The sequence below is a fragment of the Phocoena sinus genome, chromosome 5 (assembly GCF_008692025.1).
Source record: "Phocoena sinus isolate mPhoSin1 chromosome 5, mPhoSin1.pri, whole genome shotgun sequence".
NCBI classification, from domain to species: Eukaryota; Metazoa; Chordata; class Mammalia; order Artiodactyla; family Phocoenidae; genus Phocoena; species Phocoena sinus.
In genome coordinates, this window is record NC_045767.1 from 91,641,316 (window position 1) to 91,713,404 (window position 72,089).

The 72,089-nt window shown below is 37.8% G+C and overlaps 1 protein-coding gene across 1 annotated transcript; it reads left to right on the forward strand.

The window, feature by feature from the left end:
- The first annotated feature begins 7,702 nt into the window (after positions 1 to 7,702).
- Positions 7,703 to 35,789, forward strand: EREG (epiregulin). The gene is made up of 5 exons (XM_032633538.1): positions 7,703 to 14,945; positions 28,544 to 28,630; positions 30,756 to 30,879; positions 31,501 to 31,650; positions 33,189 to 35,789. The coding sequence occupies exons 1-5, from the start codon at positions 14,597 to 14,599 to the stop codon at positions 33,268 to 33,270; spliced, it is 792 nt and encodes a 263-aa protein (XP_032489429.1). The 5' UTR covers positions 7,703 to 14,596; the 3' UTR covers positions 33,271 to 35,789.
- Positions 35,790 to 72,089: the final 36,300 nt, after the last annotated feature.

The window sequence follows — 72,089 nt, forward strand, 5'->3', positions numbered from 1 at the left end:
ACATACTTCTGAATAAGGACAATTACGAAGGATAAGGCGAGGCATTACATAATGAATAGGGCTTAATTCTCCAAGAAGACAGAACAGTCCTAAATGTGTATGTGCCTAGTAACAGAGCATTAAAAAAAAAAAAAAAAAAAAAAAAAGTGAGGTAAAACTGATAGAAGTGAAAGGAGAAATAGACAAACCCATTATTACAGTTGGAGACTTCAACTCCTCTCTTTCTGTAGTTAATAGATCAAGAAGGCAGGAAATAAGTAAAAATATAGTTGAACTGAAGTGCGCTATAAATCAACATGCCCTAATTGACGTTTATAGAATACTCCATCCAACGACAGCAGAAAACACATTATTTTGAAGCTCCCATGGAACATTCACCAAGACAGACCATATTTTAAGCCTCAACAAATTTAAAAGAATAGAAATCATAGAAAGTCTGATTTCAGAGCACAGTGGAATTAAATGTGAAATCAACAACAGAAAAATAGCTGGAAAAAATCCCCAAATATTTTGTAATAAGACAACACACTTCTAAACAACACTTGAGTCAAAGAAGTCTCAAGTGAAATTTTAAAATATTTTCAATTAAATGAAAATAAAAATACATCTTATTAAAATCTGTAGGATACAGATGAAGCAGTGCCTAGAAGGAGCTGGGATGCTCTGCTGATTTTGGACCGGCTTCCTCATGAGTCTGGAATTTGGCTGGTGGTGGGCTGATCTTGACTGGTTTGGGCTAAGGGCTTAGCTCTGCTCCACATGTTTCTCATCCTTTTCCTGGAACCAGTGGCTAGTCCAGGCAGTGTTTTTCATGATGATGGCAGAGATGCAAGAAAGCAAGCCCATCCATGCATGTACTTCTTAAACCTTAGCTTGCACTACATCTGCTTATGTCCCATTGGCCCAAGCAAGTCAGGCGGCAGAAACCAGAATCAAGAGGTAGGGGAGTGGCAGTAGGAGGGTGAATATTTATGAATAATAATCTATTTGAATAATCTATTACAATGATTGTGCCAATTTCAAAGAGATAAGATTCATCAGAGATAAGATTCATCTTGCACACAAGTCTAACAGTATTGACAATTTAAATTCATGCATAAGTAAAATTACTCCAAGTTACACCATTAGGGCTGAGAATAAACAAACTTAAAATATTATACACTTGAATTCCAGGGGTTTACTGTATTGCATTAGCCTTTTATCCAATCTTGGTCATTTAAAAAACAATAAGAACCTGGTATGGTTTGTAATTTTCAAGTTGCTAAGTGACTGAACTCTTACTATGGACCAGGCACAGTTCTAAATACTTTATGCTTATTTAAGACCCACAACATCCTTAAGGGATAGTAATACTATAATTTCTTCTTTATCAATGGCAAAAAACTGAAGCACAGAAAGCTTAAGTGACTTGCCCCAAGTCACACAATTAGTAAACTCGGTTGTATGGATTTGAAACCAGGCAATCTAGCTCCAAGCACTCTTTTTACCTTCCACCCTCTTCAGTACTTCTGCATATATCATCCTGTTTGATGCCAAACCCATTCATTCACCTAAAGAACATTAATGGAGCACTGTTTATGTTCCAGGTACAGAGCCAGGAGCCGGAGGATATGAAAGAAATGTGACACATGGTGCCTGGTTTACCATGGGGAAAAGGAAAGAAACTTAAAACGTTCCTCAAGCCTTTCTAGTGTCGTCTGGGGAAACTCAATCCTTCTCCCACGTCCATCTCTGACCTACAAAAGAGGAGGGTCTTTTGTGAATTCTACACCAGAGTTCTCCAGATTGTCAGTGTCAGTAGGATCCCACGTGCAAGAAACCGCTATTCCTAAGGATCTATAAGTCACCTGAGAAAAAGCTCTTGACTGTTTTCTACTACTCAGGTTTAACAGTAAGGAGAAATCCCGTTTCCCTCAACAGCATTACATTCTGTTGTGATGTCACACACACACAAAAACAAAAAAGAAACAAACAAAAAAACTACGTCTCTCTACTGTTCATTTTCTACAAAACCAGATGGCACAGCTTCATGCTTGACTTACTCATAATTCCAGCCTTTCTGTTCAGCCTTTGGCTAGAAAACATTCTGAGTTTTATGCCCTCCATGCACCCAGTCACTTCTCGTCCCCAACCACTACTGCTTTTCTACTTCAAGCTTATGACCCTCAACTGTCTTCCCCTCTGAGTGACCCTCTTCCCTATCTGATGAGCTCTTTGTGCTGGGGAAAGGGTTAACTCTTGGCTCTGCAAGCCTCCAATGGCTTCATCTGGGAACCAGTTGCTGACCTCCAATAGTTTACTCCTTCAGGCCTCTCAATTCTCCAGCTCCTCTAATTCTCATGTAAATAGACCCTCAGATCCTGAACTTAAAGGCTTTCTCTCCAAAGCCTGAGTTACTGTGAAGCCAAGTGTCTGTACATGTGTTAATCTTATACTTTTGGAATACATACTACGCTGAGGAGATGTGCCTTTCTTGCAAGAAAGAAAAGTGGGGCTCTGGTATTGTTTTAAACCAAGGGGCTTATTAACCTAAGGTAGCCTAATGTTGCGTAGTTAAAAGTTAAAGCTAACCTGGGGTCAAGTGGAAGCCAAGGAACAAGTGGAGCAAAGAGTGCTGCGTCTGAAGGGTGAGATGGGCCCCCAAATGGGAGAAGGAGCCACAAAGGGATTGGCTTTTAGAGGACTCAGGAGATGGAGAACAGGATGGAATGTGGCTGGGGATTCAGACCTGATCAGTGAGAACCAGGTGCTTGGGCAGGAGTGAGAAGGGCAATTTACAGGAACCATGCCAAAACAGACCAGTCTTGGGAGCCAAAGGAACACCGGGAAAGACCAGGGATTCAAAATTCTAACAAACCAAGTTTCAAACCCCAGCTCCGTCACTGCTTGACCTTGTAAATATTATTTAACCTTCAGGTTCTTATCAGTAAATTGGGAATCATTACGTCTACTCAATGGATTGTTGTGAGAATTAAAAGGAGGAATATGTGTAATAGACTTAGTGTTTCACACATAGCAAATATTCAATAAACACAAATTCTCTCCCTTCTTTTGCTTCCTATTCGTCTTCCCCTCCACCATCCACATCCCAATTTGAGTCATTTTTATAAACTGGGTTTGTGTCCCCATCTTACACAAATGTGATTTTAGGAAGTTCTAATAACCATTTTTAATTCTTCTTAATTAGTTTGAAACTATGGAATGTCACCTTTGTGCTTGAAATACCACTTATCGTTCTGAGAATAATCTGTTCCCATTCCTGACAGACTGATAAAATCTAAAGAAATATTCTATTTTTTCTTTTGACTGAAATGAAATGGTCTTTATCTAAACAGGCACGAAGAGTAAAGCAATAAATAAACTATCTTGACCCTTAAAGAAGAGAATGTCTTCACTTACCAGAAACAAAAACAGCAATCCCTCAAAACTTAGCACTGAATTCTGAGCAAAGGGGTTAAAATTCGTGTAAATTATCCAACCAAATTAACACAAGCCCGTAATATAAATTCCAAACTTCTGATGTCAGTTTTAAAAGATGTAAGAAAAACTGCATTCTAAGAAAATATAAGGACCCGAACAAATACTTCAGTTTTACTGCAACTTTGTGCCTGAAGTATTGCTTAAAATACACAGAACAACATATAAGAAAGTTTTTAGTTTATATAGTGATTTCAGAAATAGTTGTTTTTGTCATAAGAGGATTTGACCTATAAGTTAAGGAAATTATTATGTGCAGAGACAGCTGTCAAACTTTTTACCCAATGACATGTTTCCTTAAATGAAATTTTCTACGGAAGACCTGTATATAGAGCAAAATGTAGCAAAAGTGGGAGTGAGAACCTGGAATCCATCCACTCCAAGAACACACATTCTCTCTCCCATTTCTGACCATGACAGAAACTCTGAGCCCCCATCCACTCATATAGCCCCTATGGCTTTAAGTCCCACAGGACTCACCACTGCTCTAAAGCATCACTGATCTATGTGTTTCCTTTTTCTAAACTGTATATCACAACCAACTAGCGTGTAATTAAATACATTTTAATGATTCTCACCTATTCCATCTTTCAGATGAGATAAAATAGAAGAGATCACAGCACATTTCATCAAGATAAAATATTGCTTTTAAGACACGTATTTCAGAAAGATATAATTATATATCCCTGGGTATGCTGCATCAGAATGTAAAATGGTTTTAAGCCCCAGCCAAGAAAAGTCTGACAGACCCCACAGTACTTCATGAGGTTGAGAAAACCTCATGAAAATTATAACTTTGCTATAATAACTTTGCTAAATTTTGCTAAAATAACTTTGAAACGACAAACTGCCAACTCTAATATACATAATGGAACTGTATTCAGAAAAAAAGTTACAAGTGAACACACGTACAGGCCAATCAATGAAGAATCTGGAGGCATGAATTTTGTTAGTAATAAAAAGAAGTAATTTGGTCTTCTTAGCTGTTTATTTTTATTTATGTATTTATTCATTATAAGTACTACGCTGTTTTTCCTGTCTATCAAAAACTGTTTAGTTAAACCTAAGATCGTTGAATAACTTCGGCTGTCTTATGCCTTCTATCATAGTTGCTAAGTTCTTCATACATCAGGGATATAGATGTAAAGGTATTTCAAATACTTCAAATGTAAAAAGTGGCAATAGCAGTAACTTGGTTAATCCATGAAATTGGGTGATGCCACTTCTCTTAATAACAGTGCAGATGTGTTTATCTTTCAGGCCTCAGTATCATTCCTGTATTAATCTTCACAATGATGGGCATCCAAATATGATAAGCGTATTTGTCTTTTTCATGTGGAACACAAGAGTCTTGTGTTGGTTGGGCTCCTAATTGCTGGGTTACCAACAGAAGGAGTCCCTTGGCTCCTTAAGCTGTAGGATTTTCTCAAAATGATTCATCTCATCTCTGACCAGTTCTCAGCATGATTCAAGATGTTATAGTCTTTAACAAGCAGCATTTTCTGGAGATTGCTTCAAGTATTTCTTTTGCTCAACAAGCTTTTGGCTGTCCACTCCAAACCCATCCTGTGACACTGTGACTTGTGAGTGGTATTGATCAGTGCAGAGAAGTATTGTTAAATTGACCGGGGGATTTTTTGCAGAAACTAACACCTACGGCCATGATACGTCCCTGGTCAAAAATGTGTTAAGTGTCTGCTTAATGGGCAAGTTTTCCTTGCCATTGGCCCTAAATTTGATTCGTAGATATCTAACAAAACTGGTACACACTATTAATGTAATAGGATTATACTGGCAATAATTATTAACATTGTCATGTTGGATCACTGCCAGATATAGGACAACTGAGTCCCAATATAATTTCCTTCTCTTCTTATAATTTATAATATGGAGTTCAGCTTTGGTAATCAACAAATTCATTCAACAACTATGTATTTAGTGCCTACTATGTGCAAGACACTAGGTATAGCAGTGTATCCAAACACAAGTAAGGCATTACTTTGGCTTCAAGAATATTAGAATCTGGTATTCAGAATACAACTTTTAAATCACCCCTAACAATAATAAAAGTCAATACTTATTGTGTAACTTATTATGTGCCAGGCAATGTTCTAAAAATTTTAACTTCAAGTTACTCAAAAGCACAGTTATGGATCCTTTCCTCATAGCGCTTATTCTTCCATGAGAGAATCAAAGAAGCAAGTACATGAAGAACTGATAAGTTTTATGATGAAGAAAATTCAGGATGTAATAAAGGCCATCACTGGAAGTCCTTAATATGGTCTAGGAAGATGAGGGAAGTTTCCCAGAGGAAGTAATAATAAAGTTGACACTCATTTGAATGTGAGCCAGGACAAAAATTAAACAAAATTGCCAAGAACCTGTGGCTCAAGTGTCATAAAACTATTTTGAACTAAAAAGTCACAAAAGCAGAAATGTATAAACATCGATGCTTCCATCCTCAAATTTATCCTCTAACATCAAAAGCTATCCCTAGCCTATCCCAGCCTATCCCTATCCATTGTTGAGCTTGATTTTGAATATCTTTTATTGACTTGTGATTTTGGAGAGTCAAGGACTTATCAGAGCCACCAGAGACCTTGGTACAACAGACACCAGAACAAAGAGTGGAAGGTTTCCTGCTAGGATGCCATGATATCCATTACAAGACTGGCAGCAAAGGGAAGGGCAGTTTACAATCATTCCTTGTGGAGCCCCACAGCTACCTGGGCGATCTTCTTTCCAAATCCAGAGACACACTCTGTCATCTAGGTAGGGTACAGGAGGCCTCTAGGAAATTGGTTCAAGATTCATGTAAAACTCAGGTTTCCTTTGGGTGAGATTTTGGGTTTCCTTTATTTTTCTTATATTCTTAGGAATGCAGTTACACTAACCCAGGACCGATAGATCTGAAGAACTATTTCCTCTGGTACAAAGCTAGAAAGATAACTAGATTTTACAAATAGGTATGTATTAAGAGGCATCTTAAGAGGAAGAAAAATTAATGCTGTTACAGGGAGTTTGGGGAGTTGATTGGTGAGATGATGGGAGTTTTGAAGAATCTTGAGTCTGAATTTACAGTCCAAGAGCCACAGTAACTTTGAGAGGAGACTCTAGGAGTTGTAGGACTGGCATTCCTTTCACGTCATTTTTAAAAAAAATACATTTACTTTTTATTTATTTTTGGTTGTGTTGAGTGTTCATTGCTGTGCGCAGGCTTTCTCTAGTTGTGGCGAATGGGGGCTACTCTTCATTGTGGAGCTTCTCATTGCTGTGGTTTGTCTTGTTGAGGAGCACGGGCTCTAGAGCACAGCCTCAGTAGTTGTGGTGCATGGGCTTAGCTGTTCCGCAGCATGTGGGATCTTCCCTGACAAGGGCTCGAACCCATGTCCCCTGCATTGGCAGGCAGATTCTTAACCATTGCACCACCAGGGAAGCCCCTTATTTTTTTGATCTTATGCTATTCTGAAGTCCAAATCAGTTTAAGTTCTACAGCACCATATAAAGATTGAAAATGATGATCCACGTCTGTTTCTCTAGAGTCAGCTATTTGCCCTCACTGCAGATACAACAGATACTGTATATGTGTGTGTGTGTATATGTGTGTATGTATACTCTCTATATATAGAGTACCTGTTGTATGTATTGGGTTGGCCAAAAAGTTCGTTTGGGTTTTCCCACAACATCTTACAGAAAAACCTGAACAAACATTTTGGCCAACCCAATATCTCCCTGTACCCCCTCACCCTCACATACAAATAGTGGAATAGGGATAGGTAGGAAAGGAATAAGAGGAGAGACCAAAACATTTAAATAAGGAGTGAATGAGATAGTATGTATAGAATCTCAATATGTATGTATAGATCACTTTGTCCCTAATCCCTCTATTAAAATATATAAGGATACCTTCTTAGAGCTATGTAGAGGTGAAGAAAATTATTTTTGATATTTCTCTCCAAATCAAATAAGCAAAAGATAAGAAAAGCATGTTATAGTAAAGTCCACCATAAGCAGCTTCCTTATCTTGTTCATTTGAATACTATATGAGTTAAACAGAGTCCTGCCTGGAAGAATGACTCATCTCTACTACATGAGTTTTACACTTAGTTTTGATGACTTATTGGGATGCCTGTGCTATGAATATTCCCATGCTGAGGCTCACTGACAACTCCTCTGCTAGTAATATTTAGTATTATAGAAATACAGGACATTATGTGCCTGTAATCTGACTTCTGTCCTCTCCATTCCACTGAACTTTCTCCTGAAAGGTTACCAGTGACCTCATTCTTGCCAAACTTCTTCCTCCATTCCTATTGTCTAGACCTCATTGTTCCACCTGCTACTGGTACCTATGCCTCCTGTTTGGAACACCCACCTTTTGCTTTGGGAATCCAGCACTATCATGGTTGCCCTTTAAATTTTTGACCCTCTTATATATCTTGGCACTAAATAAATATCTGAGATGAATGCAAGGAACAATTATTTCCAGGTTTTACAGATGAGGCTACTACAGTATAAACAAGCTCATAAGGTCAAAAGACTCACGAATGATAGGAGCCAGGATTGCAACTTAGTGCTTCTAACTATTATTGATTTAGTGTCTTTCTTTTTCTTTCTTTCTCTTCCTTCCTTCCTTTCCTTTTCTTTCTTTCTTTCTTTCTTTCCTTCCTTCCTTCTTTCCTCCCTTCCTTCCTTCTTTCTTTCCATAAATTTTTTTTTCTGATTTTTGGCACATTTATCATATACCCTTTTTTCTCTCAGAAAAAGTGAAATTTTTGTCATAAATGTGATTTGGTTTATACTACAATACAGTCCTCTTTATCTGCAACAGGATCAAGATTTTCAAGTTTCTAAACCCCACATAGTTTTTGTGGAGTTTATGATTTATAAGTTGTAAGCAAGGGGAAGAAAATGACCAAAACACCTAAGCAAAAATACTATGGGAGATGAAGGCAAGATCTAGAGAACTGGAGTAGCCCGTTTAGAAGATAAACTACTTTTTCAAATCCTGAGGACATTATCTGTGCTATCACTCTAGGATATTTTAGCCAATGCCTAAAATTGCTCAATGCTTAAAGCACATACAGTCAAGAGATAAAAAGCTGTGCTTCCATCTTCTCAGTACCAGATTCAGAAGTCATAGAAAGCTATACCATCGGAGATCATATGGTTCAAACCTGCATTTTAAGAATCAAGAAAATCTAGCCCAGAGCTGTTAAATGACCTATACAAGATCACACAAAAGTTTATGTTCAGTCAGAACTAGAACTTGGATCTAAACTATGCGGCTCAGTATTCTTTCTTTTTTCCATGTTTTAGTTAAAACATCAAGCTTTCTGCTTATAAGGATACATTCATTTGAAGCCCTTCCCAAACCAAATGAATCACAACCTTTGGGAAAGTAAGGTCCAGACTTCAGGAATTTTTTCCGAAACTGACTAAGTGAGTTTAAAGTGCAGCCATGGGTGAGAACTGGTGTCTAGCCAGCCGTACAATAAATTATTAGCAGTTACACAAATCATTCCTTACAGAGTAAGATGCATTGCAAGATAGAATACAATCTCATTTGTGTGTAATTTTATTGGGGATAATTTCTAAGTCAAATAGATATTACCAGCGATAGCCAATGCAATAAAAATGAAGGCTTTAATAGCTATTGTTTTATTGCTCTCACTAGCAGGTTTTTAACCTGTCTGTTAAACAGTGGTAGTGCTAAACTGAGAAAAAATATTCATCATAAAACAATTCCTAGGATTTTTGTGGCAGTCTATCTTCTAGAGATTTTTACCCCCAGGGTCTGCATCAATTAAGCAATCCTAGGTAATGTTTATTGAGACATAGATTTAGAAAGTAATTCAGATATCTTTGAAGAGACCGACAGACAAGAAAGTTTCAAGCTTAAGTATCTATTGTGTATGTTTTGTCCTTTTTCCACACCTGATAATGACATTAACATTAAATATTTATGAAACTACATAAATCCATAAGCAATCATGCAATAATCATGCAGATGATTTAGAAATGAATTGCAAAGTTTCTCAAAGGCTGATGTGTGGTTGTATGAGACATAAAATGCTTATTGAATGATTGTTGAATCAATGACTCTGAAAGTTAACCTTTAACTGTAAAATGTTGCTTAAGGAGCAGAAGCACCAACGTAGGCAATGTATGATCACATCCTACTAGGAGTTAGCTAAACATGAAATGGCAGTGCTTTAAATAGGGATAGCTGCATTCCTAATTCATCATCACTACGTGTGTAATTAATGCTCTGTGGGTACAAGCGACGGAAGGGGAGGCTCTTCTATTACTAGGGCACAGTTCACGGCAAGTACAAGAAGCAGCAGCGTCAGCTATCAGGTTCCTAATATCACACAGTATCTTTTTCTTACATTTTGCGATTACTGAATGATTTTTTCAGAGCATTCTGTTGATGAAATTCACAGGTGACATTTCTGATGGGACATTTGTAGAATAAAATGTTTTACATAAACACAATGAACCATAAAATAGTAAGATTAACAAATGCTTTGGCAATGGAAGCTGGAAGGCTGGCACACCTGATTTTCTTCTTAATAGGATAACAGCAACATAGGACATTTGTCTTAAGGGAGGAGTATAAAAACTATCTGCAAAGGGATGTGAATGCTCTTTGCAAAGAATTTGAGACTAGAAAACTCCAGAAACGTGGATTTTAATGAAAATATCTGAGAGCGTCGCACATATAACAAGCACTGCACTTTCAGTGAACCAGGTGTTGCTGTGGGTCAAAGCAACACAGTGTGATGGTGAAAGAGTCTGGTACCACCTGGAGTCAGGTTGCCTGGTTTCAATCCCGTCTCTGTTGTTTATGAGCTGAAGGGCCTTGAACAAATTCCTTACTATTTTGCCTTAGTCTCATCTGTAAAACGGAAATAAAAATGTACTGACCTCACAGGGTTATTTAGAGGAATAAGTAAGCCATTATATTTTAAACTACCTAGTGACTTAAAAATGTTAGGTATAAATAGTAGTTGTCATTATTATTCTTATTAGGCACATCCATCCACATTTAGATTTAAGAACAAATATTCACTACTTTCATGTTCCTTTCCACCTATGGTTCTGAATCTAAACAGAACCACAAGCAGAAGATAGTGTCTTTGAGTGAATTCACTGATCTAATCAGTTAATCAGCCATCCACACCATTCAGTCAACATTCAAATGGTACGTAAATTTGTAAATGTTTTGGAATCATTTTTGGTTTCAGAAAACTCCTCAAATTATCAGGTCAATCAATAAGAAATAATAATTTACTATTTATTAGACTTTAAAGCTTTCTAAATTTTTACTTTCCTCTACCTCTGTATATACTGAAAGAAAAACAAGGAAATTTTCCTTTTTGAATTCTTATACTAATTCTCAATTAAGAATGGATTAGTCCAGAGGAAAATGACTTTTCAAAAAAAGTCTATGATAAAGGTTATTTCAAAAAAGGGAGGATCACTACACTCAATATATATTCCTCCCTTCTTTATTTTTGTCTCTAACTGTATATGATATGAATAAATAAATCACTGAAAGATGGCATGGCAGTCTGTTGATTTTTGGTCAAGGAGAAAAGAGAAGCAGTCACTTTCCCATAAAGGTGATATATGGGGATAGAGAGAGCCCAGAATTTTGCTTGGAAATCTGTGTTTTATTTGTAGTTTATAAGACACTATTTAGCACACATTTTAAAAATTATCCTGAAGGACATAAATTCTTCATTCAAGTGGAACTTGCTAAAAAGTTCCCATATGGTTAATATTTGGCTAAATTTAGAATAAAATCAGTTTTTTTTTCAGAAGTTAGCATCTGATAGAACAGAATTCATGTTCTAGGACTCATATTTTGAATATCAAATTTAATAACTTGATCTTGAACACTTTCCTATATTTTTCAACACCTTCATTGTAAAAAAAAAAGTAATCCAGCACCACTCCATTGTAGCAGTTCTTGCTAAGGATTAGCTAATAAAAGACTTTAAACATTTTGTGTTATATAAAAGCTAATTCACCAAAGCAGGTATTATCTGTTGCTAGTTTGAAAAGCAGTAATTTCATAATAAACAAGTGCCCGTTGCAGTCCCAAGGAGCACTGACTTGAGGAAAAAAGCAAGAGATGGAAGAAGAATTGTGAGGTTTTATCCATTCTTGTCTGAGGCTAGATGCTAGTTTTTTAGGTCTGGCCCAGGGCTGGATTTGGCTATGGTCTGTAATAGGTTTATTGCTGATACCCATTTAGGCCTGTATGTGGATGCTGCCAGCCCAGGGTTTCCTAAGTCCCCTAAGAAGACCTCTTATAATGTAAAAAGATTATTTTGTCACATCTCCCCACCTGACAGAGGTTACATGTTTGTTATGTATCAATTAAACTACAGGTGCCACCAAGCCACCTTAAATTCATTATCAATTTTAAATGAATACATTTTAATAATCACAATACTCAATGTACTAGATAGATATTTAGACTATAAATATTATTCATATTTACTAACCATTTGACAAAGAAGATCCCCAAACCTCTCAGATTGGGAATTGCTGATCTGGTTGATGCCTTTAAGTCACTTCCTAGTTGGAAACTTCTCTATGACTTGATTATTTTCTTCCCAAACTGTCCTATCTTCAAATATATTTTGTGCCTTTAAGAGGAATTATGATTGTACTTCATACTATGATACGTTTAAATGAAAGATTAATGAAAATTGTTTCCAATTATTAAAAAAAAAAAAGAAGAAGACGGCTTCTTTCGCAGAGGCAGTGGCAAATCTTCCCTGATGTATCATGATGGAGTCATTCTTGAAAACTGATGGCTAGAAAATTGAGTAAACATAGAACCAATAAGGAAAAGATTTCTTCACACCGTGTGAACTTAACCCGTAGAGGAGTTCCTTGCTGTGGAAAATTTGGGGATAAGCACAAGGATTTTTTTCACGATGATGATATTTCATGCTTGCAGGCATTAGCTACGAAGCGCCAAAAAATTCCTCTTCACATATCAATACCAAAGAGTTGACTGTTGCTGCATGACCCCATTTTCCCCAACGTGTTCCCACCCCATCCTTCTTTTGAGCACAAACCACAACGCTGGATTTGTTGAAATAAGACACTAATTAGGACTAAGACATTCTTCTTCCTGTCACTCCTCGGAGGTAAATGACAGGCCATTGTGCAAAATAAGGAAATGCTCCCAGTTGACCCCTCATTCTTTCCAATGAATTCTGCTTTGATTTTTCAGACACTTGAGTTATTTCTTTTCCAGATCCAATTTGTAAAGCAAAAACTATTACGGGCCAGCAGTCCCTTTTCCTAATTCTAATTTACCAAATTTGGGATCCCTGTCAATGTTCCATAAAACTAACCCATTGCCAGGATCATCTTTCTTGGTTCCATTTATTCTTTTACAAAGAGCAATTAAGTGACAAGTTACTTACTTAAGACTTAGGAACCCATAATCCTACCTCTACCTTACCATGTGTTCATTCATTTAGCTCATGAATACTGCCAACCTATTAAGTACCATCATCCTAACATGTGTTTACATATCACAACAGGTATTTTTAACGAGCGCCAACTCTGTACTAGGCATTACAGAAAGCACCTTCATTATCTTCCGATGAGTTAGATACTATTATTATCCCTATTTTACATATGAGGAAATGGAGAGAGGTTAAACAACTTGTCCAAGGATTCACATGCAGACAATCTAAATCCAGAACCCATGATCTTAACCACTGAGGGAAAGACAAAGTGTTTGTTTCCAACATGAGAGTTCTGGTGAAGGAGAAAGAGGGAGAAAGAAAGGAAGAAAGGAAGAAAGGAAGGAAGGAAGGAAGGAAGGAAGAAAGAAACAAAGGGAGGGAGGGAAGGAGAAAGTAAGAAAGAAAAAGAAAAGAAAGAAAAAGAAAAGAAAGGGAAAGAAAGAAAGAAGGAAAGAAAGGAAGGAAGAAGAGAGAGAGAGGGAGGGAGGAAAAGGAAAGGAATAAGAAGAAGAAAACAAAAAGTAGAAAGGTAAGGAGTTAACCAACATCTATTAGATTCCATTTTCCATTCAACTATGCTGTCAGTACTGGTGTATTGACACACGGTTTTCAGGCCCTACAGGGGAAATACAACAACAAGTAAGGCAATTTATGTATTCATACAGATCTGAACATATGACTGACAAACAAGAAAAGTTAAACAAATCAAAGTAGTTTCATCAGGTATGAAGTACCAGATCTAGAATTCCGAGTCTAGGGGAAAGATAAACAATACAAGCTGTAAGAGATCAGAATGGAGAGAGATCTCTGTAGGGTCAAGAAATCCAGGCCCTTGAGGAGAACCAGGAAAGTGAGTAGGATTTGACCAGCTCCAGTAAAACGCAGCCATTTCCCCAAACTGTGACTCCACCAGCACAGGGAGGAAAGTGGGAATAAGCAAAGGCAGAGTGAGTTTCCCAGCCTGGCTGGGGTGTGAAAATTTGTCCGGTGAACTAGTGGGAGCTGAGGTTGAAAAGACTGTTGGCTTTACATTTGTGTCTGGCCTTGTCCAAAAGGCAATGGGAAGTTACTGAAAGATTCTGTACAGCGGAGTGACAGGATTAAGGCAAAGTTCAGGGAAGTTAAATCATTTAGGGGAAGAAATGATGATTATGAAGAAATAATTATGATTATTTCTTCATAATCACTAGATTTTGAAGCCATAAATGCCTGTACCACGTAGGAAGCCGAGGGCTTCGAAAGAAGGTGTAGACGCAAAAAGCAACTCTGGGCAGTGGTGGGTGTGACCACAAAGAAAGTCCTTGAGCCACTGACAAGTTTCAAGAACTTCCGTAAGTCACTCACACACACACAGCTCTCCAAATGCACGTACTGGGAACTCCAGCCCTGGGAGGAAGACTGGCTGACTCTAGTTATGCCTGTCACCCAGAGCAACTAAAACCGCCCACTATCCAGCAGGTGGTCCCACAGCGCAAACCCACCCGTCTGGTCCACGCTCCCTACCTCCGCCCGCAGGAGCCCGAGAGGGAGCTGCAAAAGTGTGGGGAGTAGTCCCCGGCTCACCTGAAGAGCATTGTTTCATTCCTCAGCCACTCGCAGGTGTTCAGAGAGGGAGGATGACATCCGGACAGTCCTCCGGCCACTCCTCCCCCGGGGGCGATTATGAAACTCCCGACACGCAGTTAGTCCTCAGTCCCCAGGCCCCGCCCCGTACTTATAAAGGTCTCGGCGCGGGCTGTGGAGTTCACTTGCCCTACAGACCGGGTGTCGGAGGGAAAAGCTGCCGACGCGTGGACCCCGCAGCTCCCACAGCGCCCGCCGCCGCCACCGCAGCCTCCGCCGCAGCCCCTCCGGTCCCCGCCCGCCCGCCGCCCAGGCCACGCCCGCGCCCCGCACACGCTGACGCGGGGAGGAGGATGGAGCCGCGCCGTGCCCGCTGGGTCCCCGCGCCGCTGCTCTGCCTGGGTGAGTACCCCGCCCCTTCCCGCCGCGGAAGACGAGACTGCGCGGCCCCGGGGCAGCTGTCTTTTGACAAGTACCGCGCTTTCCACCAGACTCAGGTGTACTCCGTTTCGAACGACGTCTCTCGTTAGGCGAGCCCGTCTTTCCCTCCAGCAGGCGATGGAAGAGGGTGGGGTAGGGGAAGGGGCTGGTGTTAAAATACCTTGCACGGATGGATGAACTTGGTCTGTGTGTTCTGCATGAAGTAATATAGCTCCGTATTAGGCGAAATAAAAATTTGAAAAGATTTCGGGTTTGTTGTTTCCTTTTGAAAATCTGACAGTTCTAGAAATCCAAAAGACTGGGGAAAACCGGGCTGGGGGCGGGGACAGGAGGCGGGAGTATGGACAAGACCCGCGCCTAGGAAAGACCTTTTGGAGAGAAACGCTGTTCCGCCTGTCTTGCCTTAGGTTTTCTAAATCAAGGCAGGTTAAGCGTCTGGGGGCGCTGGCGTGAGGCGGTGCCAGCTTCGCTGAAGCTCCAGAGAATGAAAAGGCTGTTTGCGTACCCGGAGCGGGAGGGACACGCGCAGGTCCGGGTGCTCCTGGAGGCCCTTGGACGCCAACACCTGCTGCTTCCGGTTTCCCCCCGCGGGCTGGTCGGGCTCTTTTCGCTCGCTGCTACTTGCACCCTTGTATTCTGTAATGGCTGAGCGTACTTTAATGCTTCTTATTTGAGATAATTTAGTTCTTGTGGACAGGGGAAAAAAAAATCTTTAACTTAACTGGTTTAAATATATATATTGTGAATTCCTAAACTTCAAGAGGAATTTGGAGCTGTATATGAAAATTTTAATAAGGAAATAAAGGTTGTCAATCTCGCTTTTTTTCTGGAGTTGCAATGAGGCGAATTCCCCTAACTCACTCTACCTGTGCAGGATGTGACAGTTCAATTATTATTTCGACACGCCTTATCTTAACGGGTTGGGAAACCTAATGAAATGCATACTATGCGTAGTTGCAACAACTATGCATAGTCGTCCAACTTCAAGGACACAGGTGGAAACTGGATCTGTGGTTTCTACCAAAACTGTACGAAGAACGACGTGCTAGAAGGTTCTCAGTAAATAATGTGGCTTTGCTATCTTTGTTTTGAAGTCTCCGTGAAAAGAATGAATTTACAAAGGTGACAGTCTTCCTAAAGTTAGAAATTAACCTAGAGATCAAAAAAAACCGCTTTTGGGCTTCCCTGGTGGCGCAGTGGTTGAGAGTCCGCCTGCCGATGCAGGGGACACGGGTTCGTGCCCCGGTCCGGGAAGATCCCACATGCCGCGGAGCGGCTGGGCCCGTGAGCCATGGCCGCTGAGCCTGCGCGTCCGGAGCCTGTCCTCCGCAACGGGAGAGGCCACAACAGTGAGAGGCCCGCGTAACGCATAAAAAAAAAAAAAAAAAAAAACCGCTTTTTTTTTCCACCTCTAAGGTTGCTCTGAACAATGCAAGTAAGTGTCTGTTCTGGGCCACTCATTGAATATGCTAATTTGAGACAGCCTCTGAATAACCTGGTTACTACCTACCTAGCATATGTGTCCTGTGTGTTTTTGTTGCCATAAAAGTGCTTAACTCATTTATTGCATTACTTAATTATAGTTCACCTATTTCATCAGCTGCCAAGCCCATTTCCAAATGAGCTAGGTCAGTTTCTGTTTTCCCAGTTTGTTTAGATATTTCCCTGCCACTAGAAAGTTCCTGTTTGAAGTTCTATATCATATCTCTGTACTTTATTCAGGTATGCAAGTTCAATAGTCTTATTCCAAAGCACAAGGCAAGGCCACCAGTTACTTGTGAAACTTCCATTTCCCCCCCAAACAAAAGATTACCTAGAAATACTTTTCCCAAATGTCTAGCCTTCAAAAGAAGGAAAGTTATTTTAGATTTCAGCAAACATTTTATTTTCGCTTTTTTTTGTGGAATTCACATGTATTTATATCTGTGGAAAAAATACAGACACTTTCATTTCCATCCTCTGTCTCCAACACATGCAGATTTAAATTGCTACATACACCCCACAATCATTTGGTTACCTTTACATTTTATAAATATTTGATATTGATGTTCTTGCTTTATATATGGGGAAACTGTTACTCGGTGTCCCATAGAAAAGCAAAGCTACGCTGAAAAAGTTCGCACCCGGGTTTGCTGGCACTTTTATCTTACTCAACGTTAAGTAAAAGGGTTGAGATACCTCAAACTAGATAATGCATTCTAAATAATATATAATTTTAGAGTTAAATTATCATTTCTTTTTTTTTTTTTTTTTTTTTTTTTTTTGTGGTACGCGGGCCTCTCACTGCTGTGGCCTCTCCCGTTGTGGAGCACAGGCTCGGGACACGCAGGCTCAGCGGCCATGGCTCTCTTGCCTAGCCGCTCCGCGGCATGTGGGATCCTCCCGGACCGGGGCACACACCTGTGTCCCCTGCATCGGCAGGCGGACTCTCAACCACTTGCACCACCAGGGAAGCCCTAAATTATCATTTCTAATCTTTGACTGTTGCAGGATGAAGAGGAGAAATTTTTCTCTCGAGTTCTGCAATTAACGTTTAGGGGCTCTTGATCTAAAAGTCAGACATGTTCATTGATACCCAAACGGGCTTTTGAGCGTGTTCCTGAATGACAGATCCGAGACAACTGATGTCCACTTCATTGCACAATGACAGAGAATTGAGCAGAATAAACATTCTTTCTTGAAACCTGAGAAGCGTGGATCTCAATGAGGCAATGGCTCACCTCAGATCTTTTCCTGTGACCCTGAGAGTTTATGAGCTGCCTGGTGCTGGCACAACCTGAGATGACACATCATAGGTAGAAACAGGATGACAGGCCTCTCCGGTCTGGGTTTTGGTCTAGGTATTCTAGCTGCCTTCCGCATCATCTTGCCACATGAACAACTTGGGCAATTGGGGTGTGTGTTTCAGCACTGAGGCCCAAATCCAGGAGCTGGGAAGGGAGCTAACAGTTACCAAATGCCTCCTGTGAGCCAACCATGTCGTGTGTTAGGTGTTCTCCACGTTATCATCTCCTTTGCTCCTTAAAACACTATAGGAGGTAGGTATGATTAGACCAGTTTGACAAATGAAGAAACTGAGGCTCAGTGAATCAGGTACCTTACAAGGATTTAGAGATGGCAAATGTCAAGGTCACTCTGGAGCAATGTGTAAAGAGCCAGAGGTTCTCAGAGTTATCAGAAGCATAATAAAAGTAACAGGTTCTAATAGAGAAGTTCCACAGTAGTCTGGGGACTGCCCCAGGGCTTAGAATCTGTTATGGGGACTGGTATTTGTGCAAAAATGGTACTTCATGGTACCACTCAAAATCAAGCACAGAAAAGATACAATTATTTCCTTAAGCTCAGCTGAAATATGTTAAATTTTTACTTAACCTACTTCAGCATTTTTAATACCCAGGAAATGACTTTTATTATGAAGCCATCATTGACATCAGTTGACTGAGGCCTTTGTTCCTATTTTTATACTTTCCTAGATGTATAGTAAGTAAAGAAATCAAGGAGAAGGAAACCCACATCCTTTTTGCTCCCTGGATCATTCACAATATTGTGAATTGAATGTAGTATTGATAAAGGGTCAAGTTGGAATCTACAGCACACTTCTATTAACAGTGAGGAAATAGACATAGTTCTTTGGTTAAAAAAAAGTGTAATATTCACATAATCACTTTGGAAAAATTGAATTTGAATGTCTTCTGTTCATTTTTGCCCAAGAATCTCCCATTTCCTGGTTAATAATCACCCAGGAGATGCAAATGTCAAAGGAATCCTTTTTAAAAAGACTGTAAATTAAGGTGTGGCTGGGCTTCCCTGGTGGCGCAGTGGTTGGGAGTCCGCCTGCCAATGCAGGGGACACAGTTTCGTGCCCCGGTCCGGGAAGATCCCACATGCCGCGGAGCGGCTGGGCCCGTGAGCCATGGCCGCTGAGCCTGCGCGTCCGGAGCCTGTGCTCCGCAACGGGAGAGGCCACAACAGTGAGAGGCCTGCGTACCAAAAAAAAAAAAAAAAAAAAAAAAAAAATTAAGGTGTGGCTTCCTCATCTGTCAGTCTTCGCCCTGAATATAGGCCTATGCAAATTGTCTAATTCATTTGGCTGTAACTACTGTTGAGAACATTCCTTCAGAAGACAATAGGAAGACTCCCTAGAGCTGTAATAGGAGAGGTCCTCAAGGAGAAGCACCCTGAAAACCATTGCCTTGGTATGGCAATTATGGAACCTTTGGAAAAATGAAGTAATGCGACAGACTCAGTGTCCTCTGGCAATGCAGTTTATGTAAGAGTGCCTGTCTGGTTATAGGGCAAATAAAGCTTCAGTGATATTCTAGGTTAAAGTAATGATTTAATTAACTAGAATTATATTTATAACACACAAGACAACTTGATAATTGCCCAGAAAAAAATGTTAACCCTTAATTACTTAGGTCAAAAATCCTGAATTTTAAATTTGAGGCTTGAAAGTGAGTTAAATACAAATCTTCTTGAAAGTCCTCAGGATAAGGGGAAAAGCCTCTCTTCCTCATATATATGTATAAATATATATGTGTGTGTATATATATATATATATACACACACATATATGTATATGTTTATATATACACACACGCACACGTATGTGTGTCAAACTGTATATTTTTTTAAACGTTTTTATTGGAGTATAATTGCTTAACAATGGTGTGTTAGTCAAACTGTATAGTTTTGAATCAAGAGACATAGTATATAGAATATAGGTTTCACACCCCAGTTCTTTTATTTCATACTTTTGGAAGGATTTATTCCTCTTTGAGCCTCAGTTTTGTCATCTGTAAAATGGAGATCATAATAACTATGTCATCAGGTTATTATATACGGCCATTATAAATATCATAATATTAAAATACTAAAAAACACTTTTGAAATTAGAGCTATCAGTAGCAGAAAGTGCTTTTTTAGAAAAATGCCTCATTTGATCTTTATAATAACTCCTTTTTAGCCAGGAAAAGTGTTACTATTCCCAGTTTACAAATGAGAAAGCAGACTTAAAAAGAAGTGAGTTACCCAGAGTGTAAGTCTCCATTTATGAATATGCTGTATCGTCTACTGTGGATGCTCCCAACTCACTCTTCACTTTCGGTGAAAGTTCTCCCCATCCTTTAAGACTGAAGAGAAGTATCAAGCCTTCTCTGATAGCCCCTTTCATCTTTCCCTCACCACTGGGAAATAAATGTGCAGTCTTCCCCCCACCCCTTTGCATCCCTCTGAATCCTTCGGTCCTGCCCTTTTCATGTCACCCTGTAAGTGTGTATCTGGCCCTGTCTCTCCTAACTGGTGCTGTACTTATCTTTTATCATTCACATTGTAACAGACTTACGTTAATCACTCAGTAAATGTTGTTGGATGGGTGATTAGAATGGTACTTTATTTAGAGTTCTCAGCACTATGTTTTGACTCAACCAGCTGTTCTTTGAAAACGTGCTTGAGAAGCAAAATATTATGGCTGAGCAATAGTTTTTGAAAATTCAGTTCTATTTAATAATAAAGTTGAATACCTTTTCTTCCCTATTTTTCCCATTTCTATCTTTAATATAGTCTGTATTCACTGATGGTATGCCTAACAAAATTTAAGTATATCACAGGGTGTGTGTACGTGTGTGTGTGTGTGTGTGTGTGTGTGAGAGAGAGAGAGAGAGAGAGAGAGGGAGAGAGAGAGAGAAAGAGAGAGGTTGGGCAGTGATGGATAGTCAGTAAGAAAAAGAAAAGTGTTGTTTTAGAAATGAATGGAACCTTAGAGTAATCTAATCTAAATTCCATCTCCGCCTCCACTCCACCCCAAGCCTAGGTGACATTTTCAGAGATAAGGAAACCTAGCTTCAGAGGGATAAAGTTAGTATCTGAGCTAGAACTGTGTTCCATACCTCACGGGTCTACTGCAGGGTTTTTCAGCCTTGGGTCTATTTACATTACAGACTGGATAATTCTTTGTTGTGGACTGTCCTATGCATTGCAGGGTGTTTAGCAGCAATCCTGGTGTCTACCCACTAGATGTCAGTAGCACCCCACCCACCCTGAGTTGTGACAAACAAAAATGTCTCCAGACATTGCTCCGTGTCCCTGGTTAACAAAATTACTCCAGGGTGAGAAGCATTAGCTAATGTGTTTTCCATTGCTATAACACATTGCCACTCATAATTCACAGTTTGGATAATCAGTGCTTGAGTTACCAAGACAAATAAAATTCATATTAATGGTAAGCTGGATGCAAATATAAAACCATATTCTAGTATAAAACCATAATCTATAAAACCAATTCTAGTGTTAAAAAAATCAACAGCAATTTTTATTGCTGATTTTAACACTATTTTCCCTGAATAATGATGAATCTTATTTATGATGGAGTCACTCATACTTTCTTCAATCATTGCATTGCTGACCACCCCATGCCTCCTTTATCTATCTATCTATTTTTTTAACATCTTTATTGGGGTATAATTGCTTTACAATGGTGTGTTAGTTTCTGCTTTATAACAAAGTGAATCAGTTATACATATACATATGTTCCCATATCTCTTCCCTCTTGCGTCTCCCTCCCTCCCACCCTCCCTATCCCACCCCTCCAGGCGGTCACAAAGCACCGAGCTGATCTCCCTGTGCTATGCGGCTGCTTCCCACTAGCTATCTACCTTACTTTAGGTAGTGTATATATGTCCATGCCTCTCTCTCGCTTTGTCACAGCTTACCCTTCCCCCTCCCCATATCCTCAAGTCCGTTCTCTAGTAGTTCTGTGTCTTTATTCCTGTCTTACCCCTAGGTTCTTCATGACATTTTTTCCCTTAAATTCCATATATATGTGTTAGCATACGGTATTTGTCTTTCTCTTTCTGACTTACTTCACTCTGTATGACAGACTCTAGGTCTATCCACCTCATTACAAATAGCTCAATTTCGTTTCTTTTTATGGCTGAGTAATATTCCATTGTATATATGTGCCACATCTTTATCCATTCATCCGATGATGGGCACTTAGGTTGTCTCCATCTCCGGGCTATTGTAAATAGAGCTGCAATGAACATTTTGGTACATGACTCTTTGAATTATGGTTTTCTCAGGGTATATGCCCAGGAGTGGGATTGCTGGGTCATATGGTAGTTCTATTTGTAGTTTTTTAAGGAACCTCCATACTGTTCTCCATAGTGGCTGTACCAATTCACATTCCCACCAGCAGTGCAAGAGTGTTCCCTTTTCTCCACACCCTCTCGAGCATTTATTGTTTTTAGATTTTTTGATCATGGCCATTCTGACTGGGGTGAGATGATATCTCATTGTAGTTTTGGTTTACATTTCTCTAATGATTAATGATGTTGAGCATTCTTTCATGTGTTTGTTGGCAGTCTGTATATCTCCATGCCTCCTTTTGTAACTCTGCTCTCTTGGCTCCCGCAAGACTGAACTTCCTTTTTTCCCCAAATTCCTTGGCCATTTCTATCCACTCCTTATCACCTATTTCCCGAAGTTCATTATTTTCCATTGCGTACTATTTCCCGTGGAACATTTGAATGACTCCTGTGCCTTTAAAGGTGATATTTCCTCATATGATTTTCAAATAGACTCCACCAACTCCATTCTTATTGTTTTACTCCAGATGTGTTTTCCCAACTGCCTCATAAATATAAATAGGTGATATATGAACTAAAAACTCAAATTCCTTCTCTCATTATGCCCTCCTCATGTCTACTATCTGCAGATGCCACCACAAACCTGCTGTCCTGCTTATGTTATCGCCTCTTTTAATGGCACCACCTTCCTTGGTATTTTCTGGCCAGAAACTTGGTGTCATCTATGAATTCTCTCTTTCTCTCGCCACCACCTGGAGTCTAGCCTCATTAACTCTAGCTAGAACAGGAGCTATGTCCTTTGCGTCAGTTTTCCTTTCAGCAGCTCGTTCAGTATCTTGCATATAGAAAAATCTCAGTAGATATTTATTGAACAAATATTCTTAGAGACATGTAGTTACTAAAAGTAAGTATAAGAGAGCTAAGCTGCTCTCCTTTCCCATTTATCAAGTATAATTAAGCCATTCCCACCCTACGATCATACAACAGATGAACTTGTGCTTCTCACGAAAGTTGGAGTCTCCACTGTTAACCAAAAAACTATATATTTTCACAAAATAAAGTTTCTTAGCACCTTCCATTATGCTAGGTGCATTACATAGATTCTCGAAATGAAGTGTAATTAAGGCTTTTAAAATTATCTTTTATATACTCATTTTCTCCTCTTTTTTGATGCTTACTGATTAAAACTCTATCCTTTTGCAAATTCGTTTTTGGCAATAGGCTTCTATAAAGAATGAATGATATGATAGACAATATGCTTCTAAAAATGTCGTTAAGTTTTCAAAGCTGTAGTACACAATATGACCATAATGAAAAAAAGGCAAATGACAAACGCTTATAATCTAAACTGTTGCTCCTTTAGAAGATTTTTTTGAGACAATAATGTAATAGTCATTTAAATTTCTGAATTGGATCAATAGGGATAGTGTGAGAAGCATGATGGAAGGGAGTGAAGACAGAAAAGGTTCTAAAAAGACCTTCCTGTGTAACATTATCTTAAAGAAAAAAAATACAGTTTCAATAGATCATTTGAAATAATACGATAGAGATGAATCTTTGGTTTTAGGAGGGGCAAGTTCCATATTTAGAGCTTTTAGTCACAAAATTCCAAAACACCCAAATTAGTACAAAGTGTATCCTTTATACAATAGTTGATACGATTTCTCCTGCATTATGAGAGCATTAAGTATAGTATTGTATGATCACTAAAATATATGAGCACTTTGAAGTATGATTTAGAAATTACTACCGAAATTGAAGAGTTTACTTTAATGTCTCTGAACTGAAAAACATGGCGTATTAAATCTTTTCTTGACACTTGACAAGAAAGATCTTATGGCTATATTTGAAACTCAAACTTAAAGACTTATTTGTAACCCATTATTACATCAACCTCTGGTTTCACCCTGTTATCCTGTTTTTATCTCAAATAGTTGTTGGCTTTTACTTTAATGAAGCTTAGTGATAAGGTTAATGTTGAAAAACTGTAGGAAGAAAATGATTGCTGGTAGGAAGCAAGATTTGTGATATATAGATATATATTATGATGTATATGTATACACACACACATATATATATATATATATTCTATTCTCTGAAAACGTAGGCTGTTACTAGAAAGTACTGACAATAGTTATTTTCAGTGTCTGATGTGATAGTTTACAGTTATTTTAATGAAGTGAAGCAGGACTTTATCTAATAGTGGATTTGAGACAAAAAGGCATCTGGAAGTGGTAAAGGCATATTCACTCCTTGAAAGTATACAAGACCTAACAAGCCTACTATGTTACAGACAAATCCTAAAATTACAGACTGCCCTGGAAGAAGGTAGAAAACTAACAGTCCATAAATAGGTAGGCATGTGACCACAGCAGAAGTGTGAACAAAGCAGATTTTGCTGCCTGTTTTGCGGTTGGGCAAATACTATGATTCATTATGAATTTGCTGTTCCAGTCTAAATAGCCTAAAAGGTGAAATTGGGAAAATAAGGTGCATTCTTTTCATTCTGTAACCTATCTCATTTTATTTCGGGTCGTTTTTATTTGCTTGATTGTTATTCAGGAAAGCCATTTTATCTCCGAGGATTGCAGTTGATTATTGAGGAATAGGCTTGGTCAGCCAGTCACCAAATCTCAGCCTCCTTCGAGATGGCCCCTCAGTGTGGCCATAAGGAAGCAAGGACAAAAGAAACCATATACAATAAAAAGGGTGCTTTCTACATCTGGCATTCCTCCTGACTATCAGGCAAGCACTTCTTACTTAGTGCTCCCCGCACTGGGGTGATGGTACTCCACCGCTCCCAAGCGCTGTCCCCAGTATCGTGTAAGGTGTAGGCTCGGCCCTGACCCACGGAGTAGAGGTGATATGTGTGCTGTGAGTCACCGGTGTCACTTCCTGCTGGCACATTTGAGGTTTCATGGAAACAAATCTGTGAAAGATGAAGGTAGAGAGATGAACAGGTGAGCTTTACATTACTGAAACCCATCTGGAAATTTGACAGGAATAATGGCCTCCAAAGGGAGTTTTGTTTTCATAACATTATTGAAACAGAAGTTCCAATGGCCAGTTTTGAGTTTACAGATTATCATTTAGCACGGAATTCCTCTGTATCTTAGTTACCAATGTAGAGCTTGCTACCAGATCTGTTTTCTGACACACTGACCCTGTCTAACATCTTTAATATCACAGGGAATTATTTTCTTAGCAGGGACCCATGGTCAAGATTGAAAACTCAAATATAAGATTTGCATTTGAATTACAGAGAGATCATTATGTTCAAATAACACTAAAGTCATGAACAACTGAAAGATTAAGGAAATATATGGATAGGACGTTAGCATCTATTCCTTCCCTGTATGACTGTAATGAGTAGTGATATATAAGGGTGACAGGGTGCTGGATATCAAAATTCTCCATGGGTGGACTTTTTCAATCTTTTGATAATTCCCACTTACTCCTCTACCCGATTTTGCAAAGCCCTGGGCCAGAGGTGAGGTTGAGAAAAACCTGAGGACCACTGCTTTTAGGCAATAGAGCTTTGCAGCTGGACACACGATTTAGAACCAATTTTGATAGTTTATTGACTACGTGCATCTATGATGGAACTGTAGTGTAAACACTTTCATTTGAGAATAGCATTTAAAACTATTTACAATTCCATCTGTAAAATACCCAAATGTTGGATTAATGTACCAAGTCTCACAGAAACCATCCTCAGCGATGGACTATGTCCAAGAGAGTGTCATAGGTTAGGACAGCCCAGTTTTTGTGGAGGCACACCCTGCCCTGAATATTCTTTAATTCACAAAGGCAAATATTTCACTTATGGCGTGACTAACTGGAACAAAGTTTCCAACAGTGGAAAAACAAACAATACAAAAAATCTTTGAGAAAAAAAAAAGCCTAATAAACAACACCTCAAAGCAATTAGCTGGATTCTATAATAGTCGCAGGTTGCATTTGTAAGCAATTCTGAACAGGAAAGGCTAGTATCTGATTTCTGGAAAGGATGAAGAAATGATCCTTTGCAAAGAGAGAGATGTGCATTTGCACAATGGCCCTTTTGCAGTGGGAGAATCGGTAATATCTCCTCCCATTAGTTGAAGAAGTATGGAGGCATAGGAGTGTCAGGGATATAAAAACACACATCTAGAACTCCACTTTGTGTTGAGCAGACTGTATAAATTAAAGGGGGTAATTCTTCAACAGTGAAAGTGTATGGCAAAACTATATCGAGAAGTAGAACAAAATTGGCTTGGATGAGAATCTAGCTAATTCACCCTAGAAAGCTATGTGGACAAAGTTATCCTTTTCCATCTCTGTTCAACTGACAATGGAATCCAAACTTTAGCCACTTTTTTGTCATTTAAGAAAGAAGCTTTTTGGGCTTCCCTGGTGGCTCAGTGGTTGATAGTCCGCCTGCTGATGCGGGGGATACGGGTTCGTGCCCCGGTCCGGGAAGATCCCACATGCCGCGAAGCGGCTGGGCCCGTGAGCCATGGCCGCTGAGCCTGCGCGTCCGGAGCCTGTGCTCTGCAACGGGAGAGGCCACAACAGTGAGAGGCCCGCGTACCGCAAAAAAAAAAAAAAAAAAAAAGAAAGCAAGAAGCTTTTTGTTTCCCAATAAGAGCAATTGAAACGTCATTTATATTGTAGGAGAACTATGGAGTGGGGAGGAGATAGTTCTAAACTTTTCAAAAGATATTTTCAAATCACTGAAAGGTTATGAGGCTTGATGTCCAAAGATGGACTCCTAACTCTTATCTTCTATGGTCACTAGATAATTGGTCTTGGACCAGACATGTAATTTAACACTGCGGTTGTTTGGGGCTAATAACTACTTCACAGGATTGTTATGTGTCAAGTTTGAAACGTTAAGAAATTGCAAATTCTAATGCTTATGTGTAGTTTAGTTTTTAATTTCAGTTTTCCCCAAATCATATGCAATTTGCTTAACATATACATACTCCTCTGATTGTGAAAAAATAAAATAAAATTCTCTATTACATGGATTAATTATCCTTTAAAATACCAAAGTACAGAGAGATTTATAACATTGTTATAGACCAGTAGAGGGCACTATCCACATATACTACTGCTAAAACCAGAGGCTAGATATTGAGTGGCATGGAACATTCATGAGTCGCTGGTATGTTAGATGTTTCAGAAAAATATAATTTCATTTAATTCTCCCCAAAACTCATAAACTAGGGAAAATGGAGATCCAGAGAATTTAATTAATTTGTCCAAAATTACATAGCTCAAGTTTTCTCCCAGATTGCCTTTCCACGTACTTTGTTGCCTCCCTATGGGGTTAAATACTCTGCTTCAGTTACATTTATCTGAGTTTGTTCCCTGTGATGTCCATTATACTCGAGTATTATTGCCTGTTGCCAGATTCTGTAATGCAGCCCAACAAGAACATTGCTATGTACTCTTGGGAAAGTTACTTAACTCACTTTTCTCATATGTCTAATGGGGAGAACAGTAGTATCTTCTTCAAAGAGTCAGTGCGTGGATTAAATTAGATAGTATAGGTAAGGAGGGTAGAACCATGCCCACATACAGTACGTGGGCAAGAAATGTTAACTGCTACCTACTACTCTCACCATCACGAGTAATGTTTCTTATATAACGGTTACTCATATAGCCTGGAAGAGTGAAGAGCAACTACATGACTCCTAAGAAGAGCAGAACTCTCTTCAGTCAACATCCGTGCAATTAAAAGGATTCTCTAATTCTTACTATGCAATTCAGAAAACTGCTTGAATCATTCTGGTGCCTGTTTCCCAACATTTATCTTTTCAGTGGAGAAACACCATGAAACGCCTTGTTTAAACTCTTACTGGGCTGACAGAAACTGGATTCTTGGGCCCAGTGTGGTTCATCTAGCATGTGTGTTCCTTTCCATATTAGATAAGATACATTCCGACTTTACTTAGATTACATTTTATTCATTAAAATGGATTTTAATGTGTAATGCAAAGAGTAACTTAGGTACTTAAATCAACAAGTGATGTATCTTAGGTTGAGAGTCCTGTTTAGTTGTGACCATAAATAGGAGCTGAGTTTTATTTGAAGCCTTCTTTGTGATAGTTTCTACCTTGGAGCATTGCTCTGAACACATCATGAAGTAAAACTGTGGAAATTTCCCAATTTTCCAATGGCTAAGCTTCTTAAGAAATCAATCTTTAAAATCAGGTCTTTGAAAAGGTTACTGTGAAATGTTTAGAGTAGGTCAAATCTGTAACTCTGAATGTAATGCCAGGGCTTTTACCCTTGGACAGAAGAGCTGGGGGTTCATTTATTTTCAATGATATGGCTGTTTCCATGAATTTTTTTTTTATGGTTTCAATGGATCAAATTCTTGAAATAATTAAAAGAACTTTATAAATACTGTAATTATGTGGAAATCTGATTAAGGTTTCTTTCCTTGAAGCATTAGTTATATATTTGATTTTTCTCCATAAATAGGTTTCCATCTTCTACAAGCAGTTCTCAGTACAACTGTGATTCCTTCATGTATCCCAGGAGAGTCTGAAGATAACTGCACAGCTTTAGGTAAGCCCAGCTTTGTCAATGTTGCATCAAAGAATTATACATTCTTAACAGAAATGTAACTCAAAGACTATAAATATGTGATAGTGGAAAAAAAAGAGGGGGAAATAGCTGCTGTATTAACAAAAGAACCCAGTGAACTAGGGATCTGGAAAAATTATATAAAGGAGTAACTGGAGGCAGAGGGACTGAGCACCTAGTTATATATATAAAGATTTGATCTTAAAGAGATAGAGAACAAAGAAAATCAGATTCCCTTTGGTCATTTCAGAGCGTCGCTGAGAAACCATTGTGAGGAGTTGGATCCCAGGCAAAACAGGAAAATTTAAACTTTTTACACAGTAGACAGTCAATATATTTTGTTGTTATTTTTTGTAAAAGGAGCAGATGATGTCTTTTATTTTGAGTTACAGCATTCATTCAGAAAAATCTACGGAGTACTTAATACATGCTAAACACCGTGCTTAGGCATAGAGTTACAAAGATAAGTGGTGCAGGCTTCCCTGGTGGTGCAGTGGTTGAGAATCTGCCTGCCAATTCAGGGAACACAGGTTCGAGCCCTGGTCTGGGAAGATCCCACGTGCCGCGGAGCAACTGGGCCAGTGAGCCACAATTACTGAGCCTGCGTGTCTGGAGCCTGTGCTCTGCAACAAGAGAGGCCGCGATAATGAGAGGCCCGCGCACCGGGATGAAGAGTGGCCCCCGCTTGCCACAACTAGAGAAAGCCCACGCACAGAAACGAAGACCAGACAGAGCCATAAATAAATTTAAAAAAATATATATTAAAAAAAAAAAGTGGTGCATGGTCTTATCTTTGGGGCCCAGAGTACTCTGAATGTGGTTCAAGAGAGATCTGCTTTATAGCTGATTCATTTCGTTGTACAGCAGAAACTAACACAGCACTGTAATGCAACTATACTCCAGTAAAAAAAAAAAATTAAAAATAAAAGAAATAAAATTTAAAAAATAAAATTAAAGTAATAGCACCTAGGCACCAAAAAAAAAAAAAAAAAAAAATAGAGAGAGAAAAAGAGTGAGAAAGAGAGAGATCTGCTTTATATTCACTCTGAGTTATTAAGTCCAGACTTTTCCTGAGGAACCAGAGCATTTCCTGCAACAACTTCACCTCCTTTCTTGTCCTTCCTCTTTGTGCTCTCTAGAGGTTTGGTGTGCTTCACTCCCTATTTTTGGCTATTTGAACAAGAGTATTACAATCAAGATGATTTGTTTGGTTATTTCATAAAGATCCGTCACATTTTAGTAATTAAAACGTTCTAAAGTGAATTTTATGTGTAGGTTGCAACACTATTCTAAAGAGACTACTATTTTCATTGTTGTATTTGTGTAACCGAGGCATTTATAACTCAAGGTTTGTCTAGTTCATGTCCAGGTCTCATCGTTAGAGACTGTGATTGATTTCCCGAACCCGAAAGTTTGGGAATGCACACCAAAACAAGACTTGATGGCTTAAAACCCACTATAGATTTAAGCTCTCTTAAATTAATTAATGGATTCAGTTTGCAATTGCTTTGGGAGTAATGAATGTCAGAATTATTTTGAGATTTGAAAAAATTATACACACTTTGTTAGGATAAGTGAATAACTGTGAAGGATCATGATTGTGTGTGTGTGTCTTCAGCTTACCTTTTCTTTTTTTTTTTTTTTTTTTTTTTTGCTGTACGCGGGCCTCACTATTGTGGCCTCTGCCGTTGCAGAGCACAGGCTCCGGACGCGCAGGCTCAGCGGCCATGGCTCACAGGCCCAGCCGCTCCGCGGCACGTGGGATCTCCCCGGACCGGGGCACAAACCCATGTCCCCTACATCGGCAGGCAAACTCTCAACCACTGCGCCACGAGGGAAGCCCACCTTTTCTATCTTAAACATTGTCGTTTGAGAATTTTACCCCCAGGTTTTATTTTGTTTTGTTTTGTTTAGCCTGTTGGCCATTTTCCTTTGGGAGTTCAGTGTTTGTTTATTGGTCTAGGGAGCGTGACAACTAGAGTGACTTTTTGTCCTGAAAATACCTGACCTGCTTTGTTCCAGTAGCTCAGTAGTTACTATTATGAAAGGGTGATTGATTCTTCAAAGAAAGCAACAGACTATATTCCACTTTCTATTTCTTTCACAGTTCAGACAGAAGATAATCCACGTGTGGCTCAAGTGTCAATATCAAAGTGTAGCTCTGACATGAACGGCTACTGTTTTCATGGACAGTGCATCTACCTGGTAGACATGAGTGAAAATCACTGCAGGTAATATGCCAAATACAAGCAAACAAAAACAGTTTTTTAAAAACCCGCATTCTCTTTTTTATTTTTGTAATAATTACTCTATTGTTTCCATGGGCTGCCGTTTATATGTACTATTTGCATGCAGTTTATATGTACTATTAGAAACTTTATTGAGTGAGTTTTTTTAAAGTTAGGGAACAAATAGTAGAACAAACAGCAGTTATCAAATTGTACGGAGGCTTCAGGGCTGCAGAACGGGCAGGGCTTCACGTGCCTTCCTCTCATACTTACCGCAGTAGTAGCTTAGCCTTGAATCTGGACTTATATGTCAGCCATTGTTATAAGAATCGATTCCACTGACTTAGACAAAAAGCACTTCAGACTTACAAACCACCATTGTCAGCCACCCTGGCAGTTGAACCAGACTATCATTCTAATACAGCAGTTGAGCTTGAGAGCAATGTGGGCCTCTTTTATCCAAGTTGGGCCAGCTTTAAGGTCAGTCTTTGAATTCATCTTTACAACTTTTGGCGAACCTTGTCAGTATCTTGCATTACATTGTAAGATTAGCTCTTACAAAACTAATTCAGAACCGTGATTTCTTTCTTAAATAACTGACCTTTCTCTTGCATTGTCCTTTAGGTGTGAAGTGGGTTACACTGGTGTCCGATGTGAGCACTTCTTTTTAACCGTCCAAAAGCCTCTGAGCAAAGAATATGTGGCTTTGACTGTGATTCTTGTTATCTTGTTCCTCGTCGTAGTTGCTGGCTCTGTATACTATTTCTGCAGATGGTAAGCCAGTGTTTTCGTTTTTGTTTTTAACACTCCGCTTTTGTCAATTACCTTTATACAATCCACACTTACAAACTGGGTAAAAATATGGCAAAGTATTATTTAGTGGGATAAGATAGACTCTGCACTAATGATATTTATAAAGAAGTTTTAGCAGTGGAACATCTGGACTAGTAGAAACGAGTATCCAGATAATTATAAGAGCTGACTTTTAAAAACTGGTTCATGTCAGTCCCCCAAAGTTCCATCTTCAGCTCTCCATCTTCATGTACTATGCTGTACTGATATATGCTAATAACTGAGAAAATATAGAGTGGGCACCAAACTACTGACAGTATATCAGATTGGCCATTTTTTAGGCTTAGGACCAGGGTATAGGGTCCTTATTAAAATGCCTCCATGAAACCCTTCTTATTTTGGAAGTGGTGCAGATTTTTCAGTGTAGATTTGAGTGAATTTCATTTTATTTTTGCTGACAGTAATGCACTCCTACTTTTGAAGCTCCAAAAGTGTTACTTTTATAAGATTAAATTTATTTGGTCCACGCTTGAGCCTAAGTATTCACCAAATTATGATGCCTTTTTAATTGTTTTTGATCACATAACTGAATATTATTAAAACTGAAATGCACCTGAAAGGTCTTTGACTACAATCCTTTCTTTTATAAAGATGGGAAAGTAAGATCCAGAGAAGTAAATTGACATGTCCTGGCTCATCTAGTTGACAAGTAGCTAAATCAAGGCTAAACAAAGGTTTTCTAATCATATTCTTCCACTAAGCAAAAACATTAGGCAGTTTCCTTAAGGCTACATGCTTCATCTTCAAAATGGGTAGAAAATGAACTCAAAATATTAGGAAGATAGCTTTAATGAATGAGTGAATGAAGATTCTGAATCACGATAGATTTATGAATCCTAGCTGGGAGAACTTGACCAGGTTATATAACCCATTTGTACTTCATTTTCTTCATCTGTAAAATGAGGATGATAATGGTAAGTGTGAGGATAAAATAAATAATGGATATATAGCATTTAGAACATTGTCAGTCACTTAATAAGTGCCCGATTTCTTTTCATTATTATTGGTGATAGCATTATATCAATGTGATGGGTAGAATGAAAGAAAGAAAGAAGGAAAGAAAGAAAGAAAGAAAGGAAGGAAGGAAGGAAGGAAGAAAGAAAAGAAAAGAAGGAAGGAAGGAAGAAAGGCAGAGGAAAAGAAAAGGATAAAACAGACTAGGATTAAACATGGTCACATGCTCTCCTGGAATTTTACAATTTTCATGATCACGTGAAAGCCTTTGAGAAGTCCTTTAACAGCATTTCACCATTTCCTCCCAAAATTATTTGTTCAGAGAAACTACCCCTTCCTCCCTCCTTCTTCTCTAGCATCCAACCTAAACCTATTCACCTCTGTCATTTTGGAAACACTATGCTAATGTACCTTTAGCGTCCATATATTTGTTTCTTTTGTTAACATACTTTGATCCTATAACTGTTAACTTCAGTGTTAATGGTTTAATTTCTGAATATTTCTAGGTACAGATATCGAAAAAGTAAAGAACCAAAGAAGGAATATGAAAGAGTGACCTCAGGGGATCCAGCATTGCCACAAGTCTGAATGGCGCCATTAAGCTTATGGGCAGGGATGAACTGCATACCTGGTTATGTTAATATTCCTATTTTATTAATAATATTTATGTGGGGTCATGTGTTAAGTCAACAATGATGTATTTTAATATACTAAGAAGAGTTTTTATTTTTGTTTTTTTTTGACAGACTGTTTGCTAATGTACACAAAATATTTACTGTAGAAAGAAAATGGATATTTTTGTAAGAAATCATTTCCTGGGCTAAGTGCTTTATTGAAAGCTTTTTTGCCTGCTGTACAATGCATAGGAGTGAGCAATGCCCAGTTCATTGTTCAGGAAGTGTCGGCAAGTGACAGGTTTCTGTAAGCCTAAATATATGGTCAAATCAATTTAATAAGTATATATTTCTACTCCTCGAATCAATGATAGTTGGTTTGACTATATCATAGTCTGATGTATGAGTTGGCACCACTGTGCCATGTGTCAAAACGGTAATGCTGTGGAAATTGGGGAGAAGCAAATATAGGTCACGTGGTAAACACTACATATTTGAAACAAACTAAAACCTGGAGGGCTCTGCTCCCTCCACACACATCCTTAGCTATAACTCGCTGTTTGTCTGCCTGGAGAGAAGGTGCATGATTCCCTATTCCCAACCACAACTCCTACGTTATTAGTCATCCATCTAACAGATTCTCCTTAAGAAAATGAATTGAGAACTTAATTTTATACCATATTTTATGTAAATAGTAGATAATTTATAGCTTCACAATGTTCTTTTTTTAGTATGACATTTATGCTAGGTAACTGCTCATGAGGCAATTACAGAAATCCACACGTGAAGCCAAAATTTGTGCTTCTTTTCAAGATTATTTATTTCCGTAGGGACTTGGCTGAAGAATTCTAAGATTAAATCATAGTCCAAAATTTGATGGACTAATTATTATTTTAAAGTGTGATATAAGACAATAAGTCTATATGTGATCTAAAGAGATCTAAAAGGATATTTCTGTTTCCCACTGATACAGCTGAAGTCAAATGTGCTGTGTAAAAATACATTTTAAATCCTACACATACTTATTGATATCTACTGTATGTAAAGGAGGTCTGCATATTTTGAGTGACCTTGATTGCTTCAAAGAAAATTTATTGACTAACCAAGAAATCAGCTGCAATCCATTTATTTTGTTACAAAATGGAGTCATATTGGTTTATCTTAAGCATCTCAATTCATATTACATAACTAATTGTAGATAATAGTTTGGGGTGTTTTTTAATCTTTATTTAAAAACTAACCCCTGTAAAAGTTAAATTTTTATTTATAAATGCGTATTAAATAATAAAAAAGGTATGACACAGATTGCTTTTATGGGAGAAAATTAGTAAAAAAAAATATTGATTTAATGAGGTTGATGCTGAACAAACATAAAAAAATGATTTCTAAAAAAAAAAAAAAGATTGCTAGCAACTCATGTTTCCTGCAAACAATGGAAACATTTTGGCTCATATTTAGTCTATCTTCCTTATTTTACAGATTTCTCACTGTATATATTTCTAGAAAGGGCTATCTATACCCTCCGTATAGAGAATAAATGCAAATCCAATGCATAAATCCATAGTTTGTGGCTTCCCACCAAGGCCACAAAGTAACCCAGTAGACATACTCTATAACCAAAGAGGTAAAGTTCTAATATTGGTACTAAAGATATAACCTCATAATTAAGATTTGTGTAATATATTAAATATTTAAAATACAGTCAAATGCTGCTATTGTTTTGGACATTCTTTTGCTCTTATCTCTCTGCCAAAGTCAATGCAAGGGGAGAAATGGTGCACTGGTAGGACAGATTTTTATTTTTGAGTCCTTAAGAAGAGAATTAGCTAAATTCAACTGCTGTGAGGTATCAAATCAATTTTTATGTAGCAAATACATGATACTAGCTTCTAATTTCTGTTGAATTTAGTAATACAGTTTTTAAAAACTTATGTCTGATCCATTTTGCCATTTTTGCTGCAATAGTCTGTCAGTAGACTTTTGGAAAAAATGTGTTTAATTTGCTGCCCAATACTTTCTGATTTTTTTCTACTCATCGTATGGGAAAAGGGGGAGTAACAACTGGTATATGCAGTGCTGCTGGAGTACATTTTAATGTTTTGACTGAAGAATAATTTTATCTAAAACATACCTGTTATTCAAACTGGATGTGGTTAAATGTAAGATAGTGAATTTCTCTCTGCTCTTTTTGCACTCTGTAATTGCACTTTGAAGAGCCATTTTGTTATAGAGTTTATATGAAAGATGCCATGGAACATAAAGTTGTATCACATGCAGTTTAAAGTAACTTATTTGACAATGAATTTTATCAGAGTACTGAATTGTATCAATTTGTTTGTGTTCAATATCAGCTTTGATAATAGTGTACCTTAAGATATTGAAGGAGAATATAGATACTTTACAGGATATTATTCATTTTTATTTATTTTTGTTGGAAACTGGAAAAAAACAAAATTGAAAAATAAAAATGAAACACCTTGCATTAAAAATGTCACTGATAAGTTTAGTCTCTTTCTTTCTTTTTTTTTTTTTTCTTTTTTTTCATACTACATTAAAGGGCTTAAAAGCAGTGACAGGACTATAATGTGTTTAGACATGAAGACATATGGTTTTAGTTTGGGAAAGCATTATATAAATTTATCATATTTCATGGCTTACCATAGTGAAGAATCTCTTTGAAATACAAGGAGTCACATTAATTATAAAATTCTGGGGGATTAGTATTATTTTTAAAAGAATATTTTTAAAGAGTATTTTAAAAAATATTTCTAGGGGCTTCCCTGGTGGCGCAGTGGTTGAGAGTCCGCCTGCCGATGCAGGGGACACGGGTTCGTGCCCCGGTACAGGAAGATCCCACATGCCGCGGAGCGGCTGGGCCTGTGAGCCATGGCCGCTGAGCCTGCGCATCCGGAGCCTGTGCTCTGCAACGGGAGAGGCCACAACAGTGAGAGGCCCGCGTACCACACACACACACACAAATATATATATATATATTTTTTTGAAAAGAATAAATATCGTATTGAGAAATAACTTTTGGAAGGACACATCAGCCAGAAGCATGTCCCGTGGTTCCCTCAGCATCTTCCAACCAAGAGGCTTGGCTTTCCCAAGCCTTCAGAGCAGGAAACATCATTCCTCTGAACCTCCATCACAGTAATGGCTTCCGAAGTACATACTTCAAAACCTATAGAGTACTTTGCCCATTTATTAGCTCCTTGGACCACTGCATTAGCCTGTGGATAGGGCAGGGAGGCATAGCTATGACCATTTTCCAAGGAGGTAAACCAATTTGTCCAGGGTCACAGTGGTAGTAAAAGATGAAGTTAGCATGAGAAACAAGGTCTTCTGATCCCCGATTCTACCACAGCCCTGGCCATGTCAGGGCAGCAGAACAAACCATCATGTGGAGTTAGTCTGAGATTTAGTTTGGAATTTTGTGGGGGAGAAACAGAAATTCCTGTAAAATGAAATTCTTGGGATCTCACAACCATCAGACTGACTATTTGAAGTCTGAGAGCCCAGAGGGTTAATTAAGGAAAAGAACTCCTTGAAACACTTCTCACTCGGCTTACAGGATGTCACACTCTTCTGGTTTTCCACCTGTTTTCAGTCTCGTGATGGATCTTCCTTAATATCTTCCATCCCCCACCACTCATTTGTAAATGCTGGAGTGCACCCAGATCTCAATTTCAGAACTTTTTCTCTGTGTATCCACTCCCTTCTTTATTTCACACAGTCTTCTGCCTTTAATAGCCAACTATATACTGATTATTCCTAAGCTAGATACTTTCCCTGATTTCCAAACTTCATTATCCAATGACCTGTCAAACTACCCATCCACTTGGATATACTCTGGACATTAAAACATAACATGTTCAATAACTGACAGTCCCCTAAAAAGTCTTTCCTTCCACAATGTTTCCATTCAATTAAATTCAACTCCATCCTTCTTGTATCTCAGGCCAAAAATCTGGTATCATCCTCTGGAAGGTGCAGAATGGCTCACTTTCAAGTGATTTCAGAGAGGATTACCCTAAACTTTTTACAACAGTGACAGAATTGGCCATTTTGAAGGCATTATGCAGAAGGAAAAAAAATTCCAGAAAACCAGACTTCGATTATCACAACTTTTTAAAACGAAGAAGCTGTAGGCACTGAATCTGGTCAATTCTAGAACATATTTCTCCCCACATGGTCACAAGACATTATAAAACATAAGTGCTGTTCATTAGGATCCAAACATGGATTCATTAAGGAGGAGACATAAAATATGGATCTTTTTTTTTTTTTCCTTCTGTACGTGGGCCTGTGACTGTTGTGGCCTCTCCCGTTGCAGAGCACAGGCTCCAGACGCACAGGCTCAGCAGCCATGGCTCACGGGCCTAGCCACTCCGCGGCATGTGGGATCTTTCTGTACCGGGGCACGAACCCGTGTCCCCTGCATCGACAGGCGGACTCTCAACCACTGCGCCACCAGTGAAGCCCTGAAACATGGATCTTTTAAAAAAATCCTGTCTGATAACCAGCTGATGGTAACTACCCATCATATAAAACCAAACACGGGTACGACATTCAGTTTATTTGAATTCAGAGAAATATTTAGGAAAAGTCTTCCAAAAATTTTGTATGAGTCTTTAGTGCCATGTGCCTATTAAGAAATAAGCACAGCCAAAGCTAACATAATGGATCCAACACATGTGAAATGGAGGCCATGTGACAGGATGATACAAAGCTTTGGGTAAGGGCGTGGTTATACTCATTGGAAATATAGAAAATATACATTAAAAGATCAGTGGAATGGTGACTTTTCCAGTCAATCTATAAGAAGGGAGCAGTGATTTTCTATTTACTCTCTTTTTCTCTGGATGGCAGGATAGATAGCAAGGAAATATATGTCATATTCCTGGCCCTCAACTTGCCATCAGGAGTAATTCACATTCTGGGAAAAAATGATAAAAATTAATAGTTTATGAATCAGTCAATATTTATTGAAAATCTTTTTTTTTGTATCTAGTAATGTATAAGGGGTATAGAGTATTCAAAAGAAGTATAAAATGTACTGTGGTTTTCAAGAAACTTAGAAGAGGAATTTGAAGTTATGGGGACATATAAAGAATAACGCAAGGCTTTAGTAGTTAGAGTTCTTTGGTTTTTAGGGACCAAAAACAACTCTCTCTTAACCAAGAAGAAATTTGTGAGAAAGATATAGGGGGTTCGATAGAATTAAAAGCCAAAGAATCAGAGAAGTTCTAATGATTAGTTAGCAGTGCACTGCTTTTAGAAGGTGTGAACTCCAACTCTTTTTATTTCTTGGCTGCATGTGGTCAAGGGAGACAGCATCTGATTACTTAGCTGGGATCACAGGCTCACCTCTTGGCCAGGCGACCAGTACATTGTAGTTGAAAAGCCACCAAGTTTGTATCTAATGGGAGAAATTTTTCCCACAGGAGAAAATCAGAGAGCTATTACTAGAGGAAGAATAAATGCATTCTGAACAAGCAAACAACAGAAGTCCACCATAGATACTAAATAGTATCAGATCAAACAATTTAGAGAAAGGTGATGTCAATGGGGAAGCTTTTATTGAGGAAGTGAGACTTTAACCTGACTTGGAAGATTGACAGGACTTTGATAAGCAAAGGAGGGACTGTAGGACATTTCAAATGGAAGAATAATCAGGACAATCGTAGCATGTTAAAGGTATGTAAGGGAGACTACCCTGACAGTAGTATAGGATCTCTATTTGGGAATAGTTTAGAATTTAGTTTGAAGGATCTTCAAAGCCATACTGAGAAGATAAACTTCACATTAATGGGTAATAGGCAATCATTTAAAGTTCTTGATCAGGGGATCCATGCCATAAATTGGTATGGTAAACAGAATAATGCCCCCCGTGCCCCAAAGATGTCAATGTCCTAATCCCTGGAACCTGTGAATATGGTACCTTACATGACAAAACGGACATTTCAGGTGTGATTAAAATTACAGACTTTGATCTGGCGAGATGATTCTGATTAGCCTGGTGAACTCAGTCTAATCACATGAGCCCTTAAAAGCAGGGAACTGTCCCAGCTGTGGTCAAAGCTATAGTCTGAGAAGGACTTGACCCATAGTTACTGACTTTGAGACAAGGAAAGAGGCCATAAACCATGAAATGCAGGTGGCCTATAGCAGCTTGAGAAGACAAGGAAATGGATTCTCCCAGAGAGCCTCCAGAAAAGAATGTAGCCTTGCCAGCACCTTACTATTTACTCAGTGCTGACACCTTGATCTTAGCCCAGGGAAGCCCAAGTTGGACTTCTGATCTACAGGATTGAAAAATAACCAGTTCTATTGGTTTAAGGCACTGAATTTGTGGTAGTGTGTTACAGCACGAATATAAATTGAAGATAAATGGTGTTTTGGGAAAATTGAAATGAGCTTATTTGAGAAGACTGATTGAGAAAAAAGATACTGGAGACAGAGATCCCAGCTAGTAGAGTGTTGTAACAACCTAGGTATAAACTGAAGAAAGCTTATGTCTGGGAGAACAGAGAGCAGGAGGAAAATATTAGACACATCACAGAGAGAAAACTGGAAGTGTTTAGTGATTGGATATGCGAAATAAGAGAAACTGGAGTCAAAAAGAATTCAGTTTGGGAAAAAGGAAGTTAATTTAGTTTAAATATGTTGAATGTAAGATAACAGCAGGGTATATTTGTAGAAATAGCATGTTCAAGGTATTTAGTAATACCTCAAAATTATATATACTATTTTACAATTTACAGAATACTTTTGTTAACTCTTTGTTTAAATGCACTCTCTGAGATGGAAGGAAGAGATTAATAATTATTACCTATAAGAGAATATGGTCTCCTGAAAGGTTGTGGTTTGCTCTGAGTCACAAAACAAGTAAAGTCACAGAACTTACATGTTATTCCAGGTCTCCTGCACCCCAAATTCCCATCTACTTAAAGCTTCCTCCTTCATGTGGAACTTGGGGATGTGGTGTGAGCTAAAGATGTAATGGGAACTCCCATCACAGAGACTACAGTTGATTCCAGAGAAACATTTCAAGTTAAACACTTCAAAGGAGCGAGGGTAGAGGAAAAATGCCAAGAAAACCAATGATTGACGCCAAGGAAACGTCTTCACCCAAGGAATTGGTAAAAGGAAAAAGAGCCATTGAAGGCAAAAGGAATGGTTAAATATTTCATTCATTCATTCAGCAATTACTTACTGAAGGCTTAGTGTGTGTCTTACTGTTCTACATCCCAACAGTAAGTGATGAACAAGAAAGATAATGCCTGGAATTTGTATTTCTAGTGGGAAAAGAAAGAAAATAAATAAATACTAATAACAATAATAGTATCAAACACTTATATAGGACTTACCATTTACGGTAAAGCTTTTAAAATGTAATAACTTATTAAATACTTATAACAACCCTATGAGGTATGTAACTACTTTTATAAGACTCAGATGAGGAAACTGAGGCAGAGAGTAACTGCCTGAGGTCTTGTGGGTAGTGATAAAATAAGGTAGTAATACATAATATACTCTGGTTTTTGGGGGCTGCTTTAGCTAGGGTGTCCAGGGAGGCATCTATATGGAAGTAATATATGACCATAGATGTAGAGATGTGTGGCAAACTCGGCTATGCAAATTTGTGGAGCCAAAGTATTTTGGACCTGGATCAGGAAATACAAGGACTCTAACGTTCAAAAGACAGTAAGATCAAGGAAGAACTTCAAGATGGTGGAGGAGTAAGATGTGGAGATCACTTTCCTCCCCATAGGTACACCAGAAATACATCTACACGTGGAACAACTCCTACAGAACACCTACTGAACACTGGCAGAAGACCTCAGACCTCCCAAAAGGCAAGAAACTCCCCACGTACCTGGGTAGGGCAAAAGAAAAAAGAATAAACAGAGACAAAATGATAGCGATGCGACCTGCACCAGTGGGAGGGAGCCGTGAAGGAGAAAAGGTTTCCACACAGTAGAGGACCCTTCACGGGTGGAGACTGTGGGTGGCGGAGGGGGGAAGCTTCGGAGCCAGCCACGGAGGAGAGCGCAGCAACAGGGGTGCGGGGGACAAAGCGGAGAGATTGCCGCACAGAGGATCGGTGCCGACCAGCACTCACTAGCCTTAGAGGCTTGTCTGCTCACCCGCCGGGGTGGGCGGGGCTGGGAGCTGAGGCTCGGCCTTTGGTCGGATCCCGGGGAGAGGCCCGGTGTTGGCTCCGTGAACACAGCCTGAAGGGGTTAGTGTGCCACAGCTGGCAGGGAGGGAGCCCGGGAAAAAGTCTGGAGCTACCGAAGAGGCAAGAGACCATTGTTTTGGGGTGCGCGAGGAGAGGGGATTCAGAGCATTGCCTAAACGAGCTCCAGAGACGGGCGCGAGCCGTGTCTATCAGTGCGGACCCCAGAGACGGCATGAGACGCTAAGGATGCTGCTGCCACCACCACCAAGAAGCCTGTGTGCGAGCACGGGTCACTATCCACACCTCGCCTCCCGGGAGCCTGTGCAGTCCGCCACTGCCAGGGTCCCGTGATCCAGGGACAACTTCCCCGGGAGAACGCACGGCGCGCCTCAGGCTGGTACAATGTCACGCTGGCCTCTGCCGCCGCAGGCTCGACCCGCACTCCGTGCCCCTCCCTCCCCATGGCCTGAGTGAGCCAGAGCCCCCAATCAGCTGCTCCTTTAACCCTGTCCTGTCTGAGCGAAGAGCAGATGCCCTCAGGCGACCTACACACAGAGGCGGGTTCAAATCCAAAGCTGAACCCCGGGAGCTGTGCGAACAAAGAAGAGAAACGGAAATTTCTCCCAGCAGCCTCAGGAGCAGCGGATTAAATCTCCACAATGAACTTGAGGTACCCTACGTCTGTGGCATACCTGAATAGACAATGAATCATCCCAAAATTGAGGTGGTGGACTTGGGTTTTGCTATATGCAATTGACTAGTTTTCTGATTTTTATGTTTATTTTAGTACAGATTTTAGCACATGTTATCACTGTGCTAAATCACTGGTGGATTTGTTTATTGGTTTGGTTGCTGTCTTCTTTTTTCTATTACTTGTTAATTTTCATTATTTAAATAACTATTAAATTTAATTTAATTCTATTTATTGATTTATTATTTTTCTTTTTTTTTCTCCTTTTTCTTCTGAGCCGTGTGGCTGACCGGGTGTTGGTGCTTCGGTTGGCTGTCAGGCCTGAGCCTCTGAGGTGGGAGAGCCAAGTTCAGGACCACCAGAGACCTCCAGGCCCCACACAATATCAATGGGTGAGAGCTCTCCTAGAGATCTCTGTCTCAACACTGAGACCTAGCACCACTCAATGACCAACAAGCTCCACTGCTGGACACCCTATGCCAAAAAACTAGGAAGACAGGAACACAACCCCACCCATTAGCAGAGAGGCTGCCTTAAATCATAATAAGTTCAAAGACACGCCAAAACACCCCACCGGATATAGTCCTGCCCACCATAAAGGCAATATCCAACCTCAACCACCAGAACACAGGCATTAGTCGCCTCCATCAGGAAGCCTACACAACCCACTGAGCCAACCTTACCCAGTGGGAGCAGACGCCAAAAACAATGGGAACTATGAACCTGCAGCCTGTGAAAAAGAGACCCCAAACACAGTAAGTTAAGCAAAATGAGAAGACAGAGAAATATGCAGCAGATGAAGGAGCAAAGTAAAGACCCACCAGACCAAACAAGTGAAGAGGAAATAGGCAGTCTACCTGAAAAAGAATTCAGAATAATGATAGTAAAAATGATCCAAAATCTTGGAAATAGAATCGATTACATACAAGAAATGTTTAACAAGGACCTTCAAGAAATAAAGTGCAAACAAACAATGATGAACAACACAATAAATGAAATTAAAAATTCTCTGGAAGGAATCAATAGCAGAATAACTGAGGCAGAAGGACGGATAAGTGACCTGGAAGATAATATACTGGAAATAACTACCGCAGAGCAGAATAAAGAAAAAAGAATGAAGAGAATAGAGGACAGTCTCAGAGACCTCTGGGACACAATAAACACACCAACGTTCGAATTGTAGGGGTTGCAGAAGATGAAGAGAAAAAGAAAGGGACTGAGAAAATATTTGAAGAGATTATAGTTGAAAACTTCCCTAATATGGGAAAGGAAATAGTCAATCAAGTCCAGGAAATGCAGAGAGTCCCATACAAGATAAATCCAAGGAGAAACATGCCAAGACACATATTAATCAAGCTATCAAAAATTAAGTACAAAGAAAAACTACTAAAAACAGCAAGGGAAAAGCAACAAATAACTTAAAAGGGAATCCCCATAAGTTTAACAGCTGATCTTTCAGCAGAAACTCTGCAAGCCAGAAGGGAGTAGCAGGACATATTTAGAGTGGTGAAAAGGAAAAACCTACAACCAAGTTTTCTCTACCAGCAAGGATCTCATTCAGATTCGATGGAGAAATTAAAACCTTTAGAGACAAGCAAAAGCTAAGAGAATTCAGCACCACCAAACCAGCTTTATGACAAATGCTAAAGAAACTTATTTTCTAGGCAGGAACCATAAGACAAGGGAAAGACCTACAATAATAACCCAAAACAATTAAGAAAATGGTAATAGGAACATACATACCAATAACTACCTTAAATGTAAATGGATTAAATGCTCCAACCAAAAGACATAGACTGGCCGAATGGATACAAAAATAAGACCCATATATAAGCTGTCTACAAGAGATCCACTTCAGACCTAGGGACACATACAGACGGAAAGTGAGGGGATGTTAAAAGATATTCCATGCAAATGGAAATCAAAAGAAAGCTGGAGTAGCAATTCTCAGACAAAACAGACTTTAAATAAAGATCATTACAAGAGACAAGGAAGGATACTACATAATGATCAAGGGAACAATCCAAGAAGAAGATATAACAATTGTAAATATTTATGCACCCAACATAGGAGCACTTCAATACATAAGGCAAATGCTAACAGCCATAAAAGGGGAAATCAACAGTAACACAATCATAGTAAGGGACTTTAACACTCTACTTTCACCAATGGACAGATCATCCAAAATGAAAATAAATAAGGAAACACAAGCTTTAAATGACACATTACACAAGATGGACTTAATTGATATTTATAGGACATTCCATCAAAAACAACAGAATACACCTTCTTCTCCAGTGCTCATGGAACATTCTCCAGGGTAGCTCATATCTTGGATCACAAATCAAGGCTTGGTAAATTTAAGAAAATTCAGAATTGTATCAAGTATCTTTTCCAATCACAGTACTCTGAGATTAGATATCAATTACAGGAAATAAGGACTGTAAAAAAATACAACACATGGAGGCTAAACAATACAGTACTAAAAAACCAAGACATCACTGAAGAAATCAGAGGAAATCAAAAAATACCTAGAAAGAAATGACAATGAAAACACGATGACCCAAAACCTATGCTATGCAGCAAAAGCAGTTCTAAGAGGTAAGTTTACAGCAAAACAATCCTACCTCAAGAAACAAGAAACAATTCAAATAAAAAACCTAACCTTACACCTAAAGCAATTTGAGATAAAGAACAAAAAGTCCCAAACATAGCAGAAGGAAAGATATCATGAAGATCAGATCAGAAATAAATGGAAAAGAAATGAAGGAAACGATAGCAAAGGTCAATAAAACTAAAAGCTGTTTCTTTGAGAAGATAAACAAAATTGATAAACCATTAGCCAGACTCATCAAAAAAAAACAGGGAAGAGGCTCAAATCAGCAGAATTAGAAATGAAAAAGGAGATGTAACAACTGACACTGCAGAAATACAACGGGTCATGAGACATAACAACAGCAACTATATGCCAATAAAATGGACAACCTGGAAGAAACAGACAAATTCTTAGAAAAGCACAACCTTCTGAGACTTAGCCAGGAAGAAATAGAAAATACCAGACCAATCACAAGCCCTGAAATTAAAACTGTGATTAAAAGTCTTCCAACAAGCAAAAGCCCAGAACCAGAAGGCTTCACAGGCTAATTCTATCAATCATTTAGAGAAGAGCTAACACCTATCCTTCTCAAACTCTTCCAAAGTATAGCAGAGGGAGGAACAATTGTAAACTCATTCTACGAGGCCACCATCAGCCTGATACCAAAACCAGACAAAGGTGTCACAAAAAAAGAAAACTACAGGCCAATATCACTGATAAAGATAGATGCAAAAATCCTCAACAAAATATTAGCAAACAGAAGCCAGCAGCACATTAAAAGGATCATACACCATGATCAAGTGGGGTTTATCCCAGGAATGCAAGGATTCTTCAATATACGCAAATCAATCAATGTGATACACCATATTAACAAATTAAGGGAGAAAAACCATATGATCATCTCAAAAGATGCAGAAAAAGCTTTTGACAAAATTCAACACCCATTTATGATAAAACACTCCAGAAAGTAGGCATAGAGGGAACTTATCTCAACATAATAAAGGTCATATATTTCAAACCCACAACCAGCATCATTCTCAATGGTGAAAAACTGAGACCATTTCCACTAAGATCAGGAACAAGGCAAGGTTGCCCGTTCGCACCACTCTTATTCAACATAGTTTTGGAAGTTTTAGGGACAGCAGTCATAGAAGAAAAATAAATAAAAGGAATCCAAATTGGAAAAGAAGTAAAACTGTCACTATTTGCAGATGACATGATACTATACATAGAGAATCCTAAAGATGCTACCAGAAAACTGTTAGAGCTAATCAATGAATTTGGTAAAGTGGCAGGATACAAAATTAAAGCACAGAAATCTCTTGCATTCCTGTACACTAATGATGAAAAATCTGAAAGAGAAATTAAGGAAACACTCCCATTTACCATTACAAGAAAAAGAATAAAATACCTAAGAGTAAACCTACCTAAGGAGACAAAAGACCTGTATGCAGAAAATTATAAGGCACTGATGAAGGAATTAAAGACAATACAAACAGATGGAGAGATATACCATGTTCTTGGATTGGAAGAATAAACATTGTGAAAATGACTCTACTACCCAAAGCAATCTACAGATTCAGTGCAATCCCTATCAAACTACCACTGGCATTTTTTTACAGAACTAGAGCAAAAAAATTTCACAATTTGTATGGAAACACAAAAAATCCCGAAGAGCCAAAGCAATCTTGAGAAAGAAAAACAGAGCTGGAGGAATCAGGCCCCCTGACTTCAGACTATACTACAAAACTACAGTAATGAAGACAGTATGGTACTGGCACAAAAACAGAAATATAGATCAATGGAACAGGATAGAAAGCCCAGAGATAAACCCATGCACATATGGTCAACTTGCCTTTGATAAAAGAGGCAAGAATATACAATGGAGGAAAGACAGCCTCTTCAATAAGTGGTGCTGGGAAAATTGGACAGCTACATGTAAAAGAATGAAAGCAGAACACTCTCTAACACCATACACAAAAATAAACTCAATATGGATTAAAGACATAAGTGTAAGACCAGACACTATAAAACTCTTAGAGGAAAACATAGGCAGAACACTCCATGACATAAATCACAACAAGATCCTTTTTGACCCACCTCATAGAGAAATGGAAATAAAAACAAAAATACACAAATGGGATGTAAAGAAGCTTAAAATCCTTTGCACCGCAAAGGAAACCATAAACAAGACGCAAAGATAATCTTCAGACTGTGAGAAAATATTTGCAAACGAAGCCACTGACAAAGGATTAATCTCCAAAATGTACAAACAGCTCATGCAGCTCAATATCCAAAAAACAAAAAACCCAATCCAAAGGGCAGAACACCTAAATAGATATTTCTCCAAAAAAGATACACAGATTGCCAAGAAACACATGAAAAGATGCTCAACATCATTAATCATTAGAGAAATGCAAGTCAAAACTACAATGAGGTATCTCCTCACACCAGTCAGAATGGCCATCATCAAAAAATCCACAAACTATAAATGCTGGAGAGTGTGTGGAGAAAAGGGAACTGTTGGTGGGAATGTAAATTGATATAGCTATTATGGAGAACAGTAGGCAGGTTCCTTAAAAAACTAAAAATAGAACTACCTTACGACCCAGCAATCCTACTACTGGACATATACCCTGAGAAAACCATCATTCAGAGTCATGTACCACTATGTTCTTTGCAGCACTACTTACAAGAGACAGAACATGGAAACAACCTAAGTGTCCATCGACAGATGAATGGATAAAAAGATGTGGCACATATATACAATGGATTATTACTCAGCCATAGAAAGAAAGGAAATTGAGGTATTTGTAGTGAGGTGGATGGACCTAGAGTCTGTCATACATAGTGAAGTAAGTCAGAAAGAGAAAAACAAATACCATATGCTAACACATATATATGAAATCTAAAAAAACAGAAATGGTTCCGATGAACCTAGGGGCAGGACGAGAATAAAGACGCAGATGTAGATAATGGACTTGAGTACACGGGGAAGGGGGTTTGTAAGCTGGGACGAAGTAAGGGAATGGCACTGACATATATATACCACCAAATGTAAAATAGAAAGCTAGTGGGAAGCAGCTGCATAGCACAGGGAGATCAGCTTCGTGCTTTGCGACCACCAAGAGGGGTGGGATAGGGAGGGTGGGAGGGAGACGTAAGAGGGAGGAGATATGGGGATGTAGGTATACGTATAGCTGATTCACTTTGTTATACAGCAGAAACTAACACAACATTTTAAAGCAATTATACTCCAATAAAAATGGTTAAAAAAAAAAAGAAAAGAGACCCCAGAGAGCTCCCTAGTCCCTTCCAACATGAGAGGACACAGTGAGAAATTGGCAATCTACAACCCAGAAAATGCCCTTCATCAGAACCTGACCATGCTGGCACCTTGGTCTTGAACTTCCAGCTTCCAGAACTGTAAGAAATAAATTTCTGTTGTTTGTAAGCTAAAAAAAAAAAAAAAAAAAAAGAATAAGACTGCAAGATCAGTATGTCTGGAGCATGCTCAATGCAATAGCAAGGAAGTCAGAGTAGTAGGTGAGGGCATAAAATTTAGGAGGTTTCGGATTTGTTAAGGTATTTGCCTTTAGTTAAAAATGTAACAGCTCATCAAAGGTTTGGGAATAGGATGGTGATAAAATTTGTATTTCAGAATGTCATTTGCAGCTACATGAATGGACCTAGAGATTATCATACTAAGCGAAGCAAGTCAGAAAGAGAAAGACAAATACCTTATGATATCACTTACATGTGGAATCTAAAATATGACACAAATGAAATTATCTATGAAACAGAAACAGACCCGAAGACATAGAGAACAGACTTGTGGTTGCCAAGCGGTGTTTGGGGTGGGGGAGGGTTGGACTGGGAGTTTGGGATGAGCAGATGGAAACTATTATACATGGAATGGATAAACAAGGTCCTATTGTATAGCACAGGGAACTATGTTCAATATCTTGTAATAATCCATAATGGAAAAGAATATGAATATATATATTCATATTCTGAATCACTTTGATGTACACCAGCAACTAAACTAACATAACATTGTAAATCAAGTATACTTCAATTTAAAAACATGTGTACTCCAAAAAGACCAGTCTGTCTGCTCTGGGGAAAATAGACTAAAGAGGGGCAAAACAAGCCTGGAAGACAAGGTAGGGGGTTATTTTATTCATCCACTTAAATTATAACATGGCTAGGACAAAGATAATAGTAGTGAGGGTCATGAGAAGTGGTTGAACTTGGGCTGTGTTTAGAATGAACCTCATATCAACAGGACTTGATGATGGCTATAACCAGGAGAGCAGGTGTGGGAGCACAGTGGCATGAAAATCAGGAGAAAAGAAATCTAAGATTTGCAACAATAGCCAACACTGTCCAGTACACAAGAAACCCAGAAGGAAAAAAAAAAAACTGAAGAGTAAAAATGTCACTGGGTTTGACTTCTGAATGTCATGCATTTGAAAGAATGTTTTTAGTAGTTGTTGAAGTGGATGATGAAGTTAGATCGCTCTAGATTAAAGGAGTTGGTGTTGGCTATTGTGTTGACTGGTAGAAAATACTTATCCAGAATCTTGACTGTGAAAGAGAATGGAAATGGCAAGCTCTCAACTGTTCAATAATTTTATATTTTTTTGATTTTCCAGACCCTGTGCTCTTCTCTTTGGCCTTTTCTGTGTTCATTAGAATCAGTAGTTAAAGAAAGTTGACATCAGGGAGAAGGTTAACATTATTGGCTAAAATGCAATTAGGACTGCTTTGTGACAGCCTGGAGGGGTGGGATGGGGAGAGTGGGAGGGAGGGAGACGCAAGAGGGAAGACATATGGGAACATATGTATATGTATAGCTGATTCACTTTGTTATAAAGCAGAAACTAACACACCATTGTAAAGCAATTATACCCCAATAAAGATGTTTAAAAAAAAAAAATGCATTTAGGACTAACCAATGGATTTTAGTACTTCCAGTCAACTCTGGCATTTATACCACAGGCAACTGAGAGTTGGCTCTCATCCCAGGTTTCAGGAAAGGGACAAATGCATATGAGTCATGTGCTTACATAAGATGAAGTCTAGATTACAGTAGGAGAATTTGGCTGGGGATATATAAATAAGCCCCTATAACTGGGTAGGGCCTCTTTATAAAACATGGGTTGGACTACAGAACAGAAAGTTGAACTGGAGAACATACACAGCAGCTATATTGAGAATTTATTCCCCTCCAATGTATGTGATGGTTCCTGATCTGTTGGTCATGTCATATAATTTAGAAATCGTGAATAGGAGATTTCAGGTTAGTGGATACAATCATAGCTGACTTCTCAGAGGTAACAATCTGCTCTCCTTTACATGACTAGACTGGGAATCCTAGTGAGATCTGGTAGTTGAAATAAAGTGCCACATTATAGCCTTGTTTCTGCTTTTTTAATTTGTGCTTCAGAATCTCCAACAGTCCATAGCCTCCACTGTATTATTTCATAGCTTGGGACCCAATCTTCAGTAGTTTTTATGCTTAATATATATTTGCTTTACAGCCATTTATCATTCTGTGATACTTAGTAGAAGAGTTCAATATTTATTACTAAAATGGTAATGTAAGTAATGATTTGTCATTAGGACCAATCTAGACTGTAAAAAAAGCCCCAAACCAAGACTGTACAGACAGTGTCTACCTCTTTAGGCATACACAGACAGACAGACACACACACATAAAATACAGTTTGTTTTTAGCAATCTGCATATAAAACTACAAATAAACACATCCAGAGTTGAATGACAAAGAAAAGATTTTTAAAAATCACAGAAATAGGTTCTGAATCTAGGCCTATACTATTGGAAATTTAGGTCTTAAAAAACATGTAAGAAACCAACCTTGGAAATCAAATCACAAGAGAATGGAATTCCTTTGAAAGCCCTTGACATTGAGAAAATGCAAATTTAGCATATAATAAAAAAATTGCCTTTTTTCACAGATTTTAATAAATTTGTATTTTCTTATCAGAATGGGCAGCATTAGTTTCAGGCTTGATACTTCATCAGGAAACAAATCCAAAAGGCCATGGCCCTTAGAGCAGCCACAGATCTGTTTACTACAATGGTAAAAGGATTTCTTGTTACTGGGTCGCAAACTGGTCCCCATACAGGGAGGGCAAGGAGATACCAAAGAAAGGGGCAGAACACTCCAGATTGTTAGGTGTCAGATTGAATAAGAAAGGAACTTATATATGAGGGCTTGGGCAGTGGCAAGATGGGTAAATCTCCAACACCACCTGCCAGATTCTTAAAACTTTATATAGAGGGCTTAACGGGGTTCAGTCACATATACTTTCCAGGTGGTCTCAACGACACGTTATTTTCTCAAGGCTGCATCCTTGAAAATGGTTCCCACTGTGGGAACAGTGGACAGAATATATGTTCCAAGGACAGGGGATGGGATGAGGAAACTCTAATTGCCCTCGTCCAGCTCTAGGGTCAACAGGTGATCATGTCCTTTAGCTGACCTCTTCCAACACCTGCATGTATCAATATATTCCACTAAAGGAAGAGTTTAGGGGTCATGCTCTAAATGTCACTCACCGACTTCAGCTGCAAGATCTTGTGTCATTGGAAAAAGTTATAGTATGTAACAGGTGTGTGTATAACAAGAACCAAAATTTCATTAAAATTTATGGTTACTTATGCCTTTTTTAAAACTATGTGCTCTATATTTGCAATAAATTATTTGTTTTATATAACTAGTTTTTAATTACAAAATAATGTTTGTTTTTAGCAAAATTTTAAAGTACTATTAAGTAGAAATAGGTTTAAAGTTACCCCTTTTCCCTACTTCTTAAATTACCACATCTTGATTTATAGTTTTGCAGTCTTTTATGTGAATGAGATTGGGAGTATATTTATATGAGCAGGAATGGAGTAATTCTGTGTGTACCATTTTGCTTCTTGTTTTTAACACTTAACAATGGTACTTTCACATTCCATTAAATATTATTCGATAGCATTTTAATGACTGTGTAATCTCGAAGCAAAGCTATATTACTGGATGTGTAAATTGTTTCTAATTTTCCAAATTTGTACAAATTTTGATGAATATACCTGTAACACAACCATTGTTTCCTAGAATAAGCACCGGAAAGTAAAATTACTGGAACAAAGTTAAGGATATATAAAATTTTACTTTTGATACAACTTGCAGCAATCATTCTCTAAGTTCCAGATGATAAAAGATACATTTTAATACCAATAAAACACTATGGCAAATTAGTTGATCATGAGTTACCTATGAGTTTTTCATCCCATTCCTCCATCATTCCTTCCTTCTCTCTCTGCACAATTTGGGAAAAGTTCCAGATATCTGGAACTCTGCTTCTAAATACATCAGTATTTATTTCCAAAGAATATGGATACTCTGTTACAGAACCACAGCAGGTTATTAAAATCAAGAAATTCAACATTGATATACTACTGTCTGATATTCATTCATATCTAAATTTCATCAACTGTCCTAATATGTCCCCATGTTATCTCTTTTTTTTTTTTTTTTTGGTTGAGAATTCAATCCAGGATCACACTTTGCACTTAGTTGTCAACTTTATTTAATTTGCTTTAATCTGGAACAGTTCCTCAGCATCTTGATCTCCTAAACCATAAATGTTCTTCCCAGAATTAACGTCAACCCTTTAGATTAAGACAAATGACTCCCTTTAAAAGACCAGTGTCACGGAGGAGGGATAACCCATTAGCACTTTTAACTACATTAGCATATTTTCATGTGTCATCTTAGCAGTAAAGTGTGCCCCACCAGGAGAGGGATTTTAATAAGAGGAGAGTGAAGGAAAATTGCAGAATATGGAAAGTTATTGAAGATGATTATCCTGGCTAAAAAGTTAGAGTGATTTTGTGAGAATTGAGACAACAGAAGGAAGGTTTTGAAGGCTGGAATCGTGATGATATATAGAGAAAGGGATGTTACACAGAGATATGGAGGACATCAACATATAGTTTTGGTCTTTTTACCAATTTTCCCAAATATAAGAAAATTCTGTAACTAATGCAATGGAGTTTATAAAGTAAGCTAACTATATCATTCTCTTCTATCTGTAATTCACCTTTCTCCTCCTGGTGACTAATAATACTTTCTCAAAGAGCAACAGTATGATCTGGGACTGATTATTTGTTTGCTTTTTAAGTCAGTTCTCAAGTACATTGGTTAAAAGGGGAGAATTCCCACTTGGTCAATTAAATCCATAAATATCTCATTGAACTAGTTAGGACTAGCATTATTCAGTATAGTAAAATTCACAGCATAAGCAACCCATAAGAATTGTAGCAGTTTTATGGCTACAAGTCCTAACTTTCTGAGGTTAAATTCATTTCACCACAACTTTGCTAAATAACTCTCATTTGCTCTGTCCATGCTCACCTGTGAATGTCCCCTGAGAACACGCATGTGATCAGACAAAGCCATGTTTTTCTTAGTCTGCTGGGAGAATGCACTTCTAAGGAGGAACTTTTTATAGGGTTTGGATCTGTGCTGGATGCTTTGGGGGAAAATATGAGGAAGCCAAGGTTTTTTCTGGATTGGACGCCATCAGAAAGCTTGGGTAATTCAACTTGGGTACCTTGAATGTTTTTATTTAAGAGGCAGGAGGAAGTATGCAAGGCTAGATTTGCCAGTGGTTAGAAAATAATAGCCGCTCAGGTTAGTGGGGATAGAAGGGCATTTGAATATTTTTGTGACTGTTCTGCACCCTGTCTCTGTTCACACACGGTGGGATGTGGTCTTACTTTTGTTATGTCTCACCACGGTCACGGTGTGGCCCTGTCTGACTCTCGATATTTGGTGGATGTAGTTTATATTTAGTGGAGGACACCATGGCCTAGCTGTGAGATGCAAGCTGCCAGGGCCTTTTATTTTATTTTATTTTTTATTTTATTCTTACTCTTTTCTCAGCTCATTTATTCCTACATTCAACAAATATGTATGGGTTGTGAGATGTGCCTGGCACTGTGCAAGGTACAAGGTATGTATGGATGGGAAAAGAAGACAATCAGGTGGAACTCAGGTAACAATAAAGTGCTCAAGGGTATGGCTTTGAGTTAAAGTCCCAGGTTTAAATCCTGGCTTTATCACCTACTCTCTCCTTGGGTAAGTTATTCAATATCACTAATTCTCGGTTACCTCATCTGTAAATAGGAATAATAATAGCTCCCTAAGGAAGTTGTTATTGATATTAAATAAATGTTATCATCATCATCATCATTAAGGAAGACAGATATTAAGTAAAAAATCGTAAAGTCATTAAGCGCTACAGAAGAGGAACCAGAGATGCTATGACGGTATATACGAGAAGGACCTCAACTCTGGGGAATCGGGGAAGTGTCCCTGAGGAGGAAATGCTTAAATGGAGCTCCGAGTACATTTTAGTTAAGTGGAAGGAGCGAGGAGAAGGGTTTCCTATCCAAACAGAAGCAGGAATTTGAGCAATGACTGAGATGGAAGAGACATGTCACATTTGAAGCCCTGGAAGAATGTCTATGTGGTCAGTTTAACACAGACGAGGTGGGTAGTGGGAGATGAGACTGTGAAGAGGGCAGTTAGGTAGGGCCTTAAGGCCGTATTAAAGATTTGGGATTGTTCTAGAAGCAATGACACACCGCCACCAACTGTGTCCTGCCTCACCTTTCACAGGAACCGCTGTGAACAGCTACAATAAGGGACTTGAGTTTTAATTTCTTTATTCCCCTCTCTGGCTCCCAGACATGCTTCAAATGAAGGGCTTTGGATTGTCAGCTCAGATAACTAGCAAAGCCCTACTTATGCCCACCTCTGGGAAGAAAAAAAAAAAAAAAAGATCTATTTAAAAAGAAGAGGAAAGAGGAATATCAATGGGCAAGTTAGCTTCTATAAGTTTCAGATAGTAGAATATATGACACATGCTTTTTTTAAAATCCCTTTATCCAAGTATGTTTGACATTACATGTTGTATTTGAGAGTCCAGTATTTCACAGATTTTCTTTTTTCCTACGTCTGTAATTTTTTTTCAATGCCTGTAATTTACTTAACTGCCAAGCCATCTAATTGTTATGGAATCACTTGAGTACAAACAAATAGTCTAAAATATAGATGTAGATTTTTTTCAAATTATATATTTATATCTATAAAAATTAACATGATGAAAAATTTAAAGACACAAAAATTCGCTATTTCTAATAATTTTTGTTTTCTTCACTTTAAAATTAGTATAATTATCTCCCGTAACTTCTAGGATTGTGATGTGAATTACATGGGTTAACATATCCAATGGATATACAGTATGTGCTGGTTACCTTCCCTTGTACTGAAAGAAGGACTCTCCTCAGCAGAAGCAGAGGATAACCAGGAGAGCTGACCCACTAAGTCTGTCTTTCATTTTCCCCAGTCTGATTTGGAAAGTGTCACTGCCAGGGTAACAGTGGAGTTGACTTGAGGCCATGATCAGTTAGAGGATGTGTAATAGAGTTGAACAAAGTCATCAGTGAATGCAACGCTGTCTTGCATTCCTTTTATCATCAAAATTGCTTTCGCCAAAGAAGATCATTGCAGTCACGTATCCACAATAAGTTGTCAGACTTTGTCCAGGTGGAGCTGAACTTAAAAAAGAAAAAAAAAATCTAGCAAAATAAACTGCCCTAGGCTACAATCTCATATGATTCATTTGAACGGAAATGTGAAATTATTTGAAGGCATAAGGAAAATTTTATATTAAGTGATCTAAATAAAATGAATTAAATGTTGAGTGATGAGTCAGTTCTTTTATCCAGAAGTGCTAGAATTACTGCTGACATCATTTAGAATCATTAGTTTTCCTGTAATTATTCCACCTTTTCCTTCACCTTGTATTCACCCCTCTGTTCTTCTATATTTAAATCACATAGACTCTCTCAAGATTATAAAAGCAGCATGCTATTACTTAAATTTTGAAATTAAGGTTGTTAATTTTGCCTTTGATGAAAGGTATCTGAGTTTTTCAATAAACTTTCAATTCTGTAATACTTTCTTTTCACAAACAGTTGATAAAATGCATCAGAAGGAGACACTTATCAATGGTTCTGAGAAACTGGTAGTTCAAGAAATTTCCAAACTGTGTCGTGGATTATACAATAGAAGTATTTACAAACTAAGGATAGTTGAAATAACGCAATGTTTTGTTTTATCCATGTAAGACGTGCAAGGGGTAAACACATTTCCTTCCCACATGGTAGTTTGTATAGGTGGTGACATCTGTGTTGAAACGATCACACAGGCTTGCACGCTATTCATGCCCAGGCTTTTTCTGTCAAAGAGAAATGACTAAGAGTGACCACACCAGCTCACAGGCCAAGAATTCCAGGGCGGTCTTCTTGCCTGCCCAGACCCAACCTGGCATAGGTTCAGGGAGAGAAACCCTTTCTGATCATCCTCATAATCACTTATGAGTGGGAAAAATTAGGTAAACAGGGTAGTCCTTTAAACTGGATATTACTTCATTATTACAGATGATCAGTGACAAAAACATATTTTCCCCACAATTAGATATAATTTTTTGTTATTCCTTAGCTCTGTGTTTATCAACCCTTGTTGCACAGTACTAAATAATTTAAGAGATTTAAAAAACTGTTATCTATGCCTAGGTCCTACTCCAGACAAATTAATCGGAATATCGTGTTTTTAAGGCTTGGTTCTTAGAAGCTGCTTGTGATGTTCGCTTACGTGCAGAAATGATTAAAAATAATGGTTTTAACCGATGGGATCAGTTGACATCCTACCTGTAGAGATTCAGACTTAATTGGTCTGGGCTTTGCCTGAACACCGGAAGTTTTGAGAATTCCTAAGGTGATTCTAATGGGCAGCCAGGCCGAGATGATGATCTTATAAACTGTCTGCATCTTTTGTTTAGAGATGTGTAGAAATTCACAAAGAAAAAGCCTTCTAAAGCAGTGGCACCAGCATTGGATCTCTTCAGAGACAAAAGACATTTATAATTATAATAATTTTTCACATTTAGTTAGCAGGCAGTACGTTTCAGAGTGTATCCCAAAGCATTAGATCATATTAAATTGGTATGGAAATATCTTGCAAATAACTTAAAAATATAAAACTAATACCTGTCTAATATTGCCTATCTACTTTGTATTATCAGTTATTTTAACTCATACTTAGCTCCTCTGATAAACTAAAAATCCCTTGAGGTTCTGTATCTTATTTATCTTATTTATCTTTGTATTCCACACAAGTGTTCAATAAATATTTATACTTGGTAAGTATTCAGTAAGTTTATCTTGAACAAATGATTGGATAATTCCATTTGCTTGGATGAATACTAATAGGTACTCCGGGCTCGCCTCTACCTAGGCCTTCCAGATACAGTGAAATTTATGCTCACAGCTCCTGTTTTCATGGTGCTTACCTTCCAGGGAATGAATGAAATCTTAAGATTTCAACTTCCAGAACTACTCCATAAGCCTGGCATCAGTACTGACAGGCCGCAGCAGAGTTCCAGACTGGCACAAGCCAAAATCTCAGGAGACACATGCCTTTCCCTTTGCTAACAGTCAAGAATCAGCCTGTCTGGAATCGTTGCAATTGTCCTATCATTTGCAATGAACAACTTCCTATTACTTTGAGCTTCCTCACACAGGGATCTTGAAAAGCACAACCAAAGGAGGATATTGGCAATGTTTAGAACAGAAACCTGAAAGCTTAACACCTGATACAGACGCCTCAGGTTACCGAGTAATCTACGTTTAATTTCCCCATTGGAGGGACTGCACCTGAGGCTTCTCTTTGAACTGGTGATTTACACCTGCAATGTATAAAATGGATATATGTGCTAAGGAGAAGTCTTGGCATTGAGAGAACATTTAATATCCAATTAAAAATTATAAATATACATGTGTAATGATCCCATCGACAATACTGAAGAGAATAAGGGTGGCTTTTCCTTGGGAACTGAGGAAGTGACTAAGAGCCTCCAAAAGCCTGCTGATAATATAAACATTCCCTCTCCCAAATGACTCCAGAGTCAGATGCTAGTTTAATCATCCTTTTAAGCAAAGACTAAGTTCTATACTCCCCTTTCAAGGGAAATGGGGCATCATCATCAACACGGGATAGAGACTATAACATGATCTGTAAACAGGAGACAGTCTCATTGGCCCTTCTGATTCCAAAACTGCCCCTGAGAAGGAAGAGGAGAAGAAATTTACTCCTGATTCACTGGCACCTTGACTCTGGGGTGGGCTAGATGAGGTTTGGCCGCAAATAAATTTGCCTTTAGCTATTAAAATTCTGCTTTGGATTTTAGAATTCAGGCTTGTTGGACTCATAATCAAGTATATTTTAGAAGTACTGATAGGCCTAATGGAGCAATGGCAGTAATTCTGTTAAAAAAAAAAACCCAAAAAACCAAAAACCCTGGGCTTACCTTGGAGCCAAGATAATATTTCAGGCAAACAACTGACTAAAGAATTACCATTTTACTGGGAACTGAACTGTGGAGCTAGAGGTGGGGAGAAAAGTTATTTTGAGTTTTGAGGCCAAATATACAAGTGATAAACACAGAAGGAAAAATATTAGTTTACTTTCAAGTTCAACTTCCAACTGAAACCATTTATCATAGTAACCATAATTATTTTAAAAAGCATTTTGAAAAAATTTGGAGAGTGGAAAATCATCTGAAGATCAGAATCTTAGAGTCTCATCTAAAATTAGTGTTTTCTTTGTTAATAGTCCTTTCTATGTTTCTACAAATGCTAATCTCAGATATATGTTTGCAAAAACAGTAGCTGTTATCCTGTCCCTTATTTACCCTTTTGAAATGAGGTAATAAAAAGAGCTAATTCATAGGGAAGGAAAAAAAAAAAACCTCCTTATCTAAGGAGCTGACCCACATTAGGTGTCACTTTCCTTTTCTAAGGCAGGACAGGGTGATGATCCAGTGACTATTTTTAAAGACTGGAAACTAACAGGATATAATCGTCTTGTCATGAGGCTTGTGTAGAAGAGAATTTGGTTAACACCAAGTAATTAAGCAAGATGAAAATATCAATTGATTCTTGGTATAAAGGCAACGGAAATTTTATTAAAAGCACATTTCTATGTTGCAAATATTAATATTTAAAGGAAGAAATATAGATACATTGGTTTTCTACTAACCAGCATTTTATTAACCAGAATTCTCTATTAATTGGCACTTCTGAAAATTTCCAGTACACAAAGAGTTATTATTACAAGACTGGGATATTAAAATATTGTGAAGAATTATTTAAATTCTAAGCATACTTGTATTCTCTAATACTGGAAAATAAACATGTAAATCATGTTTGGTATTTCATATAAACCACACCATTATTCCCTAGAAATCCCAGATATTTTGAAAATAACTTCTATTTTAAGAATTCCCTCCTAAGTTACATTAGTAGAAAAAGATTTGTCATTGAGGCCAATTAGAAAAGTGAGTACATTGGAGAAAAATATTAATAAGTGTCATCAGTCTCATACTTCAAGTGACAATGAATTTGAACTCATCGGTTTCCCTTCTCCATCAATTTTCCGATAGTAGATTGTTTCTCATTAAGGTTGGTTCTTCTTGACTTGCCTGTCACTTTTACAATGGTTTAGGCCCCCATTACTGAGTTCAAGCACAGATAATCAGTGATGACAGTGATTACAAATTGTAAGAGTTGTGAGATCTCAGTCACTAAAAGGGATTAAAGTGGCATTTTCCAAGGCACAGTCCTTGGACCACTTGCAACAAGAAACCATCTGGGATGTTTGTTGCCCATGTGATAAGTAACTCAATTTATTCTTACTCATACGAAGAATGAAAATATCTGCCTTAAAAAGACTTCTTTTCCTAATTTTTAAGACCAAAGTGTTATAAAATCTGGGAGTACTTAAACATTTAAACTTTTGCTGAGCTTTAAGCTCTGTCTAGTGTAAGACTGTTTCTGATGGAGCTCATCAAGAGCAAGTCTTACGAAGCCTCTAGGAAGCTCTTCCAAAGTTACATGATTATTATGGTGATGATGATGGAATCACATTAATTTTTGACCAAAATTCCAGGCTGTTTCTTGAAAATTTTAACCACAACACTCATCTCAGGACTTTTGCATTTAATCATGCTGTCTTTGCCTAAAATATCATCCTCTAGATTTTAAGTGGCTTACTTTCCATTTGTGCTCAAAAATCACCATATCTGAGAGATCTTCCCTGACGACCCTAAACTGTACCACCTTCCCTTACTCTCTGTCTTCTCACTTGGATTTATTTCTCTTTATAAAAGTGTTATCATGCTATGTATACTTAGTTGTTTACTTGCTTAATGTCTTCTGCACTAGAACATAAGACTGATGAGAGCAATGTCTTCATGTGTTTTGTTCACTGCTCTGTTCCTAGTGCCTAGGACAGTAACTGGCACATGAGAAATCTTAATAAATATTTGTTGGAAGTGCATGAGCCCACATACATAGTTGTTAGTTAATCCCTCAGGAAACACATGTTTTCAAGTGGTTTAAAGGGGAACTGGGATGTGAGCTCGTAAAACCCTAACTTGCCTCATGCTTTTCATGCTCCAGCAGTCGCTTACACAAAGAGTGTGCTAAATGTAAATTTGTGTTCCAGTGTTTTAAGACACTCCCCTAATAAACTAGTCTCCTTGTTTCCAATATAGTCATCAGCTTAAACCCACCCTGCTCCCCACTCCTTGACTTGACCAGCTCCTACTCATTCTTCATGTTTCAGGGGAACTGACACTTTGTCTCAGAAACATTTCCTGACCTTGCCATTTAACTTAGTTCTTCTTGAGGTATTTTCTGCTAGCATCCTATAATTTTCTTCCATAATATGGATCACAATTCATATAGTTTTTCATGGTATAATTATTATTTTAAAAATGCTTAAAATCTTATTTAAAAAATACTTATCTCTACTAAAATCTAAGTGTCATTTTAGAAGATCTTTGAGTTCTTTTTATATCCCAACTACAGGCACAAATGCAGTGTGGACTCTCAATCAATATATGCTGAATGAATGAATGAATGAATGAATTGTCCCGAGCTAACCTCTGGGAAGAGTGGAGTTAAAATATAGCATTTTACACCATTGTGAGTGCTTTGAAGTTCCTGGAAAGCTGAATTTCTGTTAATAGTTTTATTTCAATTCTAGGGTCCTCTTTTATTGTTAATAGTAACTCTTGAATTATCTGATGATTTGATTTAATCCTTTAAAATCTTTCCAAGGTGATTATTATTGTTTACTCAGAGATGAAGCTCAAAACAAATGATGGACACCAGTATTTGAGCCCGGTCTTATTGATTCCAAAGCCTGTGCTTTAACCTCTCCACTGTACTGCCTTGGCAATATTAGAGCCTTCCACAGGTTTCTGGTTCCTTCCTGAAGCCTTAGACACTTCTATACTTGGGGAGTGCCCTGAGTTCACATTAGTGAAACTTAGTTCTTCTCTGTTTATTTGGATATTTACAGAATCTAATAGAAGTAAGCTAAAACATCCTACTTCATCAATAGATACTGTAACCAAATACTCAATTGAGTAATCCATTTATGGCCTTGTGTTTTTAGGTTCTGGGTTTGGGGCTTTGGAGGGCAAATTTGTACCTTACCTTATTTTTCAATACTATAGTCAAAAAATTATAATGAATACAATGACAATTATATGTATCAGGTTTGTCTAATGTGCGAGATCTGTATCTGACAGCTACCTGGCATGCTAAACACTGAGCTTAAACATGCCTTGCCATGTAAGAATGAGTTTGCTTTCTCTGCCCTCTTTATGGCATTCTGGCTGATACAGAAGGCCCTGGAGTCAATGAGAATGCCAGATCAACTATGGAATTTGTAACATTATTTGCTTTGAATCAAAGTTCATTTGATCACCTCTGGCATTCCAGATACTGACTTGGGTCCTCCTAAATTGTCTTTGTTTATTCTCAGCTGACGTTTTAAAATCTTGATTAACAGGAAATCAATGGACTCTGGTGAAGTAAGCAAAAGGCAAAAATTCTTTCTGTGTGAAAGTTCACTGGGCCTTTGAACACATGCATAAATGACATGTGAGTCACCAATATGAAAGAGTTTATTATGCATTACTTTGATATTACTTTTAATCACTAATTGTTTTATGTGAGACAATTGTACTTATTTTAAAACCATTGCAGATTTTCAGTACTCTATATACCTTTATGTTTATTTTATATTAGACCCCCAAATCTGACTATTCTTGCTTAGAACAGCATGCCAAGAGCAACATGCCAAGAAAGGAAATCAGAAACCTAACAGAACTATCTATTTTGTTATATGATTTACAAGAAAGACCGAGGATAGCATTTAAGAAGTTTAGAATAACTGGCAAAATTTTCACCCACTTTTAAAATAGGAATTAGCTCATTTGATAGGCCATGAACGTTGCTTAAAAGTGAAATGAGTATGAGTAGTCATTTAGCTTCTTGTTCTTCTAGGCTTATTACATAAATGTGCACCAAGTTAGTGCATTTGGACTTTAATGTACAGTTGGGATCACCTGGGTATCTTGTTAAATAGAAGATTGTGATTCAGTAGGTTTGGACCTGAGATTCAGCCTTTCTATCAAGCACCAGCTGTTGCTGATGCTGAAGGTTCTTGAACCACTCTGTTCATGCCTTACATAGAGTTAGAGTTCAGTAGAGATTGATTTTAATTGAGTTCCTGAAAATTGATTTCATGAGGTCATGCTATGACTTTGTCATTCTTTTATTTATTGAACAAATGCATTGAGAGCCTACTATGTTCTAGGCACTGTGGTGGGCATGAGGTATCCCTGGTGAAAAGACTAGATTCATAGCAACCCTTTAAAGGCCATTGTAGAGAAACAGCTGAGAACCAGTCCTGTCCCTGCCTCAGAGTCCTGTGGAGAAGATAAATACTAAAGAAATAAATACATATGCAAATATAACATTATAAATCTTAACATTGCAATAAAGAGTGTAATAAAAAGACTAACAGATTTATACTGGGTTGTGTAGATGTGAATTTCAGCAGACTTGAACGATGCCTAAATGTTAACCATAAAAAGGAGAAATGTGTTCCAGGCAGAAGTGTGTCTTGGGTGGGGACCCTAAGACATGAAAGAAACTTTATCTTTAGACATTTTTGCTTCCTCATGAAACTTTAGACATTTTTAGATGACCAGTGTAGCTCAAATGTAGTTAAAAAGTAGAAGGGGCAAAAAAAAGAGATTGGAGTTGAGTGAACACCTACTTAATTTATTATCAAACAGTATTTTGGAGAGTGACAGAATGCATTCTTAATAATGACTTTATGACAATTAGTTATACACCAAGATGTATGGTGACCACCCTAGTGTGGACAGGCAGGCAGAGGTCAGATCACACAGGTGCTTTTGGCTACGAAATTGTTAGGGTTTTTTGTTTGTTTGCTTTTTCCTCTTATGAGAAGAACTTCTAGTTATAAGAGTAACATAATCTCATTTGTGGTTTAATAGATCATTCTGGAAGTTATAGGAGTATGATGGTAAAGTCAAAGTCTTTATACTTTATTTCCAAATTTCTTTTAGTTTACTTCAGGAAAAACAGTCAAAAATTAGAACATTAATTTGGGAAAGACTAAGGTCATGTTTTTATTTGTCCATTTATTAGTTTCCTGTGGTTACATAAAATTTAGTGACTATATATAGCATATGAATTCACATAGCATTTCCATTTGTTTAATTAAAAGTGAATAAGGATTAAGGAAGAAAGTCCTATAAAGAATTTTAAGAAATATCAAGTGTTAACACAAATGTAAAGAATTTTTAGATGCTTGGAATGTAAATATGGTGAACAGTGGTTTACCATATCTTTAAGTAAGGTTAGGAAGAAGTTGGACTATGGAATGTGGAGAGGATACATTAGGAGAAAAGAATTAGCAGGTGAAACTTAGTTTTAAATTTTGTACATTAGATTCCCACAACTTATTCATCTTATAACTGGCAGTCTGTACCCTTTGATCAACATCTCCCCATTTCTCCCATCCCTCAACCCCTGGCAACCACCATTCTACCCTCTGCTTCTATGAATTTGTCTTTTTAGAATACATACAGATATGAGATCATACAGTATTTGTCTTTCTCTATCTGACTTATTCTACTTAACATAATGTTCTCAAGGTCCATCCATGTTGTTACAAATGGCAGGATTTCCTTCTCTTTTGTTGCTGAGTAATATTCCATTATGCTTGTGTGGGTCTGTGTGCATGTGTGTACGTGATATATATATATATATATATATATGTGTGTGTGTGTGTGTATATATATATGCATATGTTACTATTTTATTATCCATTCATCCATCAATAAACACTTGTTGTTTCCATATCTTGGCTATTGTAATGATGCAACGAACATGAAGAAGAGATTTTTTTTTCAAAATAGTGATTCTATTTTCTTCAGATATATACCCAGAAGTGGGATTGCTGAGTCATATGGTAGTTTTGTTTTTAATTTCTTGAGGAACCGCCATGCTATTTTCCATAGTGGCTCTTCCAATTTACATTCCCACCAACAGTGCAAAAGTGTTCCCTTTTCTCCACATCTTTGAGAACACTTATCACTTGCCTTTTTGATACTGGCAATTCTAACAGGTGTGAGGTGATACCTTGTTATAGTTTTAACTTGCATTTTCCTGATGATTAGTGAGATGTATTATTTAGATAAATGTATACTTTAAAGAAAATAAAGAGTATAATCCCCTCTAATTGTTCAATCCTCTTCATCAAGAATCAGGGTATTTTTCTTTTTTTACTAATTATCATCTCTATCAACATTTTACCCCAAAACTAAAGCTTCCACTCTAATAATGTCAAAGAATTTTAAGAGTCATAAAGTACCAAAGGCCACAGAATTCTATGTCCACCAAACACTGATCAAATTTTTTAACCTGTGTTAAGCATCATACTTGTCTTCTGAATTTTGTCTTTCCTCATTTCCCTTGTTCACACTTTGACACTTTGATAAAAGTTCTGGTTTTAAAGGGTCTAATGCTCCAGCACAAGGCCATTTCCAGACCATAACAAGGGGAATAAAAAACAGTTCACCGAGTACATAATGAGTCCCCAAGTTATTAAGGGCTGATCGTAATAAACTAAGAATAGCATGTAACTAACTTCCAAGTCGTTGATGTTAGCTCTATCATGCTGACAACAGGGAAAGTAAACAGTCAACAAAATTATTATGACTTAGACGTAGTACACAATATGTTTATAGAAAGCCATATCTGGCTCTTTCTTTGTATCCCACATAGTTTCTCCTTATCCTGAGTTCCTTTTGAAGTCAATTAAAGCTCTGTGATGTAAATGCACTAAGAAACATGTAGAAGAAAACAATAATGTGATGGTCAGTGGTTTAGATAACAGTCATTTGGGAAAAAAATTACGTCTGATTAGAAATGTATCTCAAATGATTTCTAACATCATACAGATGACAAGCAATTATACCAAAACTAGAAAATGGATACACAAGTGTTCTCTCTTTTTTAACACTTCTTTTGCATAATTACATATATTTTGTAAGTATGCTTTTGTTTATATAGCATATTTGATGATAAAAATGGAAAAAATGCATTATAACACATTTCCCATTTAAAGACACATCAAGAAACTTTAATGCTGTCCTGCATTTCATCATCTGCATTATTAAGGTTTTTTATTTGTTGCACTAACATTTCAGTTAAAATTATTTACAGCTGGAAAACTTAAGTTTACTTACACATGAAAGCGTTAACAATTCTTAGTAAAAGAGAATGATAATCTTCTTTTTGATTTAAAACCAATATCTAAAATCCATAACCATATGTCCTAAGAGAAAAATCCTAAAAGCTTTCACAGAGACAAATGAAAGATGTCCTGAAAAGAGTGAGAGTCAGGCTGATGATGGTAAACCTCTCGGCAGCAGCACAGAGCACTAGAAGGCAAAGAGCAGTGACTATAATGTTCAGAATAGAATTATTTTGAAACTAGAATTTGATACACAGCTAACTATCAATCAAATGTGAAAGAAAAATACATTTTAAGATGTATAAGAATGTGGACAACTGACAGTTCACAAATCTTATGTCAGAAAGTTTATTGGAGGAGACATTCCAGGGAAAGAAGGAAGTAAATAGAGAGAACATGAAAGAGGATGACACGTGGTTCAAGAAAGAGTAACAGCTGATTGTAACCTATAAGAAGAGAAGGAAACTAAACAAAAGACACTTTGAGACAGATGGACAGATGGAGATTCTAGGAGGGTCCTCCTTTGAGCAGCAAAATTTAAGTGACATCTCTTTTTCTACAGATGCAATATATGCTCAGTTCTGTAATGTCCCAAACGCTATTCATTTATTTTCAGTTTTTAAATCATCTATATAAATATGCAAAATGACACTAATTATAGTAATAGAATAGGACCTCAAAGTTATAAAATAGAGTAAGCTTAAGAAGAAGATAAGAAGTGAAAAAGAAGAAGACTAAGAAGTGAAAAAGAGTAAAGTGAACTCATTTCAATTTTTTATTTGAAGGCAGTCAATATTCTCTATATAAATTCAATAAGTCCAAAGCAGTATTTTAAGTTTGTTGTTTGAAATCATAAAGGCAACTGATAAAAATACAACTACAATATAATTAAAAAATTGAGGGCCAAATGTGATTGGGTGACAGTGTTAAGTATTATATTTCTTTTCCTTCAATGGGGGAATTAAATAATACCTAAAACTGATAAGTCAAGAATAGAGCTATCAATGTATTATATAAAGTTATAAAAAATATCAGAAGAGCCAAAAACAAATGGACACCAGTGATAACATCTGAGAAATGGCACTGGGGAAGTGGTAGTGGAGGTGAATTATTTTATTCACACTTTGTCTCTTGATCTGATCTATTCACATCTAGTAATTACTTTGAAAATTTAACAATGAGGTGAATAAAACAACTTGTTTTAAATTGTCATAAAGTCATAAAGTGTCATAAAGTGTCATAAAGTCAGTTATTTTTAATTCACTGACATTCCAGAAAGAAATTTATTAAAAGTTTTTTGTTTCATAAACAAAACATTTTAAATTTGTTTTTTTTTCCAAGATACACTTTGGACATCTTGAATATATAAGAAGTTGAAGGAAATGTTCTTAAAACAAATCCATGGTTGCTGCAAGGAGACATGTTAATGATTTAGAAGGCATCAGAGAATCTCATCCTCATTATCCAGCACTGACGTTTCTTGTGTCCTTGTGTTGAGAAGAGCTCAGATCAACATTAGGTGACACACAAGTAAGCTTTCTTTTCCTTTTCTTTTTTTTTTTTGCTGCGCCACGCGGCTTGTGGGATCTTAGTTCTGACCAGGGATCGAACCCATGCCCCCTGCAATGGAAGCACGGAATCCTAACAACTGGATCGCCAGGGAATTCCCCCAGTAAGCTTTCGTATGTAGGATATGTCAATATTCCCTATTATTCTATACTATTCCCAATATTATTCTATACTAAAATTCACCTTTATCACGTTGAAATCTTGAAGAACATTCTCTTCAGCTTGCACTGTGAAAGCCATTCTTTGATTCCTCCTATATTTTACAGAACTATAATATACTAGAGGCTTCTAAGGCCAGGCTCCAAATCCCTGAACTCTGTGTCATTTGCAAACAGTGCACATATTGAGAACTCCTGAATACATGAAGGGTTCTACATATATTAAAGTGTCCAGGATGACTCATGTTTAATAGAACTGCCACTGCAACTGTTCCACAGTCTTTCTCAAAACATGAGGAAACAAATCAAGATGATGTCATAGAGGATCAAGTCCAGAGGTGTGCCACTGACTGCCTGGGCTTTGGCTTCCTGTCTGTTTATGTGGCTTGTGTAAAAGAAAAGCGGTCAGAGAAGAAGACTATTTGTTGTTACAAGGACGAAACATCAAATGTGTCTTAGGTGATCTATTTCATCATAACATTGTAAAGCTGCTGACATGGGTCCAGATAGCTGATAGACAGAGCTGTCAGCAGCTAGTCTCTGGGTCCTGATGAGACACAGGCCTTTGAAAATGCTGTTAGTTTTGACTGGAATGTTAGCATTCTCCTCACTCTCACCCCCACTCCCACAATAAAATTATATATACAATCATCTACTCTTCAGTTAACTAGGCCAAGTCGTCCTTCCCAGATATCATTTCTCTTAGGAAGCCTTGCTGAATCTCCTAATTCTAGCCTACATTCCCACACTCTGTAAATCTCAGGGTACCATGTCTTTTCCTTAGTACCATGCCACTTATCACAATGCATTGTAATCGTCTGCTTCTCATCTGTGTCTTTTTCTGTGCTGTAAACTGTTTAGAAGAATTGTCTTTTTCGTTTTTGCATTCCTAAGGACTATCATAGTTCTTGGGATATAATAGGTAACACATAGTAATACATAATAGGTAATAAGTGTTGAATGAATGAATGACTTACACATTCAGAGCACCATGATGGCCATTCTTGAAGGATAAAGCTGACTTTCAGAGGGGATCTAAGCAAACTTGCACAGAGTGAGGTAGAAATCCAGATGTCAATTTAGTAATTTGCTGTGAGAAATATGACTGCTGATATGCCTGGTTATAGGACTCTTTCTGGTCTGTACTGACCTGGGACAACTAAAGAAGACAAATTCTAATTAGAAAGTGGCAATGGCATTAGATTGAATGAAATAGATATACCTTTTTTTTCAATAATGATGTGTCAGCTACCAGAATAAAAGAGATGGACTCCTTGGGCCAGAGAAAATCCTTCCTGGAAATGTGTTCCAATGGACAGAGACAAATTTCGCCTTCTTAAACCACCCTTCTGATTTGTCTTTCAGTTTATTAAAACAGTCAATGTTTGTAGACCTATGAGTCATTTGAACTTTTAGAGTTATTTCACGCCTACTCTGCTCTTAATTATAAACTTAGAGGCCAACTTATTTCTAAGTTCTCTTACGCTATGATATCATTAGTATTTCAGTTTATCAAGCAATTAATTTCCATTTAAAAAGCACTTGTTTAGCATCTACTGTATGCCTAGTGCTATGCTAGCCATGATATATAATAGTGATTAAATTCATGGGCTTTGAGTCAAAGAGACCAAGGTTTGGATCCCCCTTCTATCAAATAAAAGTGTTACCTTCTAACAAATCATCTGAACCTTTGACTTCCTCATCTGTGATGTGGGGATGATAACACTTAATTTAAAGGGTTTTACGAAGATCAAATGACATGAAATCTAATAAGTACTTAGAATATAAACACTCAATACATGTTATTTAAAATATATGATAATATTTACAGCTCAAAGGTACTCTTTCCAATGAGAGGCACTCCTTACTGTAAAGGAAATGGAAACCTAGCCTAATAGTTTCAGTTTCTTAGCATGGACAGAATAAAGAAAAAACAATGAAAAGAAATGAAGGCAGCCTAAGAGACCTCTGGGACAACATTAAATGCAACAACATTCGCAGGATAGGGTCCCAGAAGGAGAAGAGAGAGAGAAAGGACCAGAGAAAATATTTGAAGAGATTATAATAAAAAACTTCCCTAACATGGGAAAGGAAATAGCCACCCAAGTCCAGGAAGTGCAGAGAGTCCCATACAGGATAAACCCAAGGAGAAACACACCGAGACACGTAGTAATCAAATTGGCAAAAATTAAAGACAAAGAAAAATTATTGAAAGCAGCAAGGGAAAAATGACAAATAATATACAAGGCAACTCCTATAAGGTTAACAGCTGATTTCTCAGCAGAAACTCTACAAGTCAGAAGAGAGTGGCATGATATACTTAGTGATGAAATGGAAGAACCTACAGCCAAGATTACTCTACCTGGCAAGGATTTCATTCAGATTCAATGGAGAAATCAAAAGCTTTACATACAAGCAAAAGCTAAGAGAATTCAGCACCACCAAACCAGCTCAACAACAAATGCTAAAGGAACTTCTCAAAGTGGGAAACACAAGAGAACCAAAGGACCTACAAAAACAAACCCAAAACATTTAAGAAAATGGTCATAGGAACATACATATCAATAATTACCTTGAAAGTGAATGGATTAAGGGCTCCAACCAAAAGACACAGGCTTGCTGAATGGATACAAAAACAAGACCCATATATATGCTGTCTACAAGAGACCCACTTCAGACCTAGGGACACAAACAGACTGAAAGTGAGGGGATGGAAAAAGTTATTCCATGCAAATGGAAATCAAAAGAAAGTTGGAGTAGCTATACTCATATCAGATAAAACAGACTTTAAAATAAAGAATGTTACAAGAGACAAGGAAGGACACTACTTAATGGTCAAGGGATCAATCCAAGAAGAAGATATAACGATTATAAATATATATGCACCCAACATAGGAGCACCTCAATACATAAGGCAACTTCTAACAGCTATAAAAGAGGAAATTGACAGTAACACAATAATAGTGGGGGACTTTAATGCCCCACTTACACCAATGGACAGAACAACCCAACAGAAAATTAATAAGGAAACATAAGCTTTAAATGAAACAATAGACCAGATAGATTTAATTGATATTTATAGGACATTCCATCCAAAAACATCAGATGACACTTTCTTCTCAAGGGCGCATGGAACATATTCCAGGATAGATCACATCTTGGATCACAAATCAAGCCTCAGTAAATTTAAGAAAATTGAAATCATATCAAGCATCTTTTCTAACCACAACACTATGAGATTAGAAATAAATTACAGGGAAAAAAATATAAAAAACACACAAACATAGGGGCTAAACAATATGTTACTAAATAACTAAGAGATCACTGAAGAAATCAAAGAGGAAATCAAACAATACCTAGAGACAAATGACAACGAAAACATGACAACCAAAACTGATGAGATGCAGCAAAAGCAGTTCTAAGAGAGGTTTATAGCTATACAAGCCTACCTCAAGAAACAAGAAAACTCTCAAATAAATCACCTAATATTACACCTAAAGGAACTAGAGAAAGAAGAACAAACAAAACCCAAAGTTAGCAGAAGGAAAGAAATCATAAAGATCAGAGCAGGAATAAATGAAATAGAAACAAAGAAAACAATACCAAAGGTCAATAAAACTAAAAGTTGGTTCTTTGAGAAGAATAAACAAAATTGATAAACCATTAGCCAGACTCATCAAGAAAAAGAGGGAGAGGACTCAAATAAATAAAATTAGAAATGAAGGGCTTCCCTGGTGGTGCAGTGGTTGAGAGTCCACTTGCTGATGCAGGGGACACGGGTTCATGCCCCGGTCTGGGAAGATCCCACAGGCTGCGGAGCGGCTGGGCCCGTGAGCCATGGCCGCTGAGCCTGCGCGTCCGGAGCCTGTGCTCCACAACGGGAAAAGCCACAACAGTGAGAGGCCCGTGTACCGCAAAAAAAAAATTAGAAATGAAAAAGGAGAAGTTACAAGAGACACCACAGAAATAAAAAGCATCCTAAGAGACTACTACAAGCAATTCAATGCCAATAAAATGGACAAGCTGGAAGAAATGGAAAAATTCTTAGAAAGGTATAACCTTCCAGGACTGAACCAGGAAGTAATAGAAAATATGAACAGAGCAATTACAAGTAATGAAATTGAAACTGTGATTAAAAATCTTCCAACAAACAAACATCCAGGAGCAGATGGCTTCACAGGTGAATTCCATCAAACATTTAGAGAAGAGCTAACACCCATCCTTCTCAAACTCTTTCAAAAAATTGCAGAGGAAGGAACACTCCAAAACTCATTCTATGCGGTCACCATCACCCTGATACCAAAACCAGAAAAAGATACTACAAAAAAAAAAGAGAAAATTACAGACCAATATCACTGATGAATATAGATGCAAAAATCCTCAGCAAAATACTAGCAAACAGAATCCAACAACACATTAGAGGATCATACACCATGATAAACTGAGATTTATCCCAGATATGCAAGGATTCTTCAATATATGGAAATCATTCAATGTGATACAGCATATTAACAAATAGAAACATAAAATCCATATGATCATTGCAATAGATGCAGAAAAAGCTTTGGATAAAATTCAACATCCATTTATGATAAAAACTCTCCAGAAAGTGGGCATAGAGGGAACCTACCTCAACATAATAAAGGCCATATATGACAAATCCACAGCAAACATCATTCTCAATGGTGAAAAACTGAAAGCATTTCCTCAAAGATCAGGAACAAGACAAGGATGTCCACTCTCAGCACTATTATTCAACAGAGTTTTGGAAGTCCAGCCATGGCAATCAGAGAAGGA

What these genes read in the sequence shown, in the direction of transcription:
- EREG (XM_032633538.1), top strand. Translation starts at nt 14,597, where the DNA reads ATGACATCCGGACAGTCCTCCGGCCACTCCTCCCCCGGGGGCGATTAT. An exon ending in ATGAGTGAAAATCACTGCAG is followed by an intron (nt 30,880 to 31,500) that starts GTAATATGCCAA and finishes ATTGTCCTTTAG; the next exon opens with GTGTGAAGTGGGTTACACTG. An exon ending in GTATACTATTTCTGCAGATG is followed by an intron (nt 31,651 to 33,188) that starts GTAAGCCAGTGT and finishes GAATATTTCTAG; the next exon opens with GTACAGATATCGAAAAAGTA.